Below are 72,089 nucleotides of genomic sequence, written 5' to 3' on the forward strand. Positions count from 1 at the left end.
TGGAGCCAGATAGCATCCAATAGGAGCTGATGCTTTTAATTGGGGAGAGGTGGAAGGTTGGGTGGTTAAACAGTTGACTGAGGCCCTTTTATTTTGGAATCTGAGTGCAAAGACTTGGAGAAACATACTAATATGGTACGGTTACGTCAATACTTCCAGATGCTAACTGGGCTCATGTGATTTGTGTATGGGATTCTATTTGAAAACTGTCATTTATGATGCAAGAGTGTTGTGCAGAATGGAGGATCTGCTTTGTTGTATTTTTGTCTGTGCTTGCCGGAAGCTGGAGGGAAAGCAGGAGAGGGAGAGGAAGTGCTGCTGAGCACAGAAGTCTGTTGCAAAGCATGGGATATGGCCCATACTTTTAAAATAGGCATTTGTTGTTAGATCAAAGAAAGGAATTAGAACAAAATAATAAGGCCTCACAATAAACACATCATTCGTGAGGAACAGAAAATATAAGGCAAGTGATTTCTTGTGTGATCAAGATACAAAAATTACACAGGAACCAAAATAGAACACAGACCACAACTTCATTTTTCAACTTTATTGAAGGAAAGCATTGTCGCGTAAGGTACAACAAATATTGCAAGCTATTCTTCTTGCATTTGTTCTGCATGCAAAATTAGCAGTAATTTTAACTATTATTATTGATCTCTATCTTGATTGGCCACCTAAAACTCCCTCCAGTCCAAACTACTTAAAAGCCTTGCTATGTTCCAATTACATGGCAAAGGTCAGGAAAGAGAAAAGAGAACATTTGAGCTCTACAACCAGGGAGGGGTTGGGAAGAACAGTGACCCATGAGCTCCAGGAAGAGATGAATTAAGAATCTGATGGGCATGACCTAGGAGAGTCTGGATGGAAGTGGCTCCAGCCTCCCCCCTGACCATCCTGACTGTGAGTATCGGTTGGGATGCTCTAACAAGGCAATTAAGGACTGACCTTGAGACATTTGAAGGCAGTCCTGTATCGAGAAGTTTTCAATGTCAGGTGGTTTTATGTATTTTTATATTCTCTTGGAAGCTTCCCAGAGTCTACAGGCCCAGGGTGTGCACCCTTCCTCTGCTCAAGTGAGCTACCAATAAAGGAGGCCACACAGTGGAATGAGATCAAATCAGGCCACAACTGTATTGACTACAGATGAAGTAGTTTGCCTATAGGCATTGTGTAAGCATTTATTTCCGGTCTGCCTACCGGAAATGACATCAGGGTCAACCTGGCAGTGGAGATTCCCATGACTTACATCAAATAGGGGGATCTCCACAGGGATCCCTACCCCTAGGAACGCTGAGGCCCAAGCCCCTCCCCCCATCTGGGCAAATGGACAGAAGCAACTCCATCACAGACCCCTTTAACAGGATACCCTATTTCTGGAGGGGAAGGCCAGGGTACAACCCCCCCTCCAACCAAGGCTAAGGCTACCCAACGCCTAAACCGCCAAAGTTGTGACGATTGCTACAGCATTAGGCAAAACCTCCAGATCATAGCCAATTCACCAGGTAGGCAAATTCCTACCCGGTACCAACAATACAGCGACCACCGCAGCCATTGCAAGGTCAATTCAATTTGTAAATGCAAAATGGGTCGGTTTTTGCGAAGAATGCTAGACATCGGGGGCTGGCGTGGGCTGTTTTAAATCCCCCCGGAGTAGACCTGAGGGAATCCTGATTGTTCCCTCTCCACACCAGCCTGCAATTGGCCCATTTGGCAGGCTGATGAAGAGCAGGATTTCAAACCAGGAGTATGAGCCGAAGGGGGTACCTAAAAGGGGGTAAACAGACATCTGGGGCTACACATTTAAGATGAGTGGGGAACAATTTATTATTATTATTGTGTTATGGTTATGGTTATTACTACTATTACTATTACCACCAGTGGTGTACTAGTGGAGGCAGTGGTAGAGTCACAGTCTCGGGGTGGGGTTTGTTGCTTTTCTGTGTTTCCTCTGTCATTTGAATTGGAATGGCAGGAGGAAGACCAGACATCCGTCAAAAGCAAAGGATATGAAATGTTCTAATATTATGTTTTTCAAAGGAGAAAGTGAAAGAGAAGGAGAAAGACTGGCTACCCACCCTTTACCATGAGGTTTCTGGATGGGTTAAAACAATAGAAGAATAGAACAGTAAAATCAGTCAAAACACATGTCAGTTTCACAGCAGTGTACTTTAAATTTATCTCCCTTTTTCGTTCCGCAGAATTTTTTATTCTGAGCTTCGCCACAAAATTTGAAGGTCCGCAACTCCTTATTTGGACCTGGCGAGAGAAAGAGAAGTGCTTATGTTGATACTAACTAGTGAGTGGAGTCCATAGTTCATACCAAAAAAGAGACAAAGCTCACAGCACATTGAAATAAACTCCATTTTAAGCTCCATTGACAAATGCATACCTAAAACTGTTTTTTCCCCATGGAAAACTACTAAAGTGTCAACATTAAAATAAAATAAATTTAAAACATGCGCAAAATACATGTCCACATAAAACAAACCCTTAAATCTCAGAATTTCCACCACTGTTGTCTAAAATAAATCCCAAATACCTTTCCTTCAGACTGAAAAATAGGCTACTTTCCAAGTGACATGCCAGTTAGTTACTTGAAGCAGAAACCTTGCTTTCCTTGTTCCTCGGCAACATTTCATCTTCTTAAGCAAGGTCCCTCTACGTAATATGGCTTAATATAAGAATATAGCTGGCATTTAAGACTCTAATGAAGCAGCTCTTCCAGTACTGCTGGAAGACTGTTGCACAGTCTGCCTTGCAGTGATATGTCCATGAATCTCCCCAGCTGCAAAATGGAGCTGGGGAAAAGCTTTCTAATACTTATTTTCATGGGAAATGCTTGGTATTTTTCATATTGCTGCTGCAACTTTGCACTTGCCAAGCAATGCCCAATATTTGGCAGCTCTGTCAATCTGTCCATTAACCACTCTGTTAAAAGGTGTTACTATTAGAGATTACCGCCCACACACTTCTGCTGCGCTTTTCTGCTTGTGTGGTGGCACCTCGGTAAAACCACTTCTTACTGTTTGTAGCAGAGTTTTCCCCAGAGGCAGAGGGCAAGAACAGGAGTCATACTCAAATTCACAGTCAAGAGCTTCTTTATTGCTTGACTGGTTGCACAAGCATTTCTGTTACTCTTATGTACAAGCTATTTACATTGCTTCTTTATCTCTCCAGCACAGTATAATTTCAGTCCAGTAATTAACAATCTTAACACAGCAAAACTCACAGTATCAGCAGCACATATTGTCTTCCTTCCCACCTCGTTGTTGGCATGCGTACTGATGGTGTGTGATTTCCTGGTGCAGAAATTGCAACTGCAACTTCCTTCCTTTATTGCACCTCCACCTGACACCAATGGAGCCTAGAGTACCACTACTATACACTAAAGAAAATTCTGGAACCCTCTTTAAAGCTTCCAGGAACTTTTGTCTGTTTCTTAAAGAATGTTTGCCTAACAGTTACTCCTTACATTACCAAGGGAATTCAGTCGCAGTCTCTATAAGAGTTGGACGAGCCTGCTGTATAGGGAAGTTTTTAAAATGTTTAATGTTTTATTATGTTTTTATATCTTTTGGAAGCATCTCAGAGTGGCTGGGGCAACCCCGTAAGATGTGTGGTGTATAAATAATAAAATTGCCATTGTGGAATGGGATATTCCCATTTTCATCAGAGAAATGAAGAGGTTACCAGAGCATAGAATAGGCAAGTCATAGTCACAGAAAAGCCTTCTTACCTTCCAATCTTTCTGTCATTACACAGAATAGCCCCGAACATGTCAAATCATTTGGTTTACACGGCTTGCCAGGACCAGTTGACAGGCATTTTCTGCATTTCACAGCATCTGCTGTAGGAGGCACAAAAATTTGTTTTATTGTTTCTTCCTGAAAGCATCACCTTCACCCATCGGTCACTAAATCCGGGGCTTCATTAGGAGGTAGACGAGGGGTCTGAAGCCCCAGGAACTCCTACCACTTTCCTCATTTATATTAATTTTCTTTCCTGGGTGTACTGCAAAGCATAGTACCAAGTGAGACCCCCCTTTTTTTTATTTGTGGAGGAACCAATTGATTTTCAGTCTCCCAACCCATAAAATCCTATAGGCACCCATAGCTGTCAGAATAGATCCTAGAGCAGTAGGATTTTTTCCCCCATCAGAAAGTCTGACTAAATTTACATCTCTGCAGATGGGGATACTCTATGCAGATGCACAGCATGCTCCTGGGCCCTTTGTCTAGCAACACATTCCGCCCAGACAAGGGAATCCTCTTTTTTCCAAAGATGGCGCTCCCAGAAGAAAAGCAGCTTCCTCCCTCAATTGAAGCTTAACTCTGTCCTGAAAAGAGCTCTAAACTATTGGGCTCCACTTTTAGACCTGGCAGAAAAAGCTGGAATATACGCCCATTGGTCATACTTGTTCAGTTTCTGTTAATTGGTTCTCATGGGAAACTTACAGATTCTGGCTTCACACAATTAACTCAAGGCAGTGTCAATTTACTCTTGGCAGAAAGCCCAGGTCTGCTTGACCTAGAAACTACTTACTCTGATTGGTTAACGACCAGCACTCAACTCTGTTATCTAGGGGTTGCTAGCACAGTGTGGGTTGGGTGTGTGTTAGGAGTAGGAGTGCTGTGTATGGTTAAGAGAGAGAGAGAGAGAAAGAAAGGATTTATTTTGCTTTGCTTTGTATGCAGAAACTCTGCTGGTTTTATTTTTCCTTTTAATAAATCCTGTAAATAGTTATTCTGAGTCTAGCTGACTAGTCATTTCCACCTCAACTAGCTTCTTCGCTGTGCAGGAAAACTCTGCTACGTTTGGGCTAAAGCCATTAGAGCTATGCCTGACACTTCAAAGTTCTATGAATACTCAGTGCACTCATGACGTTAGTGAAAGGATTTGTGCCTTTGCAACAGAAGTTCTCCCTTTCACTCCTCCCCAATGCCTGCTGCGTATCATGCCCAAATTTACCTCCGGCAGTTTGGGGAATGCACTGAATAGATTTAGGGCACACTCAGGAGGAGGAGGGAAGTCCCATTGTGAAGGCACAAATCCTTGCACTAATGGCAGAATGTATTTAATGTTACATGAGACATTTTCTCTCCAACCCTACACATATAAAAGGTAAAGGACTCCTGGACAGTGAAGTCGATTCAAAGGCGATGATGGGGTACGGTGCTCTTCTCGCTTTCTGGTGTTTGTCCACAGACAGATTTCAGGGCCATGTGGCCAGCAGGACTAAACCACTTCTGTGGCAACGGAATGGCAAGCCAGAAGCCAGAGCGCATGGAAATGCCATTTTCCTTCCCATCAAAGTGGTATCTATTTATCTACTTGCACTGGCATGCTTTTGAACTGCTAAGTCGGCAGGAGTTGGGACCGAGCAACGTGAGGTCACCCCGTCATGGGGATTTGAACCGCCAACCTTCCGACTGGCAAACCCAAGAGGCTCAGTGGTTTAGACCACAACACTACCCGCATCCTACAAATATACCAGATGTTGGGCAGCCTGATTCACTCCTACATACATACATACAGAGCTGCCTTCCAGCATTTCAAGCTACCGGTCCATTTTGCCCCATTATTGTACCGACTCTCTTCTCCTTAAATTTTTCGACTGGAGATGCTAAGGGATTAACCTGGGGCTTTCTGCATGAAAAGCATGCACAATAACACTGAATTATTGCAGACCTATGGCAGAAGGCATTTCCGCCCTACCACCCCAAAGTATATCTCTCCGGCTACTAATAGAGTCAACCTATGTAAAACAGTAGCTTCTTCTTCTTTTACCTCTTCTGGGATGGGGGCAATACTTACCTCCAGTCCTGAAGCAAAGAAGAAAGCAGAATGTAAGTAGCCAGACCTGAAGCAGACGTGGCCTTCGATTACCAAGAAACAAGCTCTGCTCCATTGGAATGCCTGTTGTATGGAGAGACAGCTTTGGAAGGCTAGCAGCTGAGAAACCGCAGGTTTCCAGGGCAGGCAGGAACACGCTGTTCAGTCTGAGGAGCCGGGTTCAAGACATCCATTATGTAAGGCTGGGAGGAATCCTCTTGGCTTCCTGCCTCATCCTGGTGGCCTTGAAAGGTCCAAGGAGCCTCTGGCAATATGTTTGGGTCACTCGGATGGGCAGCAGAGAGTGAAGGCGATGGTTGTCTTGGGCCCTTTCAGGCATAAAGTACTGATTGTTAGGACAACCCAAATGGGCTGAGAAATCAGCTGCATACTGTACAGAATGTCGCGGACCGTGGCGGATGCCTGATGCTATCTTACGAGGGTTTTCTGTTCAGCTCCAGGTTTCAGCTGTAATAGTAAGATGTGCCGAGCAGGCAACTCTCAACCAGCCTGCAGATGATACACAATGGGTGACTTCTGGCCAGCCCATATTCCCGAATCATTGTGTTAGCAGCTTTCTTTTGTATCTCACTGCTGCTCGCAGCGGAATGAATGGTATGCCCAGCCATGTGTTACTGCCAGTCCTCCTTGAGTGATAAATAAGTGGTCCTTTCATATTGCATGTATCTTCAACTTTACTCAAAGATGTGGGACATGGAGAGACAGCAGGCTTGCAAGACAGACTCTGATTCCTGGCAATCCCATGAACAGAATTCATATTTCTTGGAGCCAGATAGCATCCAATAGGAGCTGATGCTTTTAATTGGGGAGAGGTGGAAGGTTGGATGGTTAAACAGTTGACTGAGGCCCTTTTATTTTGGAATCTGAGTGCAAAGACTTGGAGAAACATACTAATATGGTACGGTTACGTCAATACTTCCAGATGCTAACTGGGCTCATGTGATTTGTGTATGGGATTCTATTTGAAAGCTGTCATTTATGATGCAAGAGTGTTGTGCAGAATGGAGGATCTGCTTTGTTGTATTTTTGTCTGTGCTTGCCGGAAGCTGGAGGGAAAGCAGGAGAGGGAGAGGAAGTGCTGCTGAGCACAGAAGTCTGTTGCAAAGCATGGGATATGGCCCATACTTTTAAAATAGGCATTTGTTGTTAGATCAAAGAAAGGAATTAGAACAAAATAATAAGGCCTCACAATAAACACATCACTCATGAGGAGCAGAAAATATAAGGCAAGTGATTTCTTGTGTGATCAAGATACAAAAATTACACAGGAACCAAAATAGAACACAGACCACAACTTCATTTTTCAACTTTATTGAAGGAAAGCATTGTCGCGTAAGGTACAACAAATATTGCAAGCTATTATTCTCGCATTTTTTCTGCATGCAAAATTAGCAGTAATTTTAACTATTATTATTGATCTCTATCTTGATTGGCCACCTAAAACTCCCTCCAGTCCAAACTACTTAAAAGCCTTGCTATGTTCCAATTACATGGCAAAGGTCAGGAAAGAGAAAAGAGAACATTTGAGCTCTACAACCAGGGAGGGGTTGGGAAGAACAGTGACCCATGAGCTCCAGGAAGAGATGAATTAAGAATCTGATGGGCATGACCTAGGAGAGTCTGGATGGAAGTGGCTCCAGCCTCCCCCCTGACCATCCTGACTGTGAGTATCGGTTGGGATGCTCTAACAAGGCAATTAAGGACTGACCTTGAGACATTTGAAGGCAGTCCTGTATCGAGAAGTTTTCAATGTCAGATGGTTTTATGTATTTTTATATTCTCTTGGAAGCTTCCCGGAGTCTACAGGCCCAGGGTGTGCACCCTTCCTCTGCTCAGGTGAGCTACCAATAAAGGAGGCCACACAGTGGAATGAGATCAAATCAGGCCACAACTTTATTGACTACAGATGAAGTGGTTTGGCTATAGGCATTGGGTAAGCATTTATTTCCGGTCTGCCTACCGGAAATGACATCAGGGTCAACCCGGCAGTGGGGAGTCCCATGACTTACATCAAAGAGGGGGATCCCTGCAGGGATCCCCACCCCTAGGAACGCTGAGGCCCAAGCCCTTCCCCCCATCTGGGCAAATGGACAGAAGCAACTCCATCATGGACCCCTTTAACAGCATACCCTATTTCTTGAGTGGAAGGCCAGGGGACAACCCCCCCTCCAACCAAGGCTAAGGCTACCCAATGCCTAAACAACCAAAGTTGTGACAATTGGGGTTTGTTCCTTTTCTGTGTTTGCTCTGTCATTTGAATTGCAATGGCAGGAGGAAGACCAGACATCCGTCAAAAGCAAAGGATATGAAATGTTCTAATATTATGTTTTTCAAAGGAGAAAAGTGAAAGAGAAGGAGAAAGATTGGCTACCCACCCTTTACCATGAGGTTTCTGGATGGGTTAAAACAATAGAAGAATAGAACAGTAAAATCAGTCAAAACACATGTCAGTTTCACAGCATTGCACTTTAAATTTATCTCCCTTTTTCGTTCCGCAGAATTTTTTATACTGAGCTTCGCCACAAAATTTGAGGGTCTGCAACTGCTTATTTGGACCTGGCGAGAGAAAGAGAAGTCCTTATGTTGATACTAACTAGTGAGTGGAGTCCATAGTTCATGCCAAAAAAGAGACAAAGCTCACAGCACATTGAAATAAACTCCATTTTAAGCTCCATTGACAAATGCATACCTAAAACTGATTTTTTTCCCCATGCTAAAACTACTAAAGTGTCAACATTAAAATAAAATAAATTTAAAACATGTGCAAAATACATGTCCACATAAAACAAACCCTTAAATCTCAGAATTTCCGCCACTGTTGTCTAAGATAAATCCCAAATACCTTTCCTTCAGACTGAAAAAAAGGCTACTTTCCAAGTGACATGCCAGTTAGTTACTTGAAGCAGAAACCTTACTTTCCTTGTTCCTCGGCAACATTTCATCTTCTTAAGCAAGGTCCCTCTACGTAATATGGCTTAATATAAGAATATAGCTGGCATTTAAGACTCTAATGAAGCAGCTCTTCCAGTACTGCTGGAAGACTGTTGCACAGTCTGCCTTGCAGTGATATGTCCATGAATCTCCCCAGCTGCAAAATGGAGCTGGGGAAAAGCTTTCTAATACTTATTTTCATGGGAAATGCTTGGTAATTTTCATATTGCTGCTGCAACTTTGCACTTGCCAAGCAATGCCCAATATTTAGCAGCTCTGTCAATCTGTCCATTAACCACTCTGTTAAAAGGTGTTACTATTAGAGATTACCGCCCACACACTTCTGCTGCGCTTTTCTGCTTGTGTGGTGGCACCTCGGTAAAACCACCTCTTACTGTTTGTAGCAGAGTTTTCCCCAGAGGCAGAGGGCAAGAACAGGAGTCATACTCAAATTCACAGTCAAGAGCTTCTTTATTGCTTGACTGGTTGCACAAGCATTTCTGTTACTCTTATGTACAAGCTATTTACATTCCTTCTTTATCTCTCCAGCACAGTATAATTTCAGTCCAGTAATTAACAATCTTGACTCAGCAAAACTCACAGTATCAGCAGCACATATTGTCTTCCTTCCCACCTCGTTGTTGGCATGCGTACTGATGGTGTGTGATTTCCTGGTGCAGAAATTGCAACTGCAACTTCCTCCCTTTATTTGCACCTCCACCTGACACCAATGGAGCCTAGAGTACCACTACTATACACTAAAGAAAATTCTGGAACCCTCTTTAAAGCTTCCAGGAACTTTTGTCTGTTTCTTAAAGAATGTTTGCCTAACAGTTACTCCTTACATTACCAAGGGAATTCAGTCGCAGTCTCTGTAGAGTTGGACGAGCCTGCTGTATAGGGAAGTTTTTAAAATGTTTAATGTTTTATTATGTTTTTATATCTTTTGGAAGCTTCTCAGAGTGGCTGGGGCAACCAAGTAAGATGTGTGGGGTATAAATAATAAAATTGCCATTGTGGAATGGGATATTCCCATTTTCATCAGAGAAATGAAGAGGTTACCAGAGCATAGAATAGGCAAGTCATAGTCACAGAAAAGCCTTCTTACCTGCCAATCTTTCTGTCATTACACAGTATGGCCCATTACATGTCAAATCTTTTGGTTTACATGGCTTGCCAGGACCAGTTGACAGGCATTTTCTGCATTTCACAGCATCTGCTGTAGGAGGCACAAAAATTTGTTTTATTGTTTCTTCCTGAAAGCATCACCTTCACCCATCGGTCACTAAATCCGGGGCTTCATTAGGAGGTAGACGAGGGGTCTGAAGCCCCAGGAACTCCTACCACTTTCCTCATTTATATTAATTTTCTTTCCTGGATGTACTGCAAAGCATAGTACCAAGTGAGACCCCCTTTTTTTTATTTGTGGAGGAACAAATTGATTTTCAGTCTCCCAACCCATAAAATCCTATAGGCACCCATAGCTGTCAGAATAGATCCTAGAGCAGTAGGATTTTTTCCCCCATCATAAAGTCTGACTAAATTTACATCTCTGCGGATGGGGAAACTCTATGCAGATTCATAGCATGCTCCTGTCTAGCAACACATTCCGCCCAGACAAGGGAATCCTCTTTTTTCCAAAGATGGTGCTCCCATTGAGCTCTAAACTATTGGGCTCCACTTTTAGACCTGGCAGAAACAGCTGGAATATACGCCCATTGGTCATATTCAGTGCACTCATGACGTTAGTGAAAGGATTTGTGCCTTTGCAACAGAAGTTCTCCCTTTCACTCCTCCCCAATGCCTGCTTCGTATCATGCCCAAATTTTCCTCCGGCAGTTTGGGGAATGCACTGAATAGATTTAGGGCCTACTCAGGAGGAGGAGGGAAGTCCCATTGTGAAGGCACAAATCCTTGCACTAATGGCAGAATGTATTTAATGTTACATGAGACATTTTCTCTCCAACCCTACACATATAAAAGGTAAAGGACTCCTGGACAGTGAAGTCGATTCAAAGGCGATGATGGGGTACGGTGCTCTTCTCGCTTTCTGGCGTTTGTCCACAGACAGATTTCAGGGTCATGTGGCCAGCAGGACTAAACCACTTCTGTGGCAACGGAATGGCAAGCCAGAAGCCAGAGCGCATGGAAATGCCATTTTCCTTTCCATCAAAGTGGTATCTATTTATCTACTTGCACTGGCATGCTTTTGAACTGCTAAGTCGGCAGGAGTTGGGACCGAGCAACGTGAGCTCACCCCGTCATGGGGATTTGAACCGCCAACCTTCCGATTGGCAAACCCAAGAGGCTCAGTGGTTTAGACCACAACACTACCCGCATCCTACAAATATACCAGATGTTGGGCAGCCTGATTCACTCCTACATACATACATACAGAGCTGCCTTCCAGCATTTCAAGCTACCTGTCCATTTTGCCCCATTATTGTACCGACTCTCTTCTCCTTAAATTTTTCGACTGGAGATGCTAAGGGATTAACCTGGGGCTTTCTGCATGAACAGCATGCACAATAACACTGAATTATTGCAGACCTATGGCAGAAGGCATTTCCCCCCTACCACCCCAAAGTATATCTCTCCGGCTACTAATAGAGTCAACCTATGTAAAACAGTAGCTTCTTCTTCTTTTACCTCTTCTGGGATGGGGGCAATACTTACCTCCAGTCCCGAAGCAAAGAAGAAAGCAGAATGTAAGTAGCCAGACCTGAAGCAGACGTGGCCTTCGATTACCAAGAAACAAGCTCTGCTCCATTGGAATGCCTTTTGTATGGAGAGACAGCTTTGGAAGACTAGCAGCTGAGAAATCGCAGGCTTTCAGGGCAGACAAGAACACACTGCGCAGTTTGAGGAACCGAGTTCAAGACATCCATTATATAAGGCCGAAAGGAACCTTCTTGGCTTCTTGCCTCATCCTGGTGGCCTTGAAAGGTCCAAGGAGCCTCTGGCAATATCCTGGGTTGACAGTGAAGAATAGCAAGGATGAAGGCAGTGGTTGCCTTGGGCCATTTTAGGCACAAAGTGCTGGTTGTTAGGACAAATCCAAATGGACTGAGGGATCAGCTGAATGCTGCACAGAACGTCCCAGATCTCATCTTTTGTGGAAGAATTGCTTGCTCCTTTCATTGGGTTTCCTGTTCAGCTCTGGGTTTCAATTGTGACACGAAGATGTTTTGAGGAACCAATATTCAAATATCCTGCATTCTGGCTTGATCAACCATATTGCTAAAATGTTCTGTTAGAAGGAGCTCACTTTTTTATTCTGTTGCTGCTCACAGCAGTATGAAAGGTGTGCACAAGTATGTTTCTCTGTCAACCTTCCATGAGTGATACATGGTGAAGGAATGATCACCGGGTGGGAAGCACACTTCCACCTGCCGGGTGTGGAGCACACTTCCACCCTCAGACAGGCCTCAGCTGTCTGAACATCATGCCCTCTATCTAACCTTTGCTCTCTTAGTGGTCTGCTGTGCCCTCTCTGTGACCTTTGTCTCCTTCGTCATACATGGTTCAAGGGGAAATGACGCGGTGGAAACAGGTGCCAAAATAACTTTGTACCACCCCTCGATCTCAGGATTGGAAGATGTGTAAAGGTCACAGTCCAAAATCTATCTAACTGGTTTTGCATATTGTGCTAATAAAAAGAGCTTCGGCAGAGCTAGCTGGCAGCTTGCTTATGCACAGCTCACCTGCATTACCAACTCCTGCCTCGTGTCCTTCACTTCCCATGGTCCTTTAATATTGCATCCAACTTAGACAATGTTCAAAGACATAGGACCCGGAAATCAAAGCAGGTGAACAGCCAAGAGGAACAGCCATTTTAGATCTGGTCCTAACCAATGTTGATGACCTGGTTAGTGGGGTAGAAGTGGAAGGATCATTAGGTGCGAGTGATCATGCTCTTCTGAAGTTTACTATACAGCGGAAAGGAGCAGCCAAGCATACTAAGACTCAATTTCTCGACTTTAAGAAAGCCGACTTCATAAAACTTAGGGAAGTGCTGGGTGAGATCCCATGGACAGTAATACTAAAAGGAAAGGGAGTTCATGATGGCTGGGAGTTTGTTAAGAGGGAGATAGTAAAAGCACAACTTCAGGCAATACCATTGAGACGGAAACATGGAAGGTGCCTAAAGAAGCCAGGGTGGCTATCTAAAGAACTTTTAACTGAGTTAAGATTAAAAAAGGATGTGTACAAAAAATGGAAAAGGAAACCACCAAAGAGGAATTCAAACAAATAGCCAGCACGTGTAGACACAAAGTCAGAAAAGCTAAAGCACAGAATGAACTCAGGCTTGCTAGAGAGGTTAAAAGCAACAAAAAAGGCTTTTATGGGTATGTTCGTAGCAAAAGGAAGAACAAAGAAGCAGTGGGGTCACTCAGAGGAGAAGATGGTGAAATGCAAACAGGGGACACAGAAAGGGCTGAACTCCTCAATGCCTTCTTTGCCTCAGTCTTCTCCGATAAAGAACACAATGCCCGACCTGAAGAATTTGGAGCAAATGATTCAGCAGAGGAAACACAGCCCAGAATAACGAAAGAGATAGTACAAGAATACTTGGCTAGTCTAGATGTATTCAAGTCTCCAGGGCCAGATGAACTGCATCCAAGAGTATTAAAAGAACTGGCAGATGTGATTTCAGAACCACTGGCAGTCATCTTTGAGAATTCCTGGAGAACAGGCGAAGTCCCGGCAGACTCGAGGAGGGCAAATGTTGTCCCTATTTTCAAAAAGGGGAAAAGAGAGGACCCAAATAATTACCGCCCAGTCAGTCTGACATCAATACCAGGGAAGATTCTGGAGCAGATCATTAAGCAAACAGTCTGTGAGCACCTAGAAAGGAATGCTGTGATCACCAATAGTCAGCATGGATTTCTGAAAAATAAGTCATGTCAGACTAACCTGATCTCGTTTTTTGACAGAATTACAAGCCTGGTAGATGAAGGGAATGCAGTGGATGTAGCCTACCTTGATTTCAGCAAGGCATTTGACAAGGTGCCCCATGATATTCTTGTAAAGAAGCTGGTAAAATGCGATCTTGACTATGCTACCACTCAGTGGATTTGTAACTGGCTGACTGACCGAACCCAAAGGGTGCTCATCAATGGTTCCTCTTCATCCTGGAGAAGAGTGACTAGTGGGGTGCCACAGGGTTCTGTCTTGGGCCCGGTCTTATTCAACATCTTTATAAACGACTTGGATGATGGACTCAAGGGCATCCTGATCAAATTTGCAGATGACACCAAACTGGGAGGGGTGGCTAACACCCCAGAGGACAGGATCACACTTCAAAACGACCTTGACAGATTAGAGAACTGGGCCAAAACAAACAAGATGAATTTTAACAGGGAGAAATGTAAAGTATTGCACTTGGGCAAAAAAAAATGAGAGGCACAAATACAAGATGGGTGACACCTGGCTTGAGAGCAGTACATGTGAAAAGGATCTAGGAGTCTTGGTTGACCACAAACTTGACATGAGCCAACAGTGTGACGCGGCAGCTAAAAAAGCTAATGCAATTCTGGGCTGCATCAGTAGGAGTATAGCATCTAGATCAAGGGAAGTAATAGTGCCACTGTATTCTGCTCTGGTCACACCTCACCTGGAGTACTGTGTCCAGTTCTGGGCACCACAGTTCAAGAAGGACACTGACAAACTGGAACGTGTCCAGAGGAGGGCAACCAAAATGGTCAAAGGCCTGGAAACGATGCCTTATGAGGAACGGCTAAGGGAACTGGGCATGTTTAGCCTGGAGAAGAGGAGGCTAAGGGGTGATATGATAGCCATGTTCAAATATATAAAAGGATGTCACATAGAGGAGGGAAAAAGGTTGTTTTCTGCTGCTCCAGAGAAGCGGACACGGAGCAATGGATCCAAACTACAAGAAAGAAGATTCCACCTAAACATTAGGAAGAACTTCCTGACAGTAAGAGCTGTTTGACAGTGGAATTTGCTGCCAAGGAGTGTGGTGGAGTCTCCTTCTTTGGAGGTCTTTAAGCAGAGGCTTGACAACTATATGTCAGGAGTGCTCTGATGGTGTTTCCTGCTTGGCAGGGGGTTGGACTCGATGGCCCTTGTGGTCTCTTCCAACTCTATGATTCTATGATTCTATGAACCCATGTCATTCATATGCCTCCTCATGGATATTTGTGGCTCTACAGCATTAGTGATAGATGCCAATTTAACATGTCTTCAGTTGATTCATGTGGTAAAGTATCAATTTACCACCATCAGTTGAAGGGCAAGTTTTGCTACCACTGTCTTTCCTCTGATAGGAGTGAATGGCAACTCTTCACTTACAGAGGAGTAGGTCAAGTATTGCACTTGAGAGATCTATGGGCAGAAGCTGGAACCTGTTCTTTGACTTTTGACAGCTATAGCCAATCTTGCTCTGGATAGAAACACCTGGTAAAAACTAGTAGCAACAGGTCAGCTTCTGAAAAACAAGTTGCTTGGCTTGAGGAACCAGCTTCAACATAGCCATTGTATAAAGCCAATAGGAACCTTATTAGCATCTCAGGGCACCTGATCCTGATGTGGTTGGTGGGTACAAGAAGCCTCTGGCAACATGCTGGGGTGTCTGAGGAACAACAAAGATGTGGGGAGTGGCTGCCTTTCAGTATTGGGGGCATAATGTGCTGATTGTTAGGATAAATTCCGATGGACTGAGGGAATAGCCAAATGTTGTACAGAATGTCTCGGACCTCTGTGGCCACCTGATAGTATCTAACGGGGAAGGAACACCTGTTTCTCTCAGTTAACAAGACCTCTATTATATAAGGGTAAGAGAAACCTTCTTGGTTTCTCCTCTCATGCTGGTGAGCTTGAACGGTGCAAAGGTAAAAGGTAAAGGACCCCTGGACAGTTAAGTGCAGTCAAAGGTACTTTGGGGTTGCGGCACTCATCTTGCTTTCAGGCCGAGGGAACCGGCATTTGTCCACAGACAGTTTTCCGGGTCATGTGGCCTGTATGACTAAACAGCTTTTGGAGCAACAGGATACTGTGATGGAAACCAGAGCGCATGGAAACCCCATTTACCTGCCTGCTACATCAGTAACTATTTATCTACTTGCACTGAATTGAAATACTTTATTGTCACTTGTACAACTTGTATGCAGTGAGATTACACTGCCATGCTTTCAAATTGCTAGGTTGGCAGGAGCTGGGACAGAGCAATGGGAGCTCACCCCGTCATGCGGATTCGAACCGCCAACCTTCTGATCAGCAAGCCCAAGAGGTTTCGTGGTTTAGACCACAGCGCCACCCATGTGAAGCCTCTGTGAATATGCTGGGATGGACTGAAGAGCAACAAAGATGTGGGTAGTAGTTCCTTAAGATGTCAGGTGCATAATGTACTGATTTTTCAGACAAATCAAAATGGGCTATACGGAATGTCCCAGGCTTCTATGAGCACCTGATGCCAGAGTAGATTTTCCCTCAGCCAATCAGGGCCTAGGGGCATATTTTCCCAGAACTAAAGGGTGTATGTGAATCCCCCTTGTGCCATAATAATAAGATTTTGCTGTTCCCAGTGATCCCATAACCAGAAAGAATAATAAAATAGTTTCTTCTTAAAATTGTTAAATCACTTTATCTTGCCCATGGAAATCCAAATATTAGTAAGTGTTCTTTGGGCTTAGGTGAATTTGTAGCGGGCTGATTGACTAGTCCACATCTTACCAACTTCTCCACAAAACTATCACTGGAGATTTTTTGAAAAGCATTACTGAAATCAGGGTACATTACACCTACAGCATTCCCCTGATCCATGAAACTACAGAGGTGATGTCATCAGGAAGGGTGTGGCTTCTTGGACTGTGATCTCTGCTTCCTTGAAGAAGGATTTGTGGCAAGAGATAGAGTGCACCTCACAAGAATATGTTTGCTAAGAGCCTCGCGAACCTGATCAGGAGAGCTTTAAACTTGATCCTGAGAAGGAGGGAAAGAACTTTACAGATGACGTTCTTTGTCATCTGTGCTGGGTGCTGGTGCTTCATGGATGCACAGGAAACAGAAACCTACTAAAGGGCAAGCAAGCAAAAGAAGGAAGCAGCTGGAGGGAACGACTAATGGTCTTAGTTGTCTCTATACTAATGCACAGAGTATGGGAAACAAGCAAGATAAATTGGAGCTTTTAATACAGGATGGCAAATATTACCTACTAGGCATTACTGAAACCTATTGGGATGAGTCTCATGAGTGGAACATAGGAATTGAGAGGTATAACCTGTTCAAAAGGAATAGACCATTAGCCGAAGGGAAGGGAAGTCTCAGGCTTATACAGCCAAATGTTGTTGTTCTTGTTATTTAAGAATGATGTTATGTTTGGAAAAAAATGGTAAAAATCAATATAATAGTTATAAAAAACAAAACAAAAGGAATAGACCAAACAGGAAGGGAAGAGTAGCAGCATTATATGTAAAAAATGTGCACATTGGAGCATGGAAAGCAGATTATGAGGATATGGGTAAAAATTGCAGGAGAGAGAAACAACAGTGACCTTACAGTGGTAACTGGGGAGAGGTGGAAGGTTGGCTAGTTAGTCAGTTGACTGAGGCCCTTTTATTTTGGAATCTGAGTGCAAAAACTTGGAGAAACATACTAACATGCTATGGTTATGTTAATATTTCCAGATGCTGACTGGGCTCATGTGATTTGTGTTTGGGATTCTATTTGAAGACTGCCGTATATGATGCAAGAGTGTTGTGCAGAATGGAGGATCTGCATTGTTGTATTTTTGTCTGTGCTTGCCGGAAGCTGGAGGGAAAGCAGGAGAGGGAGAGGAACTGCTGCTGAGCACAGAAGTCTGTTGCAAAGCATGAAATATGGCCCATACTTTTAAAATAGGCAGGAACAGAAAATATAAGGTACAGGGATTTCTTGTATGATCAAGATACAAAAATTACACAGGAACCAAAATAGAACACAGACCACAACTTCATTTTTAAACTTTATTGAAGGAAAGCATTGTCGCGTAAGGTACAACAAATATTGCAAGCTATTATTCTCACATTTTTTCTGCATGCAAAACTAGCAGTAATTTTAACTATTATTATTGATCTCTAAATTTGGGGAACAAATTTATTATTATTAGTGTTATTGATATTTCCATTATTGTGAGTAGTGTACTAGTGGTTGCAGTGGTAGAATCACAGTCTCGGGTTGGGGTTTGTTGCTTTTCTGTGTTTGCTCTCTGTTTTTTCTGTGTTTTTCTGTGTTTTCTGTGTTTGCAGGAGGAAGACCAGGCATCCATCAAAAGCAAAGGATATGAAATGTTCTAATATTATGTCTTTCAAAGGAGAAAGTGAAAGAGAAGGAGAAAGATTGGCTACCCACCCTTTACCATGAGGTTTCTGGATGGGTTAAAACAATACAAGAATACAACAGTAAAATCAGTCAAAACAGAAGTCGGTTTCACAGCAATGTACTTTAAGTTTATCTCCCTTTTTCGTTTCTGTTCCACAGAGCTTTTTATTCTCAGCTTTGCCACAGAATTTCATGATCTTCAAGTTTTGGTTTTGACCTGGCGAGAGAAAGAGAAGTGCTTATGCTGATGCTAACTGGTGAGTGGAGTCCATAGTGTTAGGATTCCTGCTCCATGTTTGCAGTCATGGGATTGATTTCTATCACATGACGTTGTATGTTTTCATTCCACAGTGTGGGAAGTGACAGAGACAGGATGTGTATGTTACTGTGTTTCCGTGATGTGGGACTATTGTCCTTTGTTCTTTCTCTTTTCTGTCTGATGAGAAAGAGGAAGGAGCTAAGTCAGAATGCTCCAAGTGTATTATCTGTAAATAAAAGTAGTTTAGCCAAAATGCTGTGCTACTGAGTTTGTTAAGCAAACTGCTAACACCCTGCTGTTCCTAAGCGTGCTAATGCCACTTGGTATGGTGATGTTTGGGCTGGAGAAAGCTTTTGAAGCTCCCGACAGACCAGGAGGGAGAGAACATGCCAGTCGGGCCTGTGTCTCCACCAGGGTCCTACACATGAGTAGGACAATCCTAACACATAGTTCATACCAAAAGAAAAGACAAAGCTCATAGCACATTGAAATAAATTCCATTTCAAGCTCCACTGACAAATGCATACCTAAAACTGATTCCCCCCCTTCTAAAATTACTAAAGTCAACATTAAAATAAAATAAAGTTAAAACATATGCAAAATACATATCTAAATAAAACAAACCCTTAAATCTCAGAATCTTCACCGCTGTTGCCTAGGATAAATCCCAAATACCTTTCCTTCAGACTGAAAAATAGGCTACTTTCCAAGTGACATGCCAGTTAGTTCCTTGAAGCAGAAACCTCACTTTTCCTGTCCCTCTCCAACATTTCATCTTCTTAAGCAAGGTCCCTCTACGTAATGCAGGTTAATATAAGACTATAGCTGGCATTCAAGACTCTAATGAAGCAGCTCTTCCAGTACTGCTTGAAGACTGTTGCACAGTCTGTCTTGCAGTGATATGTCCATGAATGTCCCCACCTGCACAACTGAATCCATGTGTTCAAAATGGAGTTGGGGAAAAGCTTTCTAATGCTCCATTCATTGGAAATGCCCAGTGTTTCTCATATTGCTGCTGCAACTTTGCACTTGTCAAGCAATGCACAATATTTGACAAGGAAAGGACAGCTCTGTCAATTTGTTCATGAACCAATTTGTTAAAAGATGTTACTCCTTACATTACCAAGAGAATTCAGAGTCTGACCAGAAAATCAGAACTGCTGTAGTAAATTTATTATGTACAGTAATTTTATTATGAACTAGCAAAACTTTGGGCTCTTCCATTTATTGAGCATTAATCCTGATCTGCTCATGATTATTCTTATTCTTATTCTCATGCTCATTCTTTATTAACTCTGCATACCACCCTTCATCCAAAGATCACTGAGTGCCTTACAATATAAAAACACAAACATACATACCACAATAGCAAATGAAAACAAAACAAAAAATCCCCACATTTTTAAAGGCCATAGATTGTTTAATTAGCCAAAGGTCTGGGAGGAGGGGAATGTTTTTGCTTGGCATCTAAAGTTGTATAACAGTGGTGCCAGGAGAGCCTCTCTGGCGAGAGCATTCCACACATAGGGAGCCACCTCAGAAATGGATTGTTCTCGTATTACCACCCTCCAGACTTCCTGCAGAGGAACCACATGGAGAAGCGCCTCAGAGGATGATTGCAGGGTCCAGGAGGTCAATACATATGGGGAGAGTCACGCAGCCATTTTGTCTCAGTTTTGTTCGATTCAACTCTCAGTTCAGTCCCCTCCATTTTTTGGCTGCTGGCTCTCAGCCAGCAGCACTTGGGCCCATCCTCACAAAGGATGTAAGCCATGCTGTATGTTTGTAACCTGAAGCTTAAAGCCTGCCTTCCAGGATGTGTACTGTGAACAACTTGTGAGTAAAATTATTGTTAGACTTTTAAAGTCAGACTTGTGAGTATTTATTGTATTTTAAGAGGGAGAAAAGGAGACACCAGAAATAATCCATCTGAGCAAACCACATTGGGTTAGTCAGTTTGTAGAGATTCAAAGGAATCTATCAACTAGCTTCCATGAGTACAGAAGGGGATTTGCTCTGCTACATCACTCACTAGCATGAGCAAAGGAAGGATAATACTTAAGAAATATTTCCTTGCCAGCTATCCTAAACATCCCCACACTGAATTCTGGACCAGCTGCATTTTCCTAATTGTCTTCAAAGGCAGCGCCACGTATAATGCACTGCGGTAGTCTAAACTAGCGGACACTGGAAGTGTCCCTATTTCCTAGGGACGTCCCTGATTTAGAGAAGCCGGTTTCTGATTTGATTCTGGAATGCCCCACTTTATCTTAGGATGTGCCTATTTTCATTGGAGGAATGTTGGAGAGTATGGAGGACTCCCAAGCATTCTGAAGGCAATCCTATATGGGGAAGTTTTTTTTTAAAAAAAATGTTTTATGTTTTATTATGTTTTTATGCATGTTGGAAGCTGCCCAGAGTAGTTGGGGCAACCCAGTAAGATGTGTGCGGTATAAATAGTATAATTACCATTGTGGAATGGGATATTCCCATTTTCATCGGAGAAATGAAGAGGTTACCAGAGCACAGAAGAGGCAAATCCTAGTCACATCATAAAAAAGGAGGAAGATAGACAGAAAAGCCTCCTTACCTGACAATCTTTCTGTCATTACACAGAATGGCCCCTCGCATGTCTTCGCCTTTGATCCACATGCCTTGTCATGACCTGTTGGCATGCATTTTCTGCATTTTACAGCATCTGCTGTAGGAGGCACAAAAAATTGTTTTACTGTTTATCCATGAAAGCATCACCTTCACCCATCGGTCACCAAATCTGGGGCTTCATTAGGAGGTAGACAAGGAGTCTGAAGCCCGGGGACTCCTACCACTTTCCTCATTTATATCAATTTTCTTTCCTGGGTGTACTGCAAAGCATAGTACCAAGCGAGACCCCTTTCTTTAATTAGGGATGGGACCAAAAGATTTTCAATATCCCAACCCACCAAAATGCTGTGGGCACACATAGCTGTCAGAATAGATCCTAGAGCATTAGGATTCTTCTCCCCATGGAAAGTCGGACAAAATTGACATCTCTGTGGATGAGAAAACTCTATGCAGTTTCATAGCATGCTCCTGTGCCCTTAATCTAGCAACACATTCCACCCAGACAAGGGAATCCTCTTTTTTCCAAAGATGGCGCTCCCAGAAGAAAAGCAGCTTTCTCCCTCAACGGAAGCTTAACTCTGTCCTGAAATGAGCTCTAATCTCACCCCTATTTATCTACTTGCACTGGTGTGTTTTTAAACTGCTAGGTTGGCAACACCTGGGACAGAGCAATGGGAGCTCAACCCACCACAAAGATTTAAACCGCCAACCTTCCAATCGGCAAACCTAAGATGCTCAGTGGCTTAGACCACAACACCACCCGCGTCCTACACATATACCAGGCGTTGGGCAGCCTGATTAACTCCTACATACATACAGAGCTGCCTTCCAGCATTTCAAGCCAGCTGTCCATTATTGTTCCCAGAGTATCAAGATGTCCCACCCTCTTCTCCTGAAACCTTTGGACTGGAGATGCTAAGGGATTAACCTGGAGCTTTCTGCATGAAAGCATGTACCATAACACTAAATTATTGTTACAGAAAGGTAGCCGTGTTGGTCTGCCATAGTCAAAACAAAATTTTTTTTTCCTTCCAGTAGCACCTTAAAGACCAATTAAGTTAGTTCTTGGTATGAGCTTTCGTGTGCATGCACACTGTGTATCTGAAGAAGTGTGCATGCACACGAAAGCTCATACCAAGAACTAACTTAGTTGGTCTTTAAGGTGCTACTGGAAGAAAAAAAATTTTTTGTTTTGACTAAATTATTGCAAACTTATGGCAGAAGGCATTTCCTCCCTACCACCCCAAAGTATCTCTCTCCTGCTACTAATAGATTCAAACTATCTAAAACAGTGGCTTATTCTTCTTTTAAATCTCCTGGGGGATTTGGGGGACGGAGGCAATACTTACCTCCAGTCCTGAGGCAAAGCAGAACACAGAATGTAAGTAGCCAGACCTGAAGCAGACGTGGCCTTCGATTACCAAGAAACAAGCCCTGCCCCATTGGAATGCCGTTTTTATGGTGAGACAGCTTTCAAAGGCTAGCAGCTGAGAAACCGCAGGTTTTCAGGGCAGGCAGGAACACACTGTTCAGTCTGAGGAGCCGGGTTCAAGATATCCATTATATAAGTCTGGGAGGAACCCTCTTGGCTTCTTGCCTCATCCTGGTGGCCTTGAAAGGTCCAAGGAGCCTCTGGCAATATGCTTGGGTCACTCGGATGGGCAGCAGAGAGTGAAGGCGATGGTTGTCTTGGGCCCTTTCAGGCATAAAGTACTGATTGTTAGGACAAATCCAAATGTGCTGAGGAATCAGCTGCATGCAGTACAGAATGTCGCGGACCTCAGCGGATGCCTGATGCTATCTTATGAGGGTTTTCTGTTCAGCTCCAGGTTTCAGTTGTAATAGTAAGATGTGCCGAGCAGGCAACTCTCAACCAGCCTGCAGATGATACACAATGGGTGACTTCTGGCCAGCCCATATTCCCGAATCATTGTGTTAGCAGCTTTCTTTTGTATCTCACTGCTGCTCATAGTGGAATGAATGATGTGCACAGCCATGTGTTTCTGTTCTCCATGAGTCATAAATAAGTGGTCCTTTGATATTGCACATATCTTCAACTTTATTCAAAGATGTGGGACATGGAGAGACAGCAGACTTGCAAGACAGACTCTGATTCCTGGCAATCCCATGAACAGAATTCATATTTCTTGGAGCCAGATAGCATCCAATAGGAGCTGATGCTTTTAATTGGGGAGAGGTGGAAGGTTGGCTCAGGAAATCAGCCCTGAGTGCTCACTGGAAGGACAGATCGTGAAGCTGAGGCTCCAATACTTTGGCCACCTCATAAGAAGAGAAGACTCCCTGGAAAAGACCCTGATGTTGGGAAAGATGGAGGGCACAAGGAGAAGGGGACGACAGAGGACGAGATGGTTGGACAGTGTTGCTGAAGCTACCAGCATGAGTTTGACCAAACTGTGGGAGGCAGTAGAAGACAGGAGTGCCTGGCGTGCTCTGGTCCATGGGGTCACAAAGAGTTGGACACAACTAAACAACAACAACAACACAGGAAGGTTGGCTGGTTAGTCAGTTGACTGAGGCCCCCCCCCCTTTTTAATCTGAGTGCAAAGACTTGGAGAAACAGACTAATATGCTATGGTTATGTTAATGTTTCCAGATGCTGACTGGGCTCATGTGATTTGTGTATGGGATTCTATTTGAACACTGCCATATACGATGCAAGAGTGTTATGCAGAATGGAGGATCTGCATTGTTTGTTCTGCCCTGTCGTATTCTTGCCTGTGTCTTCCGGAAGCTGGAGGGGCCCAGAGAGGGAAAGGAAATGCAGCTGAGCACAGAAGTCTGTTGCATAACATGGGATATGACCCATATAATTAAGATTTCCTCAATTTTGAGGAAAGGAAAGTATGAGGTACAGTGATTTCTTTTGTGATCAAGATACAGTAATTACACAGGAGCCAAAATAGAATACAGACCGCAACTTCATTTTTAAATTTTATTGAAAGAAATAATTGATGCATAAGGTACAACAAATAATACAAACTATTATTTTCGCATTATTACTGCATGCAAAACTAGCGGTGATTTTAACTATTATTATTGAACGCTATCGTGGTTGGCCACCTAGAACTGCCACCAGTCTAAACTACTTAAATCTTTGCTATGTTACAGTCATATGGCAATGTTCAGGAAAGAGAACAGAGAACATTTGAGTTCTCCAACCAAGGAGATGTTGGGAAGTACAGGGTTCCATGAGCTCCAGGAAGAGAGGAACTGTCACCATCCCTAGCACAGGTTATTGTATTTGATAACATCTTCTGTGATTTGCCAAGTTCAAGCAGGGATGGGGAGTGATAAAGAGACCCACAAATCCTATAGACAGTGCAAATCACTGCTTGGTACATGTCCATCAACTCTCCAAGAAACGACCCATTCCACCCCAATACCCAAGTCAATTATGCACTTTTGCAAGAGGAACTTATTTTTCAAAATATCAGACAGAGAAGGAGTGCATAAATGAGTGAGCACGGGAGCAGGAAGGAGAAATGAAGTTGTGAACTGAATGATTGTTTGATTAACAAGTATGGATAGCCAAATTGGGGGGGTTCCTGTGCTCATGGAGGCTTCCCAATGCACTTAGGGAGCTGGAAAATCATCGGTCTAAGATATATGGCAGCCCTCCACAAATACAGAAGACTCCCCAGGTCACACAGTCAGCCACCATTTTGTGGAGGACGATGAGGCTGTTGGGTGTGGAACATCCCCTGAATGTGATTATTAGACGTGGCATCAGAATGTCTGCATGGGGCTTTTGTCTGTCATTTGAATTGCAATGGCAGGAGGAAGACCTGGGCTCCATCGAAAGAAATGATATGAAACGTTCTAATATTATGTCTATCAAAGGGGAAAGATTGGTTACCCACCCTTTTACATGTATAGGCGAAAACAACTTTAGAATAGAATAGTAAGATCAGTCAAAACATAAGTCGCTATTACAGCATGATACTTTCTTTTTATCTCCCGATGTCACCTCTGTCCCACAGAGTTTTTTCGAACTGGCTTCACCACATTCTTTGACGTAATTAGTCAATTTGCCATTTTGTCCTGGAGAGAGATAGATAAGTACTTAGGTTGATACTAACTAGTGAATGAAGAGAATTTTACTGAATTAGTCCATAGTCTATATCAAGAGAGAGAAAAGCTTTCCCCACATTTTAAACTTCATTTAAAAATATGCACTTAAATAGAATTTTGAATTTATTTTGCTAAAACTACTAAAATGTCAACATTAAAATAAAATGAACATTTATGAAAGATACATGTCCAATTTTTTTATTACCTGAAAATATTTCTATCTTCAGGCAGAATGGTCCCATACATGTCTTCTCCTTCGGTTCGCATGGCTTGCCAGGCCCCTTTGAAGAGCACAGTCTGCATTTCACAGCGCCTGTTGTAACAGACAGCATTTCGTTTGTGAAGGGACCAATCAATATTCAATGTCCAACTAAACTTGCATCTCTGTGTATAGATTAAGAGATGGAAATTGTTTGTGGCAAGCTCCTGTGCCCTGAGACTAGCAACACCTTCCACCTAGACAACTAGACCCTCTTTTCCAAAGATAGCACAATCTGTCCTGCAACTTGCAGTGTTCATGTTTTCATCAGGAGGCAGGAGAAAAGCAGCTTCCTTTCACAGGTAAAAGGGAAATTGAACTCTCCCCTGAAATGGGCTCCAAGGTACAGGATTTCACCTTAAGAACTGGATCTGCTGAATCGAAACAATCGTCAGTAGGGTTTTCTGCGGTTTGATGTGCTTGGATTCAGCCACAAACAGTGGGTTTTCCTCAGGAAAGTGGTGAGGCAAATGGAAAACTGCCTGGCTCTGTCCTCAAAAGCACAGGATGAGCAGCAGTGTGCATAAGCCCTGAATCTACCCAGCTATACACATACAAGAGATGGGTAATTTGATTCACTTCTACAAACACAGGGAGCTGCCCTGTCTATTTTGCCCCATTATCAGGATGCTCCACTCTCTTCTCACTGAAATGTTCACCTGGAGATGATAGGTAGGGGATTGACTAGGGGCTTTCTCAATGGAAGGCATGTGCTCCAACACTGAACTATCACGTCCCCACTTTAGGAGGCATGTATTCCACTCTTGCCCCAAAGTACATCCCCACCAGTTGCTCCTAGATTTTACCTATAGTTTTACCTATGTAAAGCAGTGTCTTATTCTTGTTTTACCTATTTTGGGATGGGGAATGGGGGCAATACTTACCACCAGTCCTGAGCAAAAGCAGAACACAGAATGTAAGCAGCCAGACCTGAAGCAGACGTGGCCTTCGATTACCAAGAAACAAGCTCTGCTCCATTGGAATGCCTTTTGTATGGAGAGACAGCTTTGGAAGGCTAGCAGCTGAGAAATCGCAGGCTTTCAGGGCAGACACTGCGCAGTTTGAGGTGCCTAGTTCAAGACATCAATTATATAAGGCCGAAAGGAACCTTCTTGACTTCTTGCCTCATCCTGGTGGCCTTTAAAGGTCCAAGGAGCCTCTGGCAATATCCTGGGTTGACAGTGAAGAATAGCAAGGATGAAGGCAATGGTTGCCTTGGGCCATTTCAGGCACAAAGTGCTGGTTGTTAGGACAAATCCAAATGGGCTGAGGGATCAGCTGAATGCTGCACAGAACGTCCCAGATCTCATCTTTTGTGGAAGAATTGCTTGCTCCTTTCATTGGGTTTCCTGTTCAGCTCTGGGTTTCAATTGTGACACGAAGATGTTTTGAGGAACTAATAGTCAAATAGCCTGCATGCTGGCTTGATCATTCACATTGCTAAAAAGTTCTGTTAGAAGGAGCTCACTTTTTTATTCTGTTGCTACGCACAGCAGTATGAAAGGTGTGCACAAGTATGTTTCTCTGTCCACCTTCCGTGAGTGATACATGGTGAAGGAATGATCACCGGGTGGGAAGCACACTTCCACCTGCCGGGTGTGGAGCACACTTCCACCCACAGACAAGCCACAGCTGTCTGAACATCATGCCCTCTATCTAACCTTTGCTCTCTTAGTGGTCTGCTGTGCCCTGTCTGTGCCCTTTGTCTCCTTCGTCATACATGGTTCAAGGGGAAATGACGCAGTGGAAACAGGTGCCAAATAACTTTGTACCACCCCTCGATCTCAGGATTGGAAGACGTGTAAAGGTCACAGTCCAAAATCTATCTAACTGGTTTTGCATATTGTGCTAATAAAAAGAGCTTCGGCAAAGCTAGCTGGCAGCTTGCTTATGCACAGCTCACCTGCATTACCAACTCCTGCCTCGTGTCCTTCACTTCCCATGGTCCTTTAATATTGCATCCATCTTAGACCACGTTCAAAGACATAGGACCCGGAAATCAAAACAGGTGAGCCCATGTCATTAGTTTGCCTCCTGATGGATTTTTGTGGCTCCACAGCATTGGTTATAGATGCCAGTTTAACAAGTTATCAGTTGATTCATGTGGTAAAGTATCAATTTACCACCATCAGCTGAAGGGCAAGTTTTGCTACCACTGTTCCCAAGTGCATTGATTGCCTTTCCTCTGATTGGAATGAATGGCAACTCTTCACTTGCAAGGGAGTAGGTCAAGTGTTGCAGTTGAGAGAACTATGGGCAGAAGCTGAAACCTGTTCTCTGACTTTTGACTGCTATAGCCAGGATGCCCCTTGTTAGAAAACCCAATCTTGCTCTGGATAGGAAAACCTGGTAATAACTAGTGGCAACAGGTCAGCTTCTGAAAAACAACAAGTTGCTTGGCTTGAGGAACCAGGTTCAACATAGCCATTATATAAAGCCAATAGGAAGCTTATTAGCATCTCAGGGCACCTGATCCTGATGGGGTTGGTGGGTACCAGAAGCCTCTGGCAACATGCTGGGGTGTCTGAGGAACAACAAAGATGAGGCGAGTGGCTACCTTTCAGTATTGGGGGTAAAATGAGCTGATTGTTAGGATAAATCCCGATGGACTGACGGAATAGCCAAATGTTGTACAGAATGTCCCGGACCTCTGTAGCCACCTGATAATATCTAACGTGGAAGGAACACCTCTTTCTTTCAATTAACAAGACTTCATTGTGGCTTTGTTGCAGTGTGCATGTACATTGGCTAAGCAGAAACAGCCCTGGTCTGTAACTGGATGGGCAGCTACATGGGAGTGCAAAGTGCTGCATAAAAATTCTCCCTTTTAAGGGACACAGGTGGCGCTGTGGTGTAAACCACTGAGCCTCTTGGACTTGCTGATCAGAAGGCCAGCAGTTCAAATCCCCGTGACAGGGTGAGCTCCTGTTGCTCTGTCCCAGCTTCTGCCAACCTAGCAGTTTGAAAGCATGCCAGTGCAAGTAGATAAATAGGTACCACTCCGGCAGGAAGATAAATGGTGTTTCCGTGTGCTGCTCTGGTTTTGGTGTTCTGTTGCACCAGAAGCGGCTTAGTCGTGCTGGCCACATGACCCAGAAAAACTATGGACAAACGCCGGCTCCCTCAGACTGTAAAGGAAGATGTGCGCCGCAACCCCAGATTTGTCTGCGACTGGACTTAACTGTCAGGGATCCTTTACCTTTACTATTATTTAAGAGATGCGGGTGGCGCTGAGGGACGCGGGTGACGCTTAGGGACGTGGGTGGCGCTGTGGGTAAAAACCTCAGCGCCTAGGACTTGTCGATCGCATGGTCGGCGGTTCGAATCCCCGCGGCGGGATGCGCTCCCGTCGTTCGGTCCCAGCGCCTGCCAACCTAGCAGTTCGAAAGTACCCCCGGGTGCAAGTAGATAAATAGGGACCGCTTACCAGCGGGAAGGTAAACGGCGTTCCATGTGCTGCGCTGGCTCGCCAGATGCAGCTTGTCACACTGGCCACGTGACCCGGAAGTGTCCTCGGACAGCGCTGGCCCCCGGCCTCTTAAGTGAGATGGGCGCACAACCCTAAAGTCTGGCAAGACTGGCCCGTACAGGCAGGGGTACCTTTACCTTTACCTTTAAGGCTAGGAGGAACCTTCTTGGCTTCTTCTCTCATGCTGGTAAGCTTGAACGGTGAATAGGTAAAAGGTAAAGGACCCCTGGAAGGTTAAGTGCAGTCAAAGGCAACTATGGGGTGCAGCGCTCATCTCGCTTTCAGGCCGAGGGAGCCGGCGTTTGTCCCCAGACAGCTTTCCGGGTCATGTGGCCTGCATGACTAAACTGCTTCTGGTGCAACAGGACACCGTGACAGAAACTGGAGTGCATGGAAGTGCATGAAAATTGTTAATCACTTTATCTTGCCCAGGGAAATCCAAATCTTGGTACAGTAAGTGTTTTTTGTGTTTAGTCAATCAGCCAACTACAAATTCACCTAACCATAGTATCAGCTAGTCCACATCTTACCAACCTCTCCTCAAAACTATCACTGAGGACTTTGTTTGTTTTCCATACTCTGCATTGGTATAGAGACAACTAAGACCGCATAGGGGACGCGGGGGACGCTGTGGGTTAAACCACAGTGCCTAGGACTTGCTGATCGAAAGGTCGGCGGTTCGAATCCCCGCGACGGGGTGAGCTCCCGTTGTTCGGACCCAACTCCTGCCAACCTACCAGTTCGAAAGCACGTCAAAGTGCAAGTAGATAAATAGGGACCGCTCTCCAGCAGGAAGGTAAACGGCGTTTCCGTGTGCTGCGCTGGTGCTGGCTCGCCAGCTGCGGCTTAGTCACACTGGCCATGTGACCTGGAAGCTGTCTTCGGACAAGCGCCAGCTCCCGGCCTCTTGAGCAAGATGAGCGCACCACCCCAGAGTCGGTCACGACTGGACCTGTTGGTCAGGGTACCTAAGACCATTAGTAATTCCATCCAGCTGCTTCCTTCTTTTGCTTGCTTGCCCTTTAGTAGGTTTCTCAGTTTCCTGTGCATCCATGAAGCACCAGCACCAGTTGTACTTTCTCATTAAAATTCCCTCAGTCTTGAGGAAAGGAAAAGATAAGGTACAGTAATTTCTTTTGTGTTCGAGTTACAATAATTACACGGAACCAAAATAGAATACAGACCGCAACTTGATTTTTAAACTTTATTGAAAGGAAGGATGATGGTTTGCATGATGGTTGCTGCTGTCAAGAAGCAGGTTTTTGCCTGTGTTTGCATACATTTGGACACCATTTTGAAACCAGATGACAGACCGGAAGCAAAATAGAATACAGACCATAAGTTCACTTACAAACTTTATTGAAAGAAAGCATTGAAGCATCCAATAAAACAATATCACAAGGTATTATTCTTAGTTATTCTGCATGAAAAACTAGCAGTAATTTTAACTATTATTATTGAACTCTATCGTGATTGGCCACCTAGAACTCCCACCAGTCCAAACTACTTAAAAGCTTTGCTACGTTCCACTTGCATTGCAATGTTCAGGAAGGACAACAGAGAACAAACTCTCTCTGCCCAAGAAGCCTTGGAGCAGCAGGGTTCCATGAGCTCTAGGAAGAGAGGAATTGAGAATCTGATGGACAGGGCCCAGGAGAAGCTCCAGCTCCTTACCTGACCATCCTGGCCGTGAGTATGGGATGGGATGCTCTAACAAGGCAATTAAGGGCTGGCCAATCAGGACTGCTCCCAGAGTTAGGTTGCATGCTGTTCTGCAAAATGTAAAATCACAGCCTAGGGATGGGATTTGTTGCTTTCCTATGATTGTTTAGAGATCACAGAGTTTTGAGTGCAAGATTGAGAGCAATGAGGGAGAATATTGGTGTGAAAAGAGGTTTTTCAAAAATTGGTGCCCTAATCTGAAACAAAACATTGCTATCGGTTGGTGTAGATGCTTCTGCTCCAGAGCATGGAAGCACCACCCAAGTTTGTACTTGTATTTGCTTTCAATGAACCTTGTCGCCATCCCTAGCACAGGTTAGTATATTTGATACCATCTTCTGTGATTTGCCAAGTTCAAGCAGGGATGGCGAGTGACAAAGAGACATGTTTACCTGGCGGAGGGGGATTTTGTGTGTATGGGTGTTATGTACTGAGTTGAACAGGATCCAAAATGCAGCAGTCTGATTGGTCCTAGAACAATGCAGCAGTATGATTGGTCAGCAGGAGCTGTTGGGATACTGCCAGGGAGATAAAGTCCATCTGAGCCCCCAAGCTCGGTGCCGGACGATCCATCGACCTCCCGTAGTCAGGCAATATCAGCAATTCAGCGACACTAAGCCTCAGGCTTAGTGCACACTATAACAGCAGAATTCACACAGCAAAAAGTTGCACAGCATGAGAGCAGAACATGCATATTTACAGTTTTATTCAGCGTTGGTCAGAACAAAGGAAACATGACCGTCTGCTCCGACTGCTCAGGCAAAACAGCAGAAAACGAAAGGAACTTACAACATAAACATCCTGTGAGACAGGAACTTACGCAGGCTGTTATACAAACATCCTGCTCCCTTTTAAGGTGGAACGGAAATATCCTAACAGGAGCCACCCAATCCAGCTCCAGATAGAAGTGAATCCACAACCTGATTGGCCTACAGGAGAATTCCAGAATTAGACAATCACGTGCAGCCCATTGTGTAAATAATGTATATAAAGCAGATACTTTGAGGGGACTTCCATTCCCTCTTCACCACTATGAGCTGAATAAAGAGCATGAAATCCACTCTCAACTCTGAGTATATTTCAATGTGTGTACACCTGGCTTGAGAGCAGTACATGTGAAAAGGATCTAGGAGTCTTGGTTGACCACAAACTTGACATGAGCCAACAGTGTGACGCGGCAGCTAAAAAAGCCAATGCAATTCTGGGCTGCATCAATAGGAGTATAGCATCTAGATCAAGGGAAGTAATAGTGCCACTGTATTCTGCTCTGGTCAGACCTCACCTGGAGTACTGTGTCCAGTTCTGGGCACCACAGTTCAAGAAGGACACTGACAAACTGGAATGTGTCTAGAGGAGGGCAACCAAAATGGTCAAAGGCCTGGAAACGATGCCTTATGAGGAACGGCTAAGGGAGCTGGGCATGTTTAGCCTGGAGAAGAGGAGGTTAAGGGGTGATATGATAGCCAGGTTCAAATATATAAAAGGATGTCATATAGAGGAGGGAGAAAGGTTGTTTTCTGCTGCTCCAGAGAAGCGGACACGGAGCAATGGATCGAAACTACAAGAAAGAAGATTCCACCTAAACATTAGGAAGAACTTCCTGACAGTAAGAGCTGTTTGACAGTGGAATTTGCTGCCAAGGAGTGTGGTGGAGTCTCCTTCTTTGGAGGTCTTTAAGCAGAGGCTTGACAACCATATGTCAGGAGTGCTCTGATGGTGTTTCCTGCTTGGCAGGGGGTTGGACTTGATGGCCCTTGTGGTCTATTCCAACTCTATGATTCTATGATTCTTAGTATTAACTAATGAGACCTATAATGGAAGGAGTGTGTTTGCAAGGGTTTGGGGTATGCAGGCCTCCATCAGAGACAGTTTGGATGACATACTATGCAGGCGCTGAGTGGATTTCTGTGCAACCATTTTGACCTTGCACCAGACACTCCCACAGCTTGTAAATTGGACGAATTAAATGGAACCCTTTTTCCTCAAAAAGACTGCACCAGAATCCTCAGTAAAATGCCATTTTACAATGAACCATAGAAACGAGTATTGTGTTGCGGGGGGGAGGGGGGAGAACCAAAAAAAGAAATTTAGAGGGCTCCGTCTGCCACAACAGTAAGTTTTGGAATATCCCAATCACTCAGTCACCAGAAGGATACAACAGGAAACCAGTCCTCTCTCCAAATGCAAAAACTGAATTCACTGGAGGATGATCTGTTAGAGCCAGCAATTTATTTTCAAGGCTGGATCCAGACGCATCAAAAAAGCGTTTCAGGAAAACGTAAATTCATAAAGGGAAATCACGTTGGCAAAAAGATGGGATTCCACAGCACCATCTGGTGGCACGATGTTATAAAGTATATGAAGCACTTTTTCTTTACTAATGTAGCTGAACCCCAAGTTTCCACTGGATTCCCAAACTACGCTCTTTCTGTTCCCCTCAACGTCCAATAATGTATTTCAATGTAGAAAGAGTCCTGAATACTTTTCTGGTTAATCCGTTCTCTACACTCTTTGCAAAGGGTTTGCTGTGCTGAGACGGTCGCACCCATTTGTCCCTTGGCAGAAAAAGAAACAGGCAACAAATAGCAGTAGTAGCTTAACTTATGGTAAGGAAGATGTTGCTCATGTTTGAAGAATCAGGTTCAATGCAGCCATTGTATACGGCTGGGGGGCATCTCATCTCACCCGATCCTGGTGGGTTTGGAAAGTGCATGAGGCTTTCGGCAATATGCTGGGGTATCTCTGAAATGCAAGGGGGATGATGGCACTGGTTCTCTTCGGCTATTTGGTGTACTGGTATACTGATTGTTAGCTGAAATCCTAATGGGCGGAGGGACCAATGTTGAACACAGTGTCCTAGACCCCCATGCCCACCTGATACAGTATTACCTTGGGTTACATATGCTTCAGGTTACATACGCTTCAGGTTACAGACTCCACTAACCCAGAAATAGTGCTTCAGGTTAAGAACTTTGCTTCAGGATGAGAACAGAAATCGTGTCTTCCCCATTTGGCACAAGAGGCTATTTCAGAAGACCCGCACCCCAGCCCACATCCACCCTACGCCTGACTTCATATGCGGTCAGGTGTGGGGAAGGTAAGAGTAGACAGTGTAAAGCACTGCTTGGTAGGTGTCTATGAACTCATCAAGGAACATCCCACCCCACCCTCTTGCTGCAGTCAATTGCACACTTTTGTGGGGAGAAGTTACAGTGAAGGAATGCATAAATGGGTGGACACAAATGGGTGGTCCTCTTCTCTGGAACAGGAAGGAGGAGCAATTTAGGTACAGAATAGTAAAATCAGTCAAAACATAAGTCAGTTTCACAGCACGACATTCTCAGTTTCGTTGCATCTGATGGTTTCATTCCACATGCCCCTATCATATGATCAGGGCCACATTCTTTGATGGTTTTCACCAATTCACCTTTATCAACTGGAGAGAGATAGAGAAGTATCTTTGTTGAGATTAACCAGTCAATGAAGATAGTTTTATTGTATTAGTCCAAAATCCATACCAAAAGAGAGGTTTTGAACTCAATCTTGAAAAGTATACTTAAAACAGACATTTGAATTCATTTTGCTAAAGCTACTTAAGTGTCAACATTAAAATAAAGTAGGTTAAAGCATATGCAAAATATATGTCTAAATAAAACAAACCCTTAAATCTCAGAATCTCCACCATTGTTGTCAAGGATAAATCCCAAATATTTTCCCTTCAGACTGAAAAATAGGCCACTTTCCAAGTGACATGCCAGTTCTTTGATGCAGACACCTTACTTTTCCTGTCCCTCTCCAACATTTCATCTTCTTAAGCAAGGTTCCTCTACGTAATGTGGCTTAATATAAGAATATAGCTGGCATTCAAGACTTTAATGAGGTAACTCTTCCATTACTGCTGGAAGACTGTTGCACAGTCTGCCTTGCAGTGATATGTCCATGAATCTCCCCAGCTTCACAACTGAATCCATGTGTTCAAAATGGAGTTGGGGGGGAAAGCTCTCTAATGCTCCATTTTCATTGGAAATGCTTGGTATTTTTCGTATTGCTGCTGAGACTTTGCACTTGCCAACCAATGCACTGCCATGTGACAATACGCTACGCATCATGCACCATGTTGATGAGGAAAGGGACAGCTCTGTCAATTGCTCATTGACTGCTTTGGTAAAAGATGTTACTCCTTACATTACCAAGTCAATTCAGAGCCTGACCAGAAAATTCGAACTGTTGTAGTAAATTTATTACCGCATTGGCCCGAATATAAGCCTCATTTCCCCCCCAAATGCCAACAGTGAAAAGTTCAAGTACGGCTTATATCCGTGACCTTACTCCACTGGCAAAGTGGCACAGCTCCCCCCCAGGAAGCAGCAGGGAAGCGCGGGACAATGGCGCGCTGCCCACCCACCGCTCCCAAGCCTTCCCCAAGCCACCAGAAAGAATCATAGAATCATAGAATCATAGAGTTGGAAGAGACCACAAGGGCCATCGAGTCCAACCCCCTGCCAAGCAGGAAACACCATCAGAGCACTCCTGACATATGGTTGTCAAGCCTCTGCTTAAAGACCTCCAAAGAAGGAGACTCCACCACACTCCTGGGCAGCAAATTCCACTGTCGAACAGCTCTTACTGTCAGGAAGTTCTTCCTAATGTTTAGGTGGAATCTTCTTTCTTGTAGTTTCGATCCATTGCTCCGTGTCCGCTTCTCTGGAGCAGCAGAAAACAACCTTTCTCCCTCCTCTATGTGACATCCTTTTATATATTTGAACCTGGCTATCATATCACCCCTTAACCTCCTCTTCTCCAGGCTAAACATGCCCAGCTCCCTTAGCCGTTCCTCATAAGGCATCGTTTCCAGGCCTTTGACCATTTTGGTTGCCCTCCTCTGGACACGTTCCAGTTTGTCAGTGTCCTTCCTGAAATGTGGTGCCCAGAACTGGACACAGTACTCCAGGTGAGGTGTGACCAGAGCAGAATATAGTGGCACTATTACTTCCCTTGATCTAGATGCTATACTCCTATTGATGCAGCCCAGAATTGTATTGGCTTTCTTAGCTGCCGCGTCACACTGTTGGCTCATGTCAAGTTTGTGGTCAACCAAGACTCCTAGATCCTTTTCACATGTACTGCTCTCAAGCCAGGTGTCACCCATCTAGTATTTGTGCCTCTCATTTTTTTTTGCCCAAGTGCAATACTTTACATTTCTCCCTGTTAAAATTCATCTTGTTTGTTTTGGCCCAGTTCTCTAATCTGTCAAGGTCGTTTTGAAGTGTGATCCTGTCCTCTGGGGTGTTAGCCACCCCTCCCAGTTTGGTGTCATCTGCAAATTTGATCAGGATGCCCTTGAGTCCATCATCCAAGTCGTTGATAAAGATGTTGAATAAGACCAGGCCCAAGACAGAACCCTGTGGCACCCCACTAGTCACTCTTCTCCAGGATGAAGAGGAACTATTGATGAGCACCCTTTGGGTCCGGTCAGTCAGCCAGTTACAAGTCCACTGAGTGGTAGCATAGTCAAGACCGCATTTTACCAGCTTCTTTACAATAATATCATGGGGCACCTTGTCAAATGCCTTGCTGAAATCAAGGTAGGCTACATCCACTGCATTCCCTTCATCTACCAGGCTTGTAATTCTGTCAAAAAACAAGATCAGGTTAGTCTGACATGACTTATTTTTCAGAAATCCATGCTGACTATTGGTGATCACAGCATTCCTTTCTAGGTGCTCACAGACTGTTTGCTTAATGATCTGCTCCAGAATCTTCCCTGATATTGATGTCAGACTGACTGGGCGGTAATTATTTGGGTCCTCTCTTTTCCCCTTTTTGAAAATAGAGACAACATTTGCCCTCCTCCAGTCTGCCGGGACTTCGCCTGTTCTCCAGGAATTCTCAAAGATGACTGCTAGTGGTTCTGAGATCACATCTGCCAGTTCTTTTAATACTCTTGGATGCAGTTCATCTGGCCCTGGAGACTTGAATACATCTAAACTAGCCAAGTATTCTTGTACTATCTCCTTAGTTATTCTGGGCTGTGTTTCCTCTGCTGAATCATTTGCTCCAAATTCTTCAGGTCGGGCATTGTTTTCTTTATCGGAGAAGACTGAGGCAAAGAAGGCATTGAGGAGTTCAGCCCTTTCTGTGTCCCCTGTTTGCATTTCACCATCTTCTCCTCTGAGTGACCCCACTGTTTCTTTGTTCTTCCTTTTGCTACGAACATAAAGCCTTTTTTGTTGCTTTTAACCTCTCTAGCAAGCCTGTGGAAGAAGGTGGAAGGCCGCCAGCAAAGCGGTGTGGCTCCCCCCAGTAAGCAGCCTGAGTATTGTCTTTTTTCTCTCTCCCCCCCCCTTCAATTCTAAAAGTGTGGTTTATTTGTGGGTGCGGCTTATATTCATGCCAATGCGGTACTCCCTAGAGAAACTTTGGGCTCTTCCATTTATTGAGCATTCATCCTGACTTGCTCAGGGTTAGATGATCAATGTGGAGGCCACGTATGTTTTACGACATCATGAATCTCCAATAAAAGGGGCAGCAAGAAATTACAATATAGAAGTTGTTCCATTTTCTTGAAGTTTATTGCTCTACTATTTAGGAAATATGCCCGTTTGTTGTTTAGTCGTTTAGTCATGTCCGACTCTTTGTGACCCCATGGAGCAGAGCACGCCAGGCACCCCTGCCTTCCACTGCCTCCCGCAGTTTGGTCAGACTCATGTTTGTAGCTTCAAGAACACTGTCCAACCATCTCGTCCTCGGTCGTCCCCTTCTCCTTGTGCCCTCCATCTTTCCCAACATCAGGGTCTTTTCCAGGCTCTTCTCATGAGGTGGCCAAATACTGGAGCCTCAGCTTCAGGATCTGTCCTTCCAGGGAGCACTACGGGCTGATTTCCTTAAGAATGGAAGCGTTTGATCTTCTTGCAGTCCATGGGACTCTCAAGAGTCTCCTCCAGCACCATAATTCAAAAGCATCAATTCTTCGGCGATCAGCCTTCTTTATAGTCCAGCTCTCACTTCCATACATCACTACCAGGAAAACCATGGCTTTAACTATATGGACCTTTGTTGGCAAGGTGATGTCTCTGCTTTTTAAGACGCTGTCTAGGTTTGCCATCGCCTTTCTCCCAAGGAGCAGGCGTCTTTTAATTTCGTGACTGCTGTCACCATCTGCACTGATCATGGAGCCCAAGAAAGTAAAATCTCTCACTGCCTCCATTTCTTCCCCTTCTATTTGCCAGGAGGTGATGGGACCAGTGGCCATGATCTTCGTTTTTTTGATGTTGAGCTTCAGACCATATTTTGCACTCTCCTCTTTCACCCTCATTAAAAGGTTCTTTAATTCCTCCTCACTTTCTGCCATCAAGGTTGTGTCATCTGCATATCTGAGGTTGTTGATATTTCTTCCGGCGATCTTAATTCCGGCTTGGGATTCATCCAGCCCAGCCTTTCGCATGATGAATTCTGCAAATAAGTTGAATAAGCAGGGAGACAATAGACAGCCTTGCCATACTCCTTTCCCAATTTTGAACCAATCAGTTGTTCCATATCCAGTTCTAACTGTAGCTTCTTGTCCCACATAGAGATTTCTCAGGAGACAGATGAGGTGATCAGGCACTCCCATTTCTTTAAGAACTTGCCATAGTTTGCTGTGGTCGACACAGTCAAAGGCTTTTGCATAGTAGATGTCTTTCTGGAACTCTCTAGCTTTCTCCATAATCCAGCACATGTTTGCAATTTGGTCTCTGGTTCCTCTGCCCCTTCAAAATCCAGCTTGCACTTCTGGGAGTTCTCGGTCCACATGCTGCTTAAGCCTGCCTTGTAGAATTTTAAGCATAACCTTGCTAGCGTGTGAAATGAGGGCAATTGTGCGGTAGTTGGAGCATTCTTTAGCACTGCCCTTCTTTGGGATTGGGATGTAGACTGATCTTCTCCAATCTTCTGGCCACTGCTGAGTTTTCCAAATTTGCTTGCATATTGAGTGTAGCACCTTAACAGCATCATTGTTTAAAATTTTAAATAGTTCAGCTGGAATATCATCACTTCCACTGGCCTTGTTATTAGCAGTGCTTTCTAAGGCCCATTTGACTTCACTCTCCAGGATGTCTGGCTCAAGATCAGCAACCACACTACCTGGGGTCTACGAGACATCCATATCTTTCTGGTATAGTTCCTCTGTGTATTCTTGCCACCTCTTCTTGATGTCTTCTGCTTCTGTTAGGTCCTTTCCACTTTTGTCTTTTATTATGGTAATCTTTGTACGAAATGTTCCTTTCATATCTCCAATTTTCTTGAACAGATCTCAGGTTTTTCCCATTCTATTGTTTTCCTCTATTTCTTTGCATTGCTCGTTTAAGAAGGCCTTCTTGTCTCTCTCCTTGCTATTTTTTTGAAATCTGCATTCAATTTCCTGTACCTTTCACTATCTCCCTTGCATTTTGCTTGCCTTCTCTCCCCTGCTATTTGTAAGGCCTCGTTGGACAGCCACTTTGCTTTCTTGCATTTCCTTTTCAATGGGATGGTTTTAGTTGCTGCCTCCTATATAATGTTACGAGCCTCCATCCATAGTTCTTCAGGCACTCTGTCCACCAAATCTAAATCCTTAAACCTGTTCCTCACTTCCACTGTGTATTCATAAGGGATTTGACTTAGATTGTATCTTACCGGCCCAGTGGTTTTTCCTCCTTTCTTAGCCTTTGCCCTGCTTCATTTTGAACTCCAAGGCCAAACTTGCCAGTTGTTCCTTTTATCTCTTGACTCCCTACTTTAGCATTCCAATCCCCTATAATGAGAAGAACATCCTTCTTTGGTGTCATTTCTATAAGGTGTTGTAAGTCTTCATAGAATAGGTCAATTTCAGTTTCTTCAGCACCAGTGGTTGGTGCATAAACTTGGATTACTGTTAATTATGCCCATTTTCTCTATATAGAGGGCATGTCATTTTGTGGCTTCCTTTGCTGCTGCTCCCTTTTATTCCAAGAGGCAATGAGCTTGGCAAGGACCCCATCATTTCACAAAGTGTTTGACCCATCTGATCATTCAGTTGTTGCTGTCTCCAGGAAGCTGTGCTGCTGATACTATGCCACAGAATATTTACAAAAAAGGAAAGCTTTAAAAAAGGAACAAGTAAGGGAATGCATGGGCATCTGCTGTGGCCCAAAGGGAACAAAGAAAGCCTTGTTTTCACTCTGTAGTATAGTATCAATGATGATGATGATTTATTTATACCCCGCCCATGTGGCTGGGTTTCCCCAGCCACTCTGGGCGGCTTCCAACAAAATATTAAAACACAACAATTCATCAAATATTAAAAGCTTCTCTAAACAGGGCTGCCTTCAGATGTCTTCTAAAAGTCAGATAGTTGTTTATTTCTTTGACATCTGAGGGGAGAGCATTCCACAGGGCGGGCGCTACTACCGAGAATGCCCTCTGCCTGGTTCCCTGTAACTTCATTTCTTGCAGTGAGGGAACCGCCAGAAGGCCCTCGGAGCTGGACCTCAGAGAAGTATCCAGTGAATGAAGATAATTTTATTCGATTAGTCCAATAATACAACATGAATGATGGGGGTGGAGATGCTCCTTCAGGTATACTGCACCAAGGCCATTTAGGGCTTTAAACGTCAGCACCAACACTTTGAATTGTGCTTGGAAACGTACTGGGAGCCAATGTAGGTCTTTCAGGACCAGTGTTATGCGGTTTCGGTGGCCACTCCCAGTCACTAGTCTGGCTGCCTCATTCTGGATTAGTTGTAGTTTCCGGGTCACCTTTAAAGGTAGCCCCACATAGAGCGCATTGCTAGTCCAAGTGGGAGATAAGCAGAGCATGCACCACTCTGGCGAGGCAGTCCATGGGCAGGTAGGGTCTCAGCCTGCGTACCAGATGGAGCTGGTAGACAGACACAGAATTGACCTGTGCCTCCATGGACAGCTGTGAGTCCAAAATGACTCCCATGCTGCGCACCTGGTCCTTCAGGGGCACACTTACCCCATTCAGGACCAGGGAGTCCTCCACACCCTTCCACCTCCTGTCCCTCCAAAACAGTACTTCTGTCTGGTCAGGATTCAGCCTCAATCTGTTAGCCGCCATCTATCCTCCAACTGCCTCCAGACACTCACACAAGGACACAAGTATGGTACAAGGACTTTGTTTTCTACACTGAGGCCCACCATAAAAAAGGAGGAACGTCGACAGGAGAGTCTCCTTACCTGAAAAGGTTTCTACCATCAGACAGAATGATGCCTCACATGTCATATCATTCGGTACACATGGCTCGCCAGGACTTTTTATGATGCATCTTCTACATATCACAGCATCTGTTGTAAGAGACAGTATTTCATTGGTGGAAGGACCAATTGATATTCATTGCCCTAACCCACCAAAATCCTATCAGCACACATAGCTGTCAGAAGAGACTCCAGAACAGAAATGGTATAATCTTTTTCCCTTTGGACAGTCGGACAAAATTTGCATTTCTGTGTATATATTAAGAGATGGAAATCGTACGCAAATTTGTAGCACACTCCTGTGGCCTGAGACTAGCAACACCTTCCGCCCAGACAGCTGGACCTTCTTTCTTGAAGATGGTACACTCTGAATCGAAGCAATCGTCAGTCCGGTTTTCTGTGGATTGACGTTTGTTTGGATTCAGCCGAAAGTAGCGAGTTTTCCTGAAGAAAGTGGTGGGGGGAAATGGAAAACCCCTTGGCCCTTGCCTCAAAAGCACAGGATGAGCAGCAGTGTGCATGAGCCCTAAATCTCTCCAACTATACACATGCAACAAGAGGTGGGTGATTTGATTCACTTCTACAAACACAGGGAACTGCCTTGTCTATTTTGCCCCATTATCAGGAAACGCCACGATCTTCTCACTGAAACGTTCAACTGGAGATGGTAGGTAAGGGATTAACTTGGGGCTTTCTTCACGGAAGGCAAGAGCTCTAGCACTGAAATATCACAACCCCACTGAAAGAGGCATATATTCCACTCTTGCCCCAAAGTACATCCCCTCCGGGTTGCTCATAGATTCAACCTATGTAGAAGAGTGGTTTATTCTTGCTTCACCTGTTCAGGGACAGGAAGTGGGGACCATACTTACCTCCAGTCCTGAGGCAAAGCAGAACACAGAATGTAAGTAGCCAGACCTGAAGCAGACGTGGCCTTCGATTACCAAGAAACAAGCTCTGCTCCATTGGAATGCCTTTTGTATGGAGAGACAGCTTTCAAAGGCTAGCAGCTGAGAAACCACAGGTTTCCAGGGCAGGCAGGAACACGCTGCTCACTTTGAGGAGCCGGGTTCAAGACATCCATTATATAAGTCTGGGAGGAACCCTCTTGGCTTCCTGCTTCATCCTGGTGGCCTTGAAAGGTCCAAAGAGCCTCTGGCAATATGCTTGGGTCACTCAGATGGGCAGCAGAGAGTGAAGGCGATGGTTGTCTTGGGTCCTTTCAGGCATAAAGTGCTGGTTGTTAGGACAAATCCAAAGGGGCTGAGGAATCAGCTGCATGCTGTACAGAATGTCGCGGACCTCAGCGGATGCCTGATGCTATCTTACGAGGGTTTTCTGTTCTGCTCCAGGTTTCAATTGTAATAGTATGATGTGCCGAGCAGGAACGATGTGCCGAGTGGAATGAATGATGTGCACAGCCATGTGTTTCTGTTCTCCATGAGTGATATATAAGTGGTCCTTTGATATTGCATGTATCTCCAACTTCACTCAAAGATGTGGGACATGGAGAGACAGCAGGCTTGCAAGACAGACTCTCATTTCTGGCAATCCCATGAACAGATATTCTGGCCACCTCCATATTTCTTGGAGCCAAACCGCATCCAATAGGAGCTGATGCTTTTAATTGGGGAGAGGTGGAAGGTTGACTGCTTAGTCAGTTGACTGAGGCCCTTTTATTTTGGAATCTGAGTGCAAAGACTTGGAGAAACAGATGAATATGGTACAGTTACATTAATACTTCCAGATGCTGATTGGGCTTATGTGATTTGTGTATGGGATTCTATTTGAACACTGCCATATACGATGCAAGAGTGTTATGCAGAATGGAGGATCTGCATTGTTTGTTTTGCCCTGTCGTATTCTTGCCTGTGTCTTCCGGAAGCTGGAGGGGCCCAGAGAGGGAAAAGAAATGCAGCTGAGCATAGAGGTCTGTTGCAAAGCATGAAATATGGCCCATATATTTAAGATTTCCTCAATTTTGAGGAAAGGAAAATATGAGGTACAGTGATTTCTTTTGTGATCAAGATACAGTAATTACACAGGAGCCAAAATAGAAAACAGACTGCAACTTCATTTTTAAATGTTATTGAAAGAAATCATTGATGCGTAAGGTACAACAAATAATACAAACTATTATTTTCGCCTCATTACTGCATGCAAAACTAGCAGTGATTTTAACTATTATTATTGAACTCTATCTTGATTGGCCACCTAGAACTCCCAAAAGTCTAAACTACTTAAAACTTTGCTACGTTCCAGTCACATGGCAATGTTCAGGAAGGAGATCAGAGAACATTCAAGCTCTTCAACCAAGGAGAGGTTGGGAAGTACAGGGTTCCATGAGCTCCAGGAAGAGAGGAATTGTCACCATCCCTAGCACAGGTTATTGTATTTGATAACATCTTCTGTGATTTGCCAAGTTCAAGCAGGGATGGGGAGTGATAAAGAGATCCACAAATCCTATAGACATTGCAAATCACTGCTTGGTACATGTCCAGTGGCGTAGCGTGGGGGGTGCAGGGGGGGCCGGCCACACTGGGCACAACATCTGGGGGTTAGGGTTAGGGGGCGCAAATCCACGGGTTAGGGGGCGCACATTACTTGCCTTGCCCCGGGTGCTGACAACCCATGCTACGCCACTGTACATGTCCATCAACTCTCCAAGAAACGACCCATTCCACCCCAATACCCAAGTCAATTATGCACTTTTGCAACTTTTAAAAATATCAGACAATGAAGGAGTGCATAAATGAGTGAGCACAAATGAGTAGTCCTCCTCTTGGGAGCAGGAAGGAGAAACACAGTTGTGAACTGGATGAGTGTTTGATTAACAAGTATGGATAGCCAAATTGGGGGGTTTCCTGTGCTCATGGAGGCTTTCCAATGCACTTAGGGAGCTGGAAAATCATCGGTCTAAGATATATGGCAGCCCTCCGCAAATACCACCATCAGCTTAAGGGCAAGTTTTGCTACCACTGTTCCCAAGTGCAGTGACGACTCTTCACTTGCAGGGGAGTAGGTCAAGTGTTGCAGTTGAGAGATCTATGGGCAGAAGCTGAAATCTGTTCCCTGACTTTTGACTGCTATACCCAGGATGCCCAACCCACCTGCCCCTAGTCAGAAAACCCAATCTTGCTCTAGATAGAAAAACCTGGTAATAACTAGTAGCAACTGGTCAGATTCTAAAAAACAACAAGTTGCTTGGCTTGAGAAACCAGCTTCAACATAGCCATTATATAAAGCCAATAGGAACCTTATTAGCATCTCAGGGCACCTGATCCTGATGGGGTTGGTGGGTAACAGAAGCCTCTGGCAACATGCTGGGGTGTCTGAGGAACAACAATGATGTGGGGAGTGTAGGTACCACTCCGACAGGAAGGTAAACGGCGTTTCCATGTGCTGCTCTGGTTTTGGTGTTCTGTTGCACCAGATGCGGCTTAGTCGTGCTGGCCACATGACCCAGAACAACTATGGACAAACCCCAGCTCCCTCAGCCTGTAAAGCAAGATGTGCGCCGCAACTCCAGATTTGTCTGTGACTGGACTTAACTGTCAGGGATCCTTTACCTTTAACTTCACCTTTACTATTATTTAAGGCTAGGAGGAAACTTCTTGGCTTCTTCTCTCATGCTGGTAAGCTTGAACGGTGCAAAGGTAAAAGGTAAAGGACCCCTGGACGGTTAAGTGCAGTCAAAGGCAGCTATGGGGTGCAGCGCTCATCTCGGCTTTCAGTCCGAGGGAGCCGGGGTTTGTCCCCAGACAGCTTTCCGGGTCATGTGGCCTGCATGACTAAACTGCTTCTGGTGCAACAGGACACCGTGGAGCGCATGGAAATGCTGTTTACCTTCCCGCTACAGCGGAAACTATTTATCTACTTGCACTGGCGTGCTTTCGAATTGCTAGGTTGGCAGGAGCTGGGACAGAGCAACAGGAGCTCACCCTATTGGCAAACCCAAGAGGCTCCATGGTTTAGACCACAGCACCACCGCATGAAGCCTCTGTGAACTCGATGGCCCTTGTGGTCTCTTCCAACTCTATGATTCTAATATGCTTGGGTGGCCCTGAAGAGGAACAGGGATGCGGGTAGTAATTCCTTAAGATGTTAGGTGCATAATGTACTGATTCTTTAGAAAAATCGAAATGGGCTATACAGAATGTCCCAGGCTTCTATGAGCACCTGATGCCAGAGTAGATTTTCCCTCAGCCAATAAGGGCCTAGGGGCATATTTCCACAGAACTAAAGGGTGAATGTGAATCCCCCTTGTGCCACCATAGTACGTTTTTGCTGTTCCCAGTGGTCCCATGAACCTAAGGAATAATAAAATACTTGCTTCTAAAATATTGTTAATCGCTTTATCTTGCCCAGGGAAATCCAAATCTTAGTAAGTGTTTTTTGTGTTTAGTCAATCAGCCAACTACAAATTCACCTAACCATAGTATCACCTAGTCCACATCTTACCAACTTCTCCTCAAAACTATCACTGAGGACTTTGTTTGTTTTCCATACTCTGTGCATTGGTATAGAGACAACTAAGACCATTAGTAATTCCCTCCAGCTGCTTCCTTCTTTTGCTTGCTTGCCCTTTAGTAGGTTTCTCAGTTTCCTGTGCATCCATGAAGCACCAGCACCCCACACCAGTTGAACTTTCTTATTAAAATTCCCTCAGTCTTGAGGAAAGGAAAAGATAAGGTATAGTGATTTCTTTTGTGTTCGAGTTACAATAATTACACAGGAACCAAAATAGAATACAGACCGCAACTTGATTTTTATTGAAAGGAAGCATGATGGTTTGCATGATGGTTGCTGCTGTCAAGAAGCAGGTTTTTGCCTGTGTTTGCATACATTTGGACACCATTTTGAAACCAGATGACAGACCAGAAGCAAAACAGAATACAGGCCACAAGTTCACTTACAAACTTTATTGAAGGAAAGCATTGAAGCATCCAATAAAACAATATCACAAGGTATTATTCTTATGTTATTCTGCATGCAAAACTAGCAGTAATTTTAACTATTATTATTGAACTCTATGTTGATTGGCCACCTAGAACTCCCACCAGTCCAAACTACTTAAAAGCTTTGCTACGTTCCACTTGCATTGCAATGTTCAGGAAGGACAACAGAGAACAAACTCTCTCTGCCCAAGAAGCCTTGGAGCAGCAGGGTTCCATGAGCTCCAGGAAGAGAGGAATTGAGAATCTGATGGACAGGCCCCAGGAGAAGCTCCAGCTCCTTACCTGACCATCCAGGCCGTGAGTATAGGATGGGATGGTTTAACAAGGCAATTAAGGGCTGGCCAATCAGGACTGCTCCCAGATTTAGGTTGCATGCGGTTCTGCAAAATGTAAAATCACAGCCTAGGGATGGGATTTGTTGCTTTCCTATGCATGTTTAGAGATCATAGAATTTTGAGTGCAAGATTGAGAACAGTGAGGGAGAATATTGGTGTGAAAAGAGGTTTTTCAAAAATTGGTGCCCTAATCTGAAACAAAACATTGCTATCGGTTGGTGTAGATGCTTCTGCTCCAGAGCATGGAAGCACCACCCAAGTTTGTACTTGTATTTGCTTTCAATGAACCTTCTCGCCATCCCTAGCACAGGTTAGTATATTTGATAACATCTTCTGTGATTTGCCAAGTTCAAGCAGGGATGGCGAGTGACAAAGAGACATGTCTATCAACTCTCCAAGGAACGTCCCACCCCACCCCACCCCAATACCCAAGTCAATTATGCACTTTTGCATGGGGAAGTTACTTTTCAAACTATCAGACAGTGAAGGAGTGCATAAATGAGTGAGCACAAATGAGTGGTACTCCTCTCGGGAGCAGGAAGGAGAAATGAAGTTGTGAACTGAATGAGTGTTTGGTTAACAAGTATGGATAGCCGAATTGGGGGGTTTCCTGTGCTCGTGGAGGCTTCCCAATGCACTTAAGGTGCTGGAAAATCATCGGTCTAAGATGTATGGCAGCCCTCTGCAAATACAGAAGACTCCCCAGGTCACACAGTCAGCCACCATTTTGTGTAGGACGATGAGGCTGTTGGGTGTGGAACATCCCCTGAATGTGATTTTTGGACGTGGCATCAGAAAATTTGTGTGGGGCTTTTGTCTGTCATTTGACTTGAATCCATTGAAAGGAAAGGATATGAAATCTTCTAATATTACATCTCTCAAAGGAGAAAGAGAAGGAGAAAGATTTGTTACCCACCCTTTTACCATGAGGTTTCTGGATAGGGGTAAACAACTTAAGAATAGAATAGTAAGATCAGTCAAAACATAAGTCAGTATGGCAGCATGCTACTGTCTTTTTCACTTTCCCTGGCATCACTTTTCCACAGAATTCTTTCCAACTGTCAGCACCACATTCTTTGACATAATTAGTCACTTCACCGCTTTGACCTGGCAAGAGAAAGAGAAGTACTTATGTTGATATTAACTAGTGAATGAAGAGAATTTTACTGAATTAGTCCATAGTCTGTATCAAGAGATACTCCACATCAAAGTAAATTACATTTTAGACATCATTTTAAAATGTGCACTTAAACAGAATTTTGAATTTATGCTGCTAAATGTCAACATTAAAATAAAAGAAAGTTAAAACTTATAAAAGATACATGTCCTTTAAAAAAACAACAACCAACCCTTAAATCTCAGGTCGTCCTAGTCCCAGCATAGAAAAAGGAAGGATGTCGACAAGAAATACTTACCATAAGTCTGTACCATAATACAGAATGGTCCCTCACAGGTCTTCCCCTTCGGTTCGCATGGCTTGCCAGGACTAAGTGACCTGCATTTTCTGCAGTTCACAGCATCTGCTGTAAGAGACAGCATTTCATTTGGGTAGGAACCAACCAATATTCAATGTCCTAAACCACCAAAATCCTGCTGGCACACATAGCTGTCCGAATCGATCCCAGTACAACAATAGAAGAATGCTTTTCCCCTTGGAAAGTGAGACTAAATTTGCATTTCTGTGTATAGATTAAGAGATGGAAATTGTACGCAAATTTGTGGCAAGCTCCTGTACCCTGAGACTAGCAACACCTTCCACCTAGACAACTAGACCCTCTTTTCCAAAGATGGCACGATCTGTCCTGCAGCTTGCAGTGTACATGCTTTGATCAGGAGCCAGGAGACAAGCATTTTCTTCCCTCTGGTAAAAGGGAAGTTGAATTCTACCCTGAAATTGGCTCAAAGGTACAGAATTCCACCTTGAGAACTGGCTTTAACCTAGAAGTTGCTGAATTACAACTTATCACTAAACTGAAAAATATGTATAGACCTCGTCTTAATAGAGATATTGGATTCCTGTCTCATTACATATGCTAATCATCTGCATACTATCCCTTTTTCCTGCAGGACTAACTGCAGTCGTTAACAGTCGTCAACAGGTTTACCAAACCCATTGAGTCAATCATCCACTCCTACTACCCTCCTGAGAAAAACCCCTCCCCACCCTCCTACTATATATAAGGGTCGGGTGACTTCTGTTTCAGTGTACCTATTCAGGGACTGGATGTCTCCGGACAGCGCTGGCCCCCGGCCTCTTAAGTGAGATGGGCGCACAACCCTAGAGTCGGACACGACTGGCCCGTACGGGCAGGGGTACCTTTACCTTTACCTTTATTCAGGGACTGGTGGGTGGGGACCATACTTACCTCCAGTCCTGAAGCAAAGCAGAACACAGAACGTAAGTAGCCAGACCTGAACCAAACGTTGGCCGCGGTTCTCAAGAAACAAGCTCTGCCCCATCGGAAAACCTTCTTGTATGAAACCTTTTTGCTTTTGAAGGTTGACAGCTGAGAGATGGCAGGCTTTCAGGGCAGTTCAGTATTAGTTGCTCAAGCTCTGGTCAGGAACACGCTGCTCAGTTTGAGGAGCTGGGTTCAAGATATCCATTATATATGGCTGGGAGGAACCCTCTTGGCTCCTCGCCTCATCCTGGTTTCCTTGAAAGGTCCAAGGAGCCTCTGGCAACATCCTTGGGTCACTCGAATGGGCAGCAGAGAGTGAAGGCGACGGTTGTCTTGGGCCCTTTCAGGCATAAAGTGCTGATTGTTAGGACAAATCCAAATGGACTGAGGAATCAGCTGAATGGTGTACAGAATGTCCCGGGCCTCAGGGGATGCCTGATGCTATCGCACGAGGGTTTTCTGTCCAGCTCCAGGTTTCAATTGTAATAGTACAATGTGCCGAGCAGGCAACTCTCAACCAGCCTGCAGATTAGTAATTATTATTATTATTATTATTATTATTATTATTATTATTATATACCTCACCATCTGGCTGGGCTTCCCCAGCCACTCTGGGCAGCTTCCAACAAAATATTAAAATACAGTAATGCATCAAACATTAAAAGCTTCCCTAAACAGAGCTGCCTTCATATGTCTTCTAAAAGTCTGGTAGTTGTTGTTCTCTTTGACATCTGGTGGGAGGGTGTTCCACAAGGCGGGTGCCACTACCGAGAAGGCCCTCTGCCTGGTTCCCTGTAACTTAGCTTCTCGCAGTGAGGGAACCACCAGAAGGCCCTTGGCACTGGAACTCAGTGTCCGGGCAGAACAATGGGGGTGGAGATGCTCCTTCAGATATACTGGACCGAGGCTGTTTAGGGCTTTAAAGGTCAGCACCAACACTTTGAATTGTGCTTGGAAACGTACTGGGAGCCAATGCAGGTCTTTCAAGACCAGTGTTATGTGGTCTCAGTGGCCGCTCCCAGTCACCAGTCTAGCTGCTGCATTCTGGCTTAGTTGTAGTTTCTGGGTCACCTTAAAAAGTAGCCCCACATAGAGCACATTGCAGTAGTCCAAGTGAGAGATAACCAGAGCATGCACCACTCTGGCGAGGCAGTCTGCGGGCAGGTAGGGTCTCAGCTTGCGTACCAGATGGAGCTGATAAACAGCTGCCATGGACACAGAATTGACCTGCGCCTCCATGGACAGCTGTGAGTACAAAATGACTCCCAGGCTGCGCACCTGGTCCTTCAGGGACACAGTTACCCCATTCAGGACCAGGGAGTCCTCCACACCTGCCCGCCTCCTGTCCCCCCAAAACAGTACTTCTGTCTTGTCAGGATTCAACCTCAATCCATTAGCCGCCATCCATCCTGCAACCGCCTCCAGACACACAGGATGTTCATCGTCTTCACTGGTTCTGATTTGAAAGAGAGGTAGAGCTGGGTATCATCCACATATTGATGGACAAACCCACAGCCCAAACCCCCTGATGATCTCTCCCAGAGGCTGCATGTAGATGTTGAAAAGCATGGGGTAGAGGACAGAACCCTGAGGCACCCCACAAGTGAGAGCCCAGGGGTCTGAACACTCATTCCCTACCACCACTTTCTGAAAACGGCCCAGCAGGAAGGAGTGGAACCACTGTATGACAGTGCCTTCAGTCCCAGCCCATCTAGACAGTCCAGAAGGAAGAATATTATGGTTGATGTATCAAACGCCACTGAGAGATCCAGCAGAACTAGGAAACAGCTCTCACCTTTGTCCCTAGCCCACCGGAGATCATCGACCAGTGCGACCAAGGCAGTTTCAGTCCCATGATGAGGCCTGAATCCTGATTGGAAGGGATCCAAATGGTCTGCTTCTTCAAGGCGAGCCTGGAGTTGTTCAGCAACCACTCGCTCAATCACCTTGCCCAAGAATGGAAGATTTGAGACTGGGCGATTGTTGGCCATATTGGCCGCATCTAGGACTTCCAGAGGTGGCGCCATCGGTAATGGCTGATTCCCTCCTGCTGTGAGGGGATTACTCTTCGGAAATCGGGTCTAACTGCGACGGCGACGTGGGGACCCTTTAGAAAACTACAGGCGGGAGAAGCCTGTGTGCGCGTGACTCAGCGGGCACCTTTAGCGCCCCCCCTAAATGCAAAGGGACCCTGTAAAGGGCTCCGGAGCGGAACGGGGGAGACAGGCGCGGTGCTGGGAGCCATCTTCTCTTTCCGTGGAGCGAAGCCGCCCAGCCGTTACCGGAGAGCGCTGACCTTTTTCCTGGGACAATTCGGCTAAAAAAAAACTACCCGTGAGTAGGTCAAGTTCAAAGATTTGGGGATTTATGAAAAAGAGGTTTAATTTGGCACTGAAGCGGGAACGGCGCAAACAGGAAGTCCGCCTTCCTTTCTGTATATAGATCAAAGCAAAGACTGATTAAGTTAACGCTGGAGAGTGGGGGATGAAAAAGACTTAAATCCTAACATCAAATTGAAAGATCTCCCTCCCGGAATTGCAGGGGAGGGGAGGGAGGAAGAGAAACGTACATTGCCTGCAAGAAAAGTGGGGGGAAAGGAGCAAAGACCACCACTTAATCCCTGGGAACGGACTGTCAGACTGATAAAATTTGTTGCACTGAGAAACCACACTACTTATGGACAATGTTACTTTGTGACAGGCAACTCTGCAAGTGAGACATTTTTACTCTGAGGGTTACTTTGAATTTGGAACTGTTGTTTTCCTCTTTTGTAAAAGGGGGACTTTGGAAAATTGGAAGAGAGACTTTACTGTATCATTACTGACTGTTACTGTGTCCCCCTAGAGGAATCTTGAAACTGTTGCAACCAGCCAGGGGATTTTCCACTCCTGACTGGTCTGGGAAAATTCCATAGCAAAACAAGTTCGGACTGTGGGATCGACCTTGACTTCCAGACTTTAGATAAAGGGGTATGGCAGACTTGCTTTCAGAAAAGACAACAAGATCGGGAAAGGTTAGACAACAGCAGACTACTGGAACGCAACGTAGAGCATCGGTATCTGCCCCAGCATCTGCACCTGCCCCTTCTGCACCACAAGGGAAAGATTCTGCACAAGGGAAAGATCCTGTGCAAGTTGGGCCTAAAGGAATGGCTACTGAAGAGGGATTTACTTCAGTTTTAAACAAAATTTTTGAAAGCTTGGAAAAATTAAGCAACCAAGTTACTGAAGCGACTACCAAAATTGACCAGAACACTTCTAGCCTTAATAATTTGGGGCAGAAGGTAAATTCTAATACAGAAGCTATTGAAAGACTATTGCAAGAATCCACTTCGAACCAAAAGACAGCGGAGGAAGCAAAAGAAAAAGTGCTGGCGGTAGAGGAAAAGATACCACCTATATGCAAAGAACTTAAGGATCACAGGTCGCTTCTGTCTATGATTGAACTTAAGGAAAAACAGATTAATTTGAGAATTAGGTCGGTTCCTGAGTTGGAAAAGGACAGTTTGAGTGATTTTCTTACGAAGGAATTTGCAGAATTTTGGAACTTGGATGCCAATCAAGATTTCAAGATAGTAACAGCCTTCAGACTTGGAAAAGGAGGGAGAAAGAACAGAGTGAGAGACTGTCTGGTTACCCTTCGATCAAAAGAAGAGAGAGACAAAATATTGAGCCTGCACTTCCAGAAGTCTTTGGAAATAAACGATTCAAGAGTGGAGATATTCAAGGATATTCCGAAATATTTATTGGATCTTAGAGCTAACTACGGAGATTTGGTGGCCTTGCTGAGAAGTAACAGAATTGTTTTCAGGTGGGAATTCCCTCAGGGCCTATCCTTTACTTTTAAAGGGAAAAAGTTCAAAATAAGATCAGTGGAAGACAAGGAAAAATTCCTGAGAGCCTACGAAGAAGACCTGCAAAAAGAGGTTATAGAAGAGCTAAGAGCTTTGAAACCAGGAGTACTAGACAAAGTACCACCACCCTTGGGTTTGGACAAACTAGAAAAAGTGATACCACCGTCAGAACAAGAGGAATTATTGGGAGCAGTTGGAGGAAAGTAGAACAAATACACCATGTCTCTGCAATTATTAAGCTGGAACATTCACGGACTGAATTCCCCGGAGAAGAGGAGGAAAGTTTTTTATCTATTGAAAAAGGAACAATTGGACTTAATTTGTTTACAGGAAACACATGTGACAAGGCTACATAGGAAAGTATTGATTAACAAAAGATTGGGACAAGAATTTATTTCATCAGACAAGGTCAAAAAGAGAGGAGTTGTAATTTATGCCGAAGAGAGCCTGTCACCGAAATTTGTTTTTAAAGATGATCAAGGAAGATATGTGGCAATTGAAATTCAATCACAAGGAGAAAAATTTTTAATATTAGGAGTTTATGCACCAAATGAGGGGAAATCTGATTTTTTTTAAGAAATTGCATGAGACATTGCTAGATTATATGGACCATACTATCATAATGATGGGAGATATGAATGGAGTGGTATCTACAAATATGGACAAGTCCGAGAGACAGACTGTAACTAAAGACGGCAGACTATCAAAAACTTTTTTTGAATTGACTGACAATATGCACTTGACTGATATCTGGAGAATTAAGAACCCCCTTGGGAGAGAGGGAACATTCTTCTCTGAAGCCAAAATGACATGGACAAGAATTGACCAAATTTGGATAACTAGAGGACTGGCACCTAAGACTCGAAAAGTGGAAATTTGCCCAAAAACTTGCTCCGACCATAATGCGGTGAAGATGGAGATGAAACTAACACCAATCGGTTCTTTCAGATGGAGGATGAATGACACCTTATTTAGAGATCAAGAAGTTATCAAGAAGGCCCAGAAAATCCTGAGAGACTACTTTGAGATAAATTTGAACACTACGGTAGAAAAAAGAGTAATCTGGGACGCAAGTAAAGCGGTCGTGAGAGGGTTTCTGATTCAAGAGAACGCAATAAAGAAGAGAATGCAAAACGAGAAAAAAGATAAAATTTTGGATAAAATAAAAGAAGGAGAGAAGAAATTAAGAGGGAAACCAAAGTCGCAAGAGATTTTGAGAGAAATAAAGTTATATCAAGTACAATATATGAAAATGATAAATCAGGAAGTGGAATGGAAAATTAAGCAGATGAGACAAAAGACATTTGAATCGGCTAATAAATGTGGGAAACTGCTAGCTTGGCAGATAAAAAAAGACAAAAATTAAATACTATTACAAATTTGGAGGTGGGTGGAAAGAACATACAGAATCCATTGGAGATTAGAAAGTGTTTCCAGAGATATTTCAAACAATTATACACACAAGGGCCACAGAAAGAGACTGAATTAGACCAATTCTTAAGAACAACCGGATTACAAAAAATCTCTCAAGAAAATAAGACAATGTTGAACCATAAAATTACAGAACAGGAGGTGGAAGGTGACATTCAGAACATGCAGTTGGGTAAATCTCCAGGGCCGGATGGTTTAACCTCCAAATACTAAAGATCCTTGAAAGATTGGTTAATTCAGCCACTAATGGAGGTCTGCAATGAAATTCTGGAGGGGAAAAAGGCGCCAGAGTCGTGGAAGGAAGCCTACATTACACTCATACCGAAAATTGAGTCTGAAAAGACACAACTTAAGAACTACCGTCCCATATCCCTGCTTAATGTGGATTACAAAATTTTTGCTGATATTTTGGCTAACAGATTTAAAAAGGTACTTGTTGAAGAGATACATAAAGATCAAGCCGGCTTTCTCCCAGGTAGACATCTGTCTGACAACACGAGAAATATAATTAATATTTTGGAGAAGCTGCAAGTAAATATTGATACAAAAGCAGTTTTAATTTTTATAGATGCAGAAAAAGCTTTTGATAATATTTCTTGGAATTTTATGAAGAAAAATCTTCAGGGAATGGGGGTAGGCCAAGGGTTTGAAAATGGTATAAGTGCAATATATTCAGAACAAAAGGCCAAGTTAATAGTTAATAATGTGGGACTTCCGGGTTAGCGCCAGCGATAATGGCGGATTCCCTCTGATCTCCGAGGGACCAGCTCCGTGAGATCGGGTCTGACCGCTGCGGCGAAGCGGGGACCCATTCAAAAATCACAGGCGGGTGAAGCCTGTGAGCGTGGGACTCAGCGGGCACCTTCAGCGCCTCCCCAAACTGCAAAGGAACCCTTTTTTGGGGCTCCGGAGTAAAGCAGGGAGAGCGGCACGGTGCTGTGAGTGACTGCTTCTTCCGCGGAGCAAAGCCGCACAGCCATTATCGGAGAGCGCTGACTTTTTCTTGGACAATTTGGCTGCAAGAAACAACTACCCGTGAGTAGGATTAAATTGGATTATAAAGGAAAGGAAATTAGTAAATTCGGCACCGAAATGGGGAAGTATAAACAGGAAGTCTGCTTCCCGTTTCTTGTATATATAATAAAGCAAAGAGACTGTGAGCTAGAACTTTGAAAGTAACTTTTAAAAGTGTCAAAATCCGAACGTCAGACAGAAGATTTCCCCTCCGGATTGCAGGAAAGGAGGGGAAAAGATTTGAACTTTACTTCCCTGTAAAGAAAGTGGAGAAAGGAAGGTAAAATCCACTGCTTAGATCCTGGGAATGGACTGCCTTGAAAATGAATGCCGCATTGTGAAAGGCACATAATAAATTGCTTTTGACAGCTAACTCTGCAAAAAAGATACAGTGTTTCTGGCTGACTTCTCCTGGTTTTAGAGTAACTTTAAAATAGTTGGAATTGATACAGTCGTCTTTTTTGATAAACTGGGGGACTTAAAAAAGTTATTTTTCAAAGTTACAAGTCTGACTGCAACTGTGTCCCCCTAGAGGAAGTTGGACATTGTTACAAAAATAATTGAGCCAGGGAATTTTCCACTCCATAACAAAGCCCAGCTGTGGGAGCGACCTTGGACTTATCTGGAGTGGTATGGCAGACGGGAAAGAAAAGTTAGATTCGACTCAAGAGACGTTGAGATTTTTAAGGATATTCCGAAACATCTTTTGGACCTCAGGTCTAACTACGGAGAGCTGGTCGCTTTGTTGAGAAGTAACAGAATCCTTTTTAGGTGGGAGTTCCCTCAAGGCTTGTCCTTTAAATACAAAGCAAGGAAGATAAAAATAAGATCACTGGACGACAAAGATAGATTTCTGAGAGACCGTGGAGAAGATTTGCAGAAAGAAGCGGAAATAGGGAAAGAGCCAAGAGCACGGGAAAGTGGAATACTAGACATAGCAAACTTATCTTTTGGATTACCTGGTTCAGAGAAAGTGACACCACCGACAGATCAAGAACAGATACTTGGTGCTGTTGGAGGAAAAACAAAGTAACTACACTATGGCTCTGCAACTATTAAGCTGGAATTGTAATGGTCTAAATTCCCCCCAGAAAAGGAAAAATGTTTTTCATTTATTGAAAAGAGAACAATTGGACTTGATTTGTCTACAGGAAATACATGTGATTAGGTTACATAGAAAAGTACTGATTAATAAAAGATTGGGACAAGAGTTTATTTCATCTGACAAAGTTAAAAAAAGAGGAGTGGTGATCTATGCAAAGGAGAGATTATTACCGAAATTTATTTTTAAAGATGACCAAGAAAGATATGTGACAATTGAAATTCAAATTCAAGGAGAAAAATTCCTCATAGTAGGAATTTATGCACCAAACGAGGGGAAATCTGAATTCTTCAAAAAGTTGCATGAGACTTTAATGGACTATATGGACTATAATTTGATCTTGATGGGAGACATGAACGGAGTAGTATCAACAAACATGGATAAGGCACAAAGACAAGTGATCACCAAGGATGGTAGACTACCGAAAACCTTTTTTGAGATGACAGACAATTTGGATTTAGTTGATATTTGGAGAATAAAGAATCCCCTGGTTAGAGAACAAAGGTTTTGGGAGGAAATTTAACAGAGAATGAAAGAGAGAGGTTTCAGAATGAGACAGGTTTAACAGTGGTTAAAAAAGTGAAATACTTGGGGATTAATATGACAGCCAAAAACGTGAATTTATTTAAAGATAATTATGAAAAATGTTGGGCGGAAGTGAAAAAAGACTTAGAAATTTGGTCAAACTTGAAGCTTTCACTGCTAGGCCGTATTGCTGCGATAAAGATGAATGTATTGCCAAGAATGTTATTTTTGTTTCAAGTATTGCAAATTGTAGACAAGATGGACTGTTTCAAGAAGTGGCAGAGAGATATTTCTAGATTTGTCTGGCAGGGCAAGAAGCCCAGAATAAATTTTAAGATTTTAACGGATGCAAAGGAAAGAGGCGGATTTGCCCTGCCAGACCTTAAACTGTATTATGAAACAGCAGCTTTCTGCTGGTTGAAAGAATGGCTACTCCTTGAGAATACAGACATTTTGGATTTGGAAGGTTTTAACAATGTATTTGGTTGGCATGCATATCTGTGGTATGATAAGGTCAAAGCACATAAAGCATTTAAAAATCATATTGTCAGGAAAGCACTATTTAATGTCTGGATAAGATATAAAGATTTATTTGAAAATAAAACCCCAAGGTGGTTATCACCAATGGAAGCAAAGGCCTTGAAAAAACTCAATATGGAGACCAAATGGCCGAAATATTGGGAAATTTTGGAACAAGTAGGAGACAAATGGAAATTGCAGAGTTATGAAAAACTAAAGAATAAAGTGCGAGATTGGCTTCATTATTATCAAATAATGGAGGCATATAATCAGGACAAAAAAATTGGATTCCAGGTGGAAAAATCAAAATTGGAAACAGAACTGTTAGAGCCCAAAACTAAGATTTTGTCAAGGATGTATAACTTGCTGTTGAAATGGAATACTCAGGATGAAACGGTGAAATCTGCTATGATTAAGTGGGCATAAGATGTTGGACATAATATTATGTTCGCTGACTGGGAACAGTTATGGACCACAGGTATGAAGTTTACGGCATGCAATGCCTTAAGAGAGAATATTATGAAAATGATATACAGGTGGTACATGACCCCAGTCAAGCTGGCAAAAATTTATCATTTGCCCGATAACAAATGTTGGAAATGTAAAGAAACAGAAGGTACATTCTTTCACCTTTGGTGGACGTGCCCAAAGATTAAGGCTTTCTGGGAGATGATATATAATGAATTGAAAAAGGTATTTAAATATACCTTCTTGAAGAAACCAGAGGCCTTTCTTCTGGGCATAGTCGGCCAACAGGTGCCAAAGGAGGACAGAACTTTTTTTATGTATGCCACAACAGCAGCAAGAATACTTATCGCAAAGTATTGGAAGACACAAGACCTACCCACCCTGGAAGAATGGCAGATGAAGGTGATGGACTATATGGAATTGGCAGAAATGACCGGCAGAATCCGAGACCAGGGAGAAGAGTCGGTGGAAGAAGATTGGAAGAAATTTAAAGACTATTTACAGAAATATTGTAAAATTAACGAATGTTAGAATGATGTTGGATTAAAAGTTATGTGGTTTTTAGCTATAATGCTATAAGGAGTATGAAAAAATGGACTATTAATAAGCAAAAATCTAATGTTACATTATTTTAAGATTAAAGATTAGGATAAGCAAAGAGGGGAAGGATTTGCTGAACTGACAAATTAAACTGGAATACAAAAAGGGAGGTTAGAGGAGGTCCGGGAATTAAGTAAATGAAAGAATGTAATGGAAAGATGGAACTGTTTTTTATTTGTATTTTTCTTTTTTCTTTTTTCTTTTTGTAAAACTTCAATAAATATTTTATTTAAAAAAAAAATAGTTAATAATGTGATGACAGAAGATTTTAATATAGAGAAAGGTACACAACAAGGCTGCCCAATTTCCCCATTGCTTTTTATTTCGGTCCTGGAGGTTTTGCTAAACATGATTAGAAGGGACCGGTTGATTAAAGGCATTCAGGTCGGAGCCAAACAATATAAATTGAAAGCTTTTGCAGATGACCTAGTTTTGACATTACAGGAGCCAGAATCTAGTACGAAAAGAGTATTGGAGCTGATTCAAGAATTTGGTCATGTGGCAGGATTTAAGTTGAACAAGTTAAAAACTAAAGTCCTTGAGAAAAACTTAACACCAATTGAGAAAGAGAGGTTTCAGAAGGAGACAGGTTTAACATTAGCTAAGAAAGTAAAATATCTGGGGGTTAATATGACTGCTAAGAACTTAAATTTATTTAAAGATAATTATGAGAAATGTTGGATAGAAGTAAAAAAGGATTTGGAAATATGGTCAAATTTGAAGCTTTCCTTGTTGGGTCGAATTGCAGCTATAAAGATGAATGTATTGCCAAAAATGTTATTTTTGTTCCAGTCATTGCAAATTTTGGATAAGATGGATTGTTTCAAGAAGTGGCAGAAAGATATTTCTAGATTTGTCTGGCAGGGCAAGAAGCCCAGAATAAAATTTAAAATACTAACTGACGCAAAGGAAAGAGGTGGATTTGCCCTGCCAGACTTTAAACTGTATTATGAGGCAGCAGCATTTTGCTGGCTGAAAGATTGGCTGCTTCTTGAGAACACAGACATTTTGGATTTAGAAGGGTTCAATAATGTTTTTGGGTGGCATGCATATTTGTGGTACGACAAGGTTAAAGCACACAAAGCATTTAAAAACCATATTGTCAGGAAAGCATTGTTTAATGTCTGGACAAGATACAAAGACTTATTGGAAACAAAAACCCCAAGGTGGTTATCACCAATGGAAGCAAAGGCTCAGAAAAAACTCAATATGGAGGCCAACTGGCCGAAATATTGGGAAATCTTGGAACAGGATGGAGACAAATTGAAATTGCAGAGTTTTGAGAAATTAAAAGATAAAGTGCGAGATTGGCTACATTATTACCAAATAAGAGAGGCCTACATTCTAGATAAAAAAACTGGCTTCCAGGTGGAGAAATCAAAATTGGAAACAGAATTGTTAGATCCCAAAACTAAGATACTTTCAAGAATGTATAACTTGCTGTTAAAATGGAATACACAGGATGAAGCGGTTAAATCTGCTATGATTAAATGGGCACATCGTCGTCCCATCGCGACGTCTCATCGTCGTCCCATCGCTCATCTCATCGTCGTCCCATCGCGAGTCAGCTCAGGAGCCTCAGCTGCTGGACCACGTGGAGCTATCTCAGAAGAGGCTTGCCGGCAGGGAAGTTTACCTTTCTTTTATTCCTTTCTCCCCCGGGGGTGAGCGCTGCTTAATTTGGCTTTATTGCGCTGCAATCATCAGAATTGGGTACCTTGGCTGAATTTTACTTGATTGGGGTGCCTGGGGTGACTGCATAGCCGTTCGACGTTAGTTCCGCTGGTGCATTGCTGTTTGTGTGTGTGTTTATTGCTCACGTGGTCAGCAGAGGTTCTTTAGAATTTTCCTCAGCCCTACCAAGCGTGTTGCTGTGTGGGAGTATTGTGACTGCTTTAAACAGCTGATTTTGAGCAGTCTCTGTTGCTCCCTCTGTTTGTGGACTTTTATTTGCCTGCCTCCTTTGTTTCTCCCCCTCCCTCCACGTGTTTGACTGCTCTTTAAACAGCTAATTTTGAACAGTCTCCATTTGCTGCTCTTTAAGCAGCCTATTTTGAACAGTCTCCATTTGCCTGCCTCCTTTGTTTCTCCCTCTCTCTCCACGTGTTTGACTGCTCTTTAAGCAGCTTATTTTGAACAGTCTCCATTTGCCTGCCTCCCTTGTTTTTTCCCCTCCCTCTACGTGTTTAACTGCTCTTTAAGCAGCCTATTTTGAACAGTCTCCATTTGCCTGCCTCCTTTGTTTCTCCCCCTCTCTCCACGTGTTTGACTGCTTTTTAAACAGCTCATTTGGAACAGTCTCCATTTGCCTGCCTCCTTTGTTTCTCCCCCTCTCTCCACGTGTTTGACTGCTCTTTAAACAGCTGATTTGGAACAGTCTCCATTTGCCTGCCTCCTTTGTTTCTCCCCCTCTCTCCACGTGTGTAACTGCTCTTTAAGCAGCCTATTTTGAACAGCCTCCATTTGCCTGCCTCCTTTGTTTCTCCCCCTCTCTCCACGTGTTTGACTGCTCTTTAAACAGCTGATTTTGAATTTGCCTCCATCCCCTCTACCCCCCCCCCACCCGCATTGTTTTAAAGTGGGTATTTTATTTCTGGGTCTGCCTGGGTTTTTCACTCGGTTACTTTTAATCCTTCCCTGTGCCCCGAGCTCCCTCCCTCCACCATTGCTGTTACCCATTAAAGAAGCTTTTGTTGCCGGCTGGCTCTTTGTGTTGCCATAGAAACGTCTTTGTGTGCCGGCTGGCAGGACTATTCAGAGATAACGAGCGATAATTAGGGGCATTGTATCCAGAGGCTGAGCTACTATTTTCTGTTGTATAATAAAGTGAAGCTTAGCTGCTGTTGGGAGCCATCTTATTGCATCCAGCCTGGATAGCTCAGTTGGATTGAGGGTGCTGCTGATAAGGGACATCTGCATATAAAACTGGTTTCTTTAAAGGAAGTTTAAGCTCATGTTTCCCTGAAGTTTACTTTTATAGTATTATTTATAAGAGAGCGGCTTCTCTTGTTCGGCTGCTGCTCACTTTACTTCATAGTTTAGTTGCTGCTCATTTTTATTTAAGTATTGTGCCTCTAGGGCGCCAAAGCTCCTGGGTGACTGAGAATTGGAACATCGCTACTGATACTGGGATATTTTCATTAAGTATTGTTCTACAACTGATCATCTTAGAAAGTCTATATATACTTGATTTAACTGCATAGTGATAATACAATTGTCTTAATATCGCAGTGCTGGAAAACAGATTGTACTGTTAGCACATATAAGCAGCAACAGTTGTAGCCTATAGTATTGCATCACTGATAATTTGCTAATTTTGGGTCTAAATATCAACAGCAATAGTTAATTGATTTACAGTAACAGCAATCAGTCCTCATTTGTCTCAGGTCAATTTGGAAGTTATTTGATTGAATTTATTTGATTTCTTTGAAGCAATACAGACAAATTAGTCATATAGCAATTATTCAACTAATATAATAATAACAAATTCTTATATTAATTTAAATACACACACACACACACACACACACACACATATATATTCTTAGATAACATACATTAATAAATAAATAAAAATAAATAAATAAAAAATAATAATAAAATAAAATAATAATAATAAATAAATAAATAAATAATAAAAATAAAATAAAATAAAATAAAAATAAAAATAATAAAATAAAATAAAATAAATTTTAAAAAATAATAAAAAAAAAATCCAACAACAACTGTAGTTTCAGATAACCCAAAACCAATAAGCAGCAGTTACATTTATATTATACGAAGCGCACATCATGGCTCCTAAGAGAAAGCGCGCGTCTGAGGCAGCACGTAACGCGTCTGAAAACTCCTCCCGAGGGCTACAAGGTAGGAGTAACAATCCAAAGCCCAATTCACATTTCCTCAACGCCTTTAGGTCATTTATTGACGATTATGAACAACGCTTTCCCGACGAGGAGCCCAGTCCTCCCTCTTCTCCCGATGTCATTCCAGATACGCAGGTGGTTCCAGAGAGTTCCCAATCTTCCCAAAGGGACGATCTACCTAGCACATCGGCTGCACTCTTTAATGATTCTCAGTTGGCAGAGGCGGCTGCGAATTCCAGCTCTAAACCGGTTCGGACCAGGTCCCAGTCACGGGCTGTGGCATCCACGTCTCGTGTTCGGGGGGGGAAGGTGACATCTAAGTCTACTCGCAATAACAATCTTGTTGCCCCTAGCTCCTCTAATCGCTCACAGGACAAGCGGCTAAGGGCGCAGTCGCCTGATCTAGCGTCTTCATCGTCGGCAGAGGACGAGCAACAGGAGGTGGAAGACGCCACTGCCGCAGCGCCGGTGGAAAAGCCTTCGGGTAAGAGGCGTGAGAAGAAGAAGCACACTTGTAGGAGAAGCAGGTCGAGGAAGGATGACACGGACGATGATACAGGTACTTCTTCTTCCGAGTATGATAGCGATGCGTTCCCTGGGTTCCTACTGGGGAAAAGGCGAGAAAGTGTCTGGCCTTCCGGACTGGGCACTCTCTAGGAGGGCCAATGGCCACCGGAAAAAGTTTGGGGGAACCCAGGAGTGGAAGGATGGGGCTCTGGTAAAGGACGCCACCACATCCACCTATTCAACTTCAGATGTTATACCAGGTGATCATCTATCCCCTAAATTACGTGCAAAAATTTTAAATGGAGAATTTGTCGACATGTTTAAGTTAGTTCCTCCTGCAGAGGAGTTAGGTAGGGGCGAAAAGAGGCCTTCCCATGGGAAGAGAAGGAGCAAGTACCCTTCCGTGCCTAGGACATTTGAAAACTGGCTCAATGGTTTTCAGGCCTTTATGGGGACGATTGTTGCTGCGTATCCCAAGCGGGCGGTTCACCTTGTTGCTTACCGTACCTTGTTGCATATCCGTACGGCTTGCGCCCTCTCAGGGGAGGCCGCCGCCATAAGCTACGACAAGAAGTTTCGAAGGAAGGCTTCTAGGATCCCGTTAGCACGATGGGATCAGATCGAGAACGGCATCTGGTCTGTAGCTGTTGGTCCATACGTAGAGAAGAAACCAGTCGACCCATATCGGTCGGCCAGGACCGAGCAAAGAAGGGATTTCAAGCGCAGGGTGTGCTGGGAGTTCAACAAGGGATCGTGCCAGAGGCCTTCGTGTAAATACCCACATGAATGTGAGAGATGTGGTGGTGCGCATCCGGTAGCAACTTGCTTTAAGGGGGGAAGGCAGCCCTTTCGTGGGGGCCGGGGGTTCCATCATTCCAGTTCCCGGGGAGCCCCTGCGGCGGGGAACAGGAGATGAGGTAGTTTTGGAGTTGGCTTTTTCCCCTATTAAGCTTGCCCCCCTTTGCGACCTTCTGTCCTTTTACCCAGACAAAAATGCAGCTGATTACCTTCGGGAGGGCTTTTCCAGTGGGTTTAGAATACCTGTAATGGGCTCTTTAATAGCGAAAGATTCCCCCAATCAGAAGTCGGTGAGGGAGAGACCTGAAGTCGCTGAGAGGAAGATAGCCAAAGAGGTGAGCGCAGGCAGGGTAGCAGGCCCGTTTGACAGCCCCCCCATCTCAAACTTGCACATATCACCATTAGGCATTGTGCCCAAGAAGACCCCTGGGGAATTTAGGCTCATTCACAATCTCTCCTATCCGAAAGGCGGCTCGGTTAACGACGCCATCCCACCAGAGTTATGCACGGTTAAATATGCCTCCTTCGACCAGGCAGTTAAGCTAATCCGTAGTTTTGGTCACGGGGCGCTGTTGGCAAAGTGCGATATCGAATCGGCCTTCCACCTTTTGCCAGTCCATCCTAGTGACTTTCGGTTGCTGGGTTTCAAATTTCAAGGAAAATACTACGTTGACAGGGCCATGCCCATGGGCTGCGCAGTGGCCTGTTCAGCATTCGAAGCTTTCAGCACGTTCTTGGATTGGGCCCTGCGTTTTAGGACCAATTCCATTGGGGTCACGCATTACCTGGATGATTTTCTTTTCGTGGGTAAGTCCAACACGGGGGAATGCGCCTCCTTGCTTGAGGCCTTCTCAGCTCTGGCCCAGGACCTGGGGGTTCCTCTCGCTGCCGAGAAAACTGAGGGACCAGCCACGCGCCTAACTTACCTGGGCATCGAGCTGGATACAATTGCCCAGTCATCCCGCCTACCTGCGGAAAAGATTGAAGCCCTTAAGGAATTAATTCAAGACACTCTTAGGCTTAGGAAGATCACCCTCAGGCAAATTCAATCTTTATTAGGCCATTTCAACTTCGCGTGCAGGGTGGTGTCCCCTGGACGTCCCTTCTGCGCCCGCCTGTCCAGATTGTCAGTTGGTCTTAGACACCCACACCACAGGGTCCGCCTCCCCAGGTCAGTCAGGGCAGATCTGGAGGTGTGGACAACTTTTTTGGAAAACTACAATGGGGTATCTCTATGGCAGGATGTCTTGAATTTGTCATCAGACTTCCAGGTCCAATCGGACGCAGCTGGGTCCTTAGGCTTTGGCTTGTACTTCAAGGGGCGCTGGTGTGCACAACGATGGCCGACGGCATGGCAAGGTCAGGCCATCACGCGGGATCTCACCTTTCTTGAGTTCTTTCCTATAGTGGTGGCCGTTCACATCTGGACGGAAGAGTTTCGAGATCACCGCGTGTGCTTCAGGACCGACAACCTGGCGGTGGTGAACATACTAGCCAGGCAGTCATCTCGGTCTGAGAGGGTCTCCTCCCTTCTGCGGGCGTTCGTCCTCCGGTGCCTTGAGTACAACATAATATTTTCAGCCAAATTCATACCCGGAGCCAATAATAACATAGCCGATGCCTTGTCTCGATTTCAGATACCCCGCTTCCGGTCGCTGGCACCTGGAGCGCAACTGTTGCCCGAACCCTTTCCGGAGTACCTGTGGAACGTTGGAGGCGCAAAGTGATACAGGGAGTATTAGCGTCCGTGGCACCTTCCACTCTCAGGTCCTACAAGAAGGCCTGGTGTGATTTCCTTGGTTTCAGGTCTGGGTTATCTGGGCTCTCACATAACGTACCTCCTACCACTGACGATGTCTTGCAGTACCTTTCCCATCTCGATGATCTGGGACGTGCTCCTAAAACTTTAAAGATTCACGTAGCTGCCATCAGCTTCTTTTCAAAAGCTACATTTGCTCATGACCCGTGTAGTGACTTCTTGATCCGTAGAGCCATTGAGGGTTGGGGCAGGTTACAACCTCCCAGGGCCGAGAGCCGTAAGCCGATGTCTTACGGGTTGTTATCTCAGATAAGCATAAAACTCAGGTCAATTTGCTGGTCCAGGTTCGAGGCACGTCTCTTTTCCGCAGCATACGCTATCGCCTTTTTTGGCGCGCTCAGAGTTGGTGAGGTGGTGTTTGAAGTTGGTGCACGAGGTTCAACACGCGGCCTCCTGTGCGAGGACGTGCAGTTGTCCGAAACTACCGTGACAGTGCGTATACGTCAGTCCAAGACTGACCAGGCGGGTAAGGGTGTCCTAGTTAAGCTCACGGCATCGGCACAGCAGGGCCCATGCCCGGTAAAGGACACTAGGCGGTACCTCTACCTCAGACCGCCTGGCCCGGGTCCGTTTCTGGTCCACAAAGATGGGTCACCCTTGTTGAGGCACCAATTCACCAGAGTGCTTCGCAAGGCTATTGAGGCTTGTGGTCTATCCTCCCAGGAGTACGCTGTGCACTCCTTTAGAATTGGCGCCGCAACCACGGCTGCGCACCTGGGGTTACCGGCGGACAGGATCAAAGAGATGGGCCGGTGGAAATCCAATGCTTATAAGTCTTATATTCGCTAGTATGCGACCTGCCGCTTTACCCTACTTACCCGCCTTTTCTTTCCTGTCTTTTACCCCTAGTTATGCTCAGAAGAAGCGCGTGGATTTGCGGCCACAGTATAGTTCATTGGGCCCGCGTACGAGCGGTGAGCTGTGGCCTTGCATCCAATCTTGGCCTTCCACATGGTGTTTGAGTTTCCTGGTTATCGAGAAGAGGCATGCATTGGGAGAAAGTAGCCAAGTTCGGCCCTCCCGACATCCTTGTGATTCATTTGGGGGAGAATGACCTCGCTAACAGAAGGAGAGTGGACTTGTTGTGGAGCATAAAAAGAGACTTGAATGCATTTGCAGCCTTATGTCCCAGAACGACGGTGTTCTGGTCCTCCTTCCTGAAAAGAACTGTTTGGCGCGGTGCGCAAAGCTGTATGGCCATTGAAAGAACCAGGAAACTCGTAAACCGGGCGGTAGCCCGTTGGGTGCGCTTTATGTATGGCCAAGTCATTTATCATGACCGTATCCAGATCGGCGACCAAGCTTTATACCGGAATGACGGTGTCCACCTATCGGATTTGGGGAACGACATTTGGTTAGCTAGTGTCATCAGAAGCATCTGGGATTGGTTGCAGCTTTGAGGGTATTGGCGGCGAGCCTTTGGCTCGGGTGGCGGTTAGGCATTGGAATAATGTGTTGTGTGTCGAAGTGCTAGGTGTGGCCATCGCCTATGCCTTCAATTTTTAGGGGTATTCCGTTAAAGGAATCTGGCGGTCGTGTATTCTGTCCGATGCCTGCTTGGCGGGAGGCCATGGCACGACCCTCGGTGACAGCAGGGGTGAGCCTATAGTTGGATTAGCATCAACAGGCTCCACCTACTGGTGAATAAACCCACTTGTTTCGATCCAATGCCTAAGCCAATACCTTTTCATTGCTGTAATCAATAAAGTTGTGGCCTTTTCTAGCCCATCAACCTTATATCACTTGCCCTTGTGTCTTCATTTCACTTCGCGGGGGTCGGGTCCTCGAACCACAAATTAAAAGATAAAGTGCGAGATTGGCTACATTATTACCAAATAAGAGAGGCCTACATTCTAGATAAAAAAACTGGCTTCCAGGTGGAGAAATCAAAATTGGAAACAGAATTGTTAGATCCCAAAACTAAGATACTTTCAAGAATGTATAACTTGCTGTTAAAATGGAATACACAGGATGAAGCGGTTAAATCTGCTATGATTAAATGGGCACAAGATATTGGTCACAATATTATGTTTGCTGACTGGGAACAGTTGTGGACCACCGGTATGAAATTTACGGCATGTAATGCCTTAAGAGAGAATATTATGAAAATGATATATAGGTGGTACATGACACCAGTCAAGCTAGCAAAAATCTATCATGTGTCTGATAATAAATGTTGGAAATGTAAGGAAAATGAAGGTATATTCTTTCACCTTTGGTGGACGTGCCCAAAGATTAAGGCTAAGAGTTGGTGGAAGAAGATTGGAAGAAATTTAAAGACTACTTGCAGAAACATTGTAAAATTAATGAATGTTAAAATGATGTTGGATTGAAAATAGTGGCATTAACAACAAAATTAATAAGAATATGTAAAAATGAATTGAAATTAATGAATATACAGAGTCATAAAATGTTAAGATATAGAGTTGAGATTAATGAAAGAGGGTAAGGATTTGCTGATTTGATTATGTAAATGGGAATACAAGAAAGGGAGGTGAGAGGAGGTCAAAGAAACAAGCAAACGAGCTTAAAGTTAAAAAAATGGATTTGTTTTTAATTTTTTCTTATTTCTTTTTTGTTTTTTGTATGTTGTTTTTGTTTTCTTTTTTATGTATGTTTTTGTAAAACTTAATAAATATTTATATATATAAAAAAAAAACATATTGGCCGCATCTAAAGATGGTTTTTTATGAAGCGGTTTGATAGCCGCCTCTTTTAGCTGGTCTGGGAAGGCTCACTCACAGAGAGAATCATTCACCACCCCACGAAGCCCTTCCCAGCTAGCTTTTATTAGCCAGGATAGACAAGGATCAAGGAGGCAGGTGGTTTGTTTCACTTGTCCAAGCAGCCTGTCCACATCCTTGGGGGTAACAGATTGGAATTGACTAGACAGGACTCTAGCACTCTCCTGCCCTGGCCCTGCTCCTATGGTGGAGTCTAACTCTTCCTGAATCTGAGGGACTTTATCTGCAAAAAACTTTGCAAAATCATTCCAGGAGATCATGTGGCCCGTACTGGGTCCTGATGAAACAGAATGGGTGACTGCTGGCCAGCCCATATTCCCGAATCGTTCTGTTAGCAGCTTTCAATTGTACAGCGTAATGAATGGTATGCACAGCCATGTCTTTCTGCCAGTCTTCCATGAGTGATATATAAGTGATCCTTTAATTTTGCATTTATTTTGCATGTATGTTTACCTGGGGGACGGGGATTTTGTGTGTATGTGTTATTCTTAGTATTAACTAATGAGACCTATAATGGAAGGAGTGTGTTTGCAAGGGTTTGGGGCATGCAGGCCTCCATCAGAGACAGTTTGGATGACACACTATGCAGGCGCTGAGTGGATTTCTGTGCAACCATTTTGACCTTGCCCCAGACACTCCCACAGCTTGTAAATTGGACGAATTAAATGGAACCTTTTTTCTCAAAAAGACTGCACCAGAATCCTCAGTAAAATGCTGTTTTACAATGAGCCATAGAAACGAGTATTGTGTTGTGGGGGGAGGAGGGGGGAGAACGAAAAAAAGAAATTTAGAGGGCTCCGTCAGCCACAACAGTAAGTTTTGGAATATCCCAATCACTCAGTCACCAAGACGATACAACAGGAAACCAGTCCTCTCTCCAAATGCAAAAACTGAATTCACTGGAGGATGATCTGTTAGAGCCAGCAATTTATTTTCAAGGCTGGATCTAGACGCATCAAAAAAGCGTTTCAGGAAAACGTAAATTCATAAAGGGAAATCACATTGGCAAAAAGATGGGATTCCACAGCACCATCTGGTGGCACGATGTTATAAAGTATATGAAGCATTTTTTCTTTACTAATGTAGCTGAACCCCAAGTTTCCACTGGATTCCCAAACTACGCTCTTTCTGTTCCCCTCAATGTCCAATAATGTATTTCAATGTAGAAAGAGTCCTGAATACTTTTCTGGTTAATCCGTTCTCTACACTCTTTGCAAAGGGTTTGCTGTGCTGAGACGGTCACACCCATTTGTCCCTTGGCAGAAAAAGAAACAGGCAACAAATAGCAGTAGTAGCTTAACTTATGGTAAGGAAGATGTTGCTCATGTTTGAAGAATCAGGTTCAATGCAGCCATTGTATACGGCCGGGGGGCATCTCAGCTCACCTGATCCTGGTGGGTTTGGAAAGTGCATGAGGCTTTCGGCAATATGCTGGGGTATCTCTGAAATGCAAGGGGGATGAGGGCACTGGTTCTCTTCGGCTATTTGGTGTACTGGTATACTGATTGTTAGCTGAAATCCTAATGGGCGGAGGGACCAATGTTGAACACAGTGTCCTAGACCTCCATGCCCACCTGATACAGTGGTACCTCGGGTTACATACGCTTCAGGTTACAGATTCCACTAACCCAGAAATAGTGCTTCAGGTTAAGAACTTTGCTTCAGGATGAGAACAGAAATTGTGCTCCGGCGGCGCGGCAGCAGCAGGAGGCCCCTTAGCTAAAGTGGTGCTTCAGGTTAAGAACAGTTTCAGGTTAAGTATGGACCTCCGGAATGAATTAAGTACTTAACCTGAGGTACCACTGTACTATCTTATGTGAAAAGAATGCCTGTTCCTTCCAATTCACAAGACACTTATTATATGAGGCTGGGAGGAACCTTCTTGATTTTTGCCTGTGTTTGCATACATTTGGACACCATTTTGAAGCCAGATGACAGACTGGAAGCAAAATATAGACCACAAGTTCACTTGCAAACTTTATTGAAAGTAACCATTGAAGCATCTGATAAAACAATATTACAAGGTATTACTCTCACGTTATTTCTGCATGCAAAACTAGCAATCATTTTAACTATTATTATCGAACTCTATCATGATTGGCCACCTAGAACTCCCACCAGTCCAAACTACTTAAAAGCTTTGCTACGTTCCAGTTGCATTGAAATGTTCAGGAAAGAGAAAAGAGAACATTTGAAATATCCAACCAAGGAGGGGTTGGGAAGAACAGAGGGGTTCCATGAGCTCCAGGAAGAGATGAATTGAGAATCTGATGGACAGGACCCAGGAGAGACCAAATAGAAGTGGTTCCAGACTCTCCCCAACCATCCTGACTGACTGTGTGGAATGAGATGTTCTAAGAACGTGGTTAAGAGCTGAGAAATCATCAGGGCCCTGCCAGAATTAGGGCAGATGCCTGTTATGCCAAATGTACGATCCCTCTCTAGGAATGGGACTCATGATCATTCAGAGTTTGCAGAGAATCATGAGACTCAGACAGAGATAGAAAACTGTCCTATGACTTGAGGCAGATGGTTTTGCTCACGAGCATGCAGAGACCATCCAAGTTCACCCTCTTGTTTAATGAATCTCATCACTATCCCAACCACAAGTGAATGTTTTGGATAAAATTTTCTGTGATTTGCCCAGTTCTAGCAAGGGAGGGGAACTCTGGCCTCTGGGCATAAGGAAGCATTCTGGTCTTCCCCATTTGGCACAAGAGGCTATTTCAGAAGACCCCCACCCCAGCCCACATCCACCCTACGCCTGACTTCATATGAGGTCAGGTGTGGGGAAGGTAAGAGTAGACAGTGTAAAGCACTGCTTGGTAGGTGTCTATGAACATCCCACCCCACCCTCTTGCTGCAGTCAATTGCACACTTTTGCGGGGAGAAGTTACAGTGAAGGAATGCATAAATGAGTGGACACAAATGGGTGGTCCTCTTCTCTGGAACAGGAAGGAGGAGCAGTTTAGGAACAGAATAGTAAAATCAGTCAAAACATAAGTCAGTTTCACAGCACGTCGTTTTCATTTTCGTTGCACCTGATAGTTCCTTTCCACATGCCCTTTTCATATGAGCAGGGCCACAATCTTTGAAGGCTCTCACGAATTCACCTGTATCACCTGGAGAGAGAGAGAGAGAAGTATCTTTGTTGAGATTAACCAGTCAATGAAGATAGTTTTATTGTATTAGTCCAAAATCCATACCAAAAGAGAGGAGAAAGGTTACTCCTCACCCAACTATACTTTACATTTTGAACTCAATCTTGAAAAGTATACTTAAAACAGACATTTGAATTTATTTTGCTAAAGCTACTTAAGTGTCAACATCAAAATAAAAGTAGGTTAAAGCATATGCAAAATATATGTCTAAATAAAACAAACCCTTAAATCTCAGAATCTCCACCATTGTTGTCAAGGATAAATCCCAAATATTTTCCCTTCAGACTGAAAAATAGGCCACTTTCCAAGTGACATGCCAGCTCCTTGATGCAGACACCTTACTTTTCCTGTCCCTCTCCAACATTTCATCTTCTTAAGCAAGGTTCCTCTACGTAATGTGGCTTAATATAAGAATATAGCTGGCATTCAAGACTTTAATGAGGTAACTCTTCCATTACTGCTGGAAGACTGTTGCACAGTCTGCCTTGCAGTGATATGTCCATGAATCTCCCCAGCTTCACAACTGAATCCATGTGTTCAAAATGGAGTTGGGGGGAAAGCTCTCTAATGCTCCATTTTCATTGGAAATGCTTGGTATTTTTCGTATTGCTGCTGAGACTTTGCACTTGCCAACCAATGCACTGCCATGTGACAATACGCTACGCATCATGCACCATGTTGATGAGGAAAGGGACAGCTCTGTCAATTGCTCATTGACTGCTTTGGTAAAAGATGTTACTCCGTACATTACCAAGTCAATTCAGAGCCTGACCAGAAAATTTGAACTGTTGTAGTAAATTTATTACCGCATTGGCCCAAATATAAACCTCATTTCCCCCCCAAATTCCAACACTGAAAAGTTCAAGTACGGCTTATATCCGTGCCCTTACACCACTGGCAAAGTGGCACAGCTCCCCCCCCCCCCAGGAAGCAGCCCAGAAGCGCGGGGAAATGGCGCACTGCTCGCCCACCGCTCCCAAGCCTTCCCCAAGCCACCAGAAAGAAGGTGGAAGGCCGCCAGCAAAGTGGTGTGGCTCCCCCCAGGAAGCAGCCTGAGTATTGTCTTTTTTCTCTCCCCCCCCCTTCAATTCTAAAAGTGTGGTTTATTTGTGGGTGCGGCTTATATTCATGCCAATGCGGTACTCCCTAGAGAAACTTTGGGCTCTTCCATTTATTGAGTATTCATCCTGACTTGCTCAAGGTTAGATGATCAATGTGGAGGCCACGTATGTTTTACGACATCATGAATCTCCAATAAAAGGGGCAGC

At 44.0% G+C, this 72,089-nt stretch overlaps 4 long non-coding RNA genes across 4 annotated transcripts in view; all 4 read right to left on the reverse strand.

Moving 5' to 3' along the window:
- Positions 1–7,223: 7,223 nt before the first annotated feature.
- On the reverse strand, positions 7,224–11,747 carry LOC128409618 (uncharacterized). The gene is made up of 3 exons (XR_008329279.1): positions 11,461–11,747; positions 9,893–10,003; positions 7,224–8,409 (listed from the first exon to the last, which is right to left on the reverse strand). It is a non-coding gene; the product is annotated as an uncharacterized LOC128409618 (long non-coding RNA).
- A 12,935-nt stretch (positions 11,748–24,682) lies between these two features.
- LOC128409619 (uncharacterized) lies at positions 24,683–26,473 on the reverse strand. Its single transcript, XR_008329280.1, has 3 exons — positions 26,204–26,473; positions 25,266–25,373; positions 24,683–25,030 (listed from the first exon to the last, which is right to left on the reverse strand). It is a non-coding gene; the product is annotated as an uncharacterized LOC128409619 (long non-coding RNA).
- Positions 26,474–33,524: 7,051 nt separating this feature from the next.
- Positions 33,525–48,608, reverse strand: LOC128408597 (uncharacterized). Its single transcript, XR_008329128.1, has 3 exons — positions 48,382–48,608; positions 40,705–40,812; positions 33,525–33,946 (listed from the first exon to the last, which is right to left on the reverse strand). It is a non-coding gene; the product is annotated as an uncharacterized LOC128408597 (long non-coding RNA).
- A 21,890-nt stretch (positions 48,609–70,498) lies between these two features.
- LOC128408599 (uncharacterized) overlaps positions 70,499–72,089 on the reverse strand; it is a 6,312-nt gene continuing 4,721 nt past the window's right edge. The window contains exon 3 of the long non-coding RNA XR_008329130.1: positions 70,499–70,782. This is a non-coding gene — a long non-coding RNA (uncharacterized LOC128408599). The remainder of the gene's footprint in view (positions 70,783–72,089) is intronic.

Source organism: Podarcis raffonei, chromosome 2 (genome assembly GCF_027172205.1).
Source record: "Podarcis raffonei isolate rPodRaf1 chromosome 2, rPodRaf1.pri, whole genome shotgun sequence".
Classification (NCBI taxonomy): Eukaryota; Metazoa; Chordata; class Lepidosauria; order Squamata; family Lacertidae; genus Podarcis; species Podarcis raffonei.